The 72,089-nt window shown below is 47.2% G+C and overlaps 1 protein-coding gene across 1 annotated transcript; it reads right to left on the reverse strand.

The window, feature by feature from the left end:
* Positions 1-39,691: 39,691 nt before the first annotated feature.
* LOC115312171 lies at positions 39,692-45,739 on the reverse strand (the record flags this gene model as incomplete). Its single annotated transcript, XM_042293707.1, has 4 exons — positions 39,692-39,846; positions 40,120-40,494; positions 40,789-44,749; positions 45,566-45,739. Coding segments are annotated over 4 exons (4,665 nt in total), but the record flags the coding sequence as incomplete, so codon positions are not given.
* Positions 45,740-72,089: the final 26,350 nt, after the last annotated feature.

Consider the following 72,089-nt stretch of genomic DNA (forward strand, 5'->3'; position numbering starts at 1 on the left):
TTATATATATAAAAGCAAGACGTTTGAAAAAGAAAATGATAACAAGCTCGCCTTTGTCTTTGTCATTACGATGTCATGTAAGCTTAAGTTGTTCTTGAGAAATTTCGCCTTGACAAATATAGCTGGTTGAGTAAATTTAAAGAATTCCACGGCGTGAGACCAAGGAAGTTATCATATTCTTTTATCCCATACAATAATTACATTTGCTTATTTTTGACTCAAACCTAGACTCGCCAAACTAGGTTAAAATTCCGCCCATTAATGTCCGGCCAAACAAAAACTTTGCGCAAAAAACTGCGCCTTCACGATATGAGAGCGGCAAATCTTCATAACGTGACTGTGACTAACCCAAGTTATAAGGGATACGAGAAGTAACTAGACTGCAGTCTGAGTTAAGGCCACTTTACCGTAACTAACAAAATACGTAGTTAGAAATACTGTAACTGGTCAAAACTGCCTAAATACTTGTAATTAGTTTATTTACAGCTCTGTCAGCAGGGAACAAAAATGACCTCAACGGCTAGGTAAAAAACCAGTCTTGTAAAATCTGTTTTCACAAATGTTGGCTTGACTAGTTACAGCAATGTTAAAGTAAGTTTAAAAAACTTAGTCGAATTACGTTGCGTTTTCGTAAAGACAAAATATAAATTACATGGATGATTTTTGTAAAATATCGTATCAATTTTTCGTCCAAATTGCGATTTCTTGCTTGTGCCCACTCAACACCCAGTTGGCATGAACATCGGAGGCAGCGATGAAGGGAGCTCCTCTGTGACAGAGAGCCCTCGCTACCACCTATGTTTTATATATATGAAGGTATAAATAACATCTGCTTACGTTCTAAAAAGATAAAGGGTAAGGCAAGTTTTAAATTCGGCGATAAATCGTTGAACCTGTTTAACTTGAGGAATGGCATCTAGCAACGAAAGCGTAGAGGTATACCCACAGATATGGCCCTTAAAATGCTTTTGCGTAGGCCATAAACCATTATCTAAAAATTAGGTTCAAAAAATAAATAACTTGTACAAAATGCGAAAGGCTATCCACACCTTAAGTAGCTACGTACCTATAAAAGATAGGGTAACACGCGAGTTAAAATGTAAGTTGACATCTTTCGACTAAGCTCAATATATTTTAGATGAAAACTCCGACTAAATGATACTTTCGAATGAATCGAGACAAAGATGGTTACAGTTGAGCCTTTTTAAGGAGTAAGTCTTTTGTTTTACTTCCATTGTTGGCACCCGTCGTTAACACGAATTCGTCTTCAGTCTGATAGAAGCTAAAGAAAAATAATATGTGAAAAAAGACAAGTATAATCCATTTTGCCTACGTTGTCAGCTGCGTGCTGACAAGAAATCGTATCACAAAAAAATGAAAAAAAAACGTGCCTCGTCAAACTCTTTAAGCACACCACTTTTAGAGCAACTGTCTAAAATGGATACAAAGCTGTCCCTTGAGGGGTTGCAAACGCTAAAAAAAAAACCTGTGGCTGCAGCACCGATCATTCAAATGCTTCTTTAAACACACTTTAAACACACATATATAGGGGCGTGGAGTCGAAAAAAATATCGACCACCTCTATGGTAAAATCCGCTGATCACAACGTGCCGATATCTGCCAAACCCTATAAGCGAAGGCACTTTGTGAGCACTGCAGAACTGCAGCGATATAGCTGCTATGGCGAGTCCTAGCAATATAAATTGAGAACATTCTCCTGTTTATAAATAATTGTTAAAGTAAAGCTCGAACCACAAATAATAAAGAATTTGACTATTCGATGCCAGCTTGGCCCATTGATCATGGTGACTGTTTTGTCGTCGTCTTTCATAGTACCCGGTGTTGTCTTTCGTTAAAGCGGCGTTTTTTTTTTCGCATTTATTGCAGATGACGTATCGTTCGACGCACCCCACATGACGTATCATAAACCAGACATGCAGCCGCTTGGAAGTGTCTCAGCTCACCGATATGTTTCCTTTGGTGTTTCAAATCTGCAAAGACTAACGAAATGCGTCTTTGCCAGGTTCACCCCGTGTCGAGAATAGAGCTGTTGTTGAATGCTCTTTTGTGACTCTTCTTCGCAAAGTGTTCTGCTATCGCGTCACTCCGCACTTCATTCTTTTTGACGTCATATTTATGCTGGTTTGCGCTCCGGGAAGTGCTTAGTTTACCCAAAAGTATGATGCGCGGCAGTCACTACAAGAAATCCTTAGAAAGTCCCTGCGCCTTTTAGTTAAGGGGCGCTACCTTGGGGACGCTGGAAACTTCCCAGAACGCCTACGACACTATCAATATGACGCCAAAAAGAAAGACGTGCAGGGTTACGCGCTGGCAAAACACTTTGTTGAGAAGGAACACACCATCGCATTAAACAATAGCTCTATTTTTGACACGAATGAAACTATTGCAGGCGCTTTTATTAGAGTCCCGTCACATTGAAAGCACCAAAGACATCATCAAGCGGCCAGCCGGAAAAATTCTAGGCCCCTAAGTTTTTGGATTACGATGCGTCCTGCGCGGTGCGTGAAGCGATACATTATCAGCAAGAAACGCGAAGAAACAACGACCGCTTTAAGAGAAGACGACAGCGCCGGGCACTATGGAAGACAACGTCCAAACCAGTCACCCATGATCAAGGAGTCTAACTGGCCTCGAAACGTTGGGATCTATATTATTTTTGGTTAGAGCCTTACTTTTTACATTTATATTATTCCTAACCACGTGGATGTCCACTAAAGTATTGAATTTCAACTGGTCCTAAACGGGTCGGCGTTTGTTTTTTTCGTAAGCCAGCTCGAGGGGACTTTATTTTATAGTTGTGAAATGTTTTTTTTTTTCTAGAAACAACCCTTGAAATTCCATCAGCGGTGCTGAATAATGCCATTGCATCATAGCGAGGTATTGGGATTTGCTACACCAGGCAATTGTGAGATGTGCTTAACCGTGAGAATTCCAACTACCAGGCCTTTCGCCCAGCTTGTGGAATCAAGATGGTGACGCCAACGGTTTCCCCGGAATCACCTTCTAGCCCTTTTTGGTGAAATCGTTTGGACCAAAAGCTAATGACGTTAACCATCTTCCAAACCCAAATGCTGGCCGCCAGGTTAATCTTCTCGGAATTTTAATATGATTCAAATTCCGCGCTCTCTTCAATCCGGAGATAAACCTTTCTGATTTATACCAGGCTTTTTCAGCGTAGAGTTTCAAAAAGATAATAAAGTTATGTTAATTCATTAAAAAATCTACTCTCGAAACAAATTGGAATTCGCGAAATATGTCAAAAATTGCAAAAGAAAAAAAAAAACGTACATGATAGTTTGGTCATTTTGCAGATTTTATTCCTGAACTTGTTAATTAGAGAATATAATCAAATGATTCCAATCACAAAATTTCTGAACCACATTGAGAACACTCAATCAACTCATCTGAGAAAAAGAAATACAAGGCAGGTGCAGCACTTTACGGCGTAACAAAAAAAAAATGAAAAAAGCGCGCAATTCGGGCCTGTTTTTAGGATTCGGTTATCTATCGGAGCGCATCTTTGCGTCAGCACTCCGAACCGCCGGTGACCGAGGCGCCCGACGCACGTGTGCCATAGGGCAACTCAATGGTGGAGCCAGTCCGCTTCTTCTGCGATACTTGGAAGTGCAAAAATCGAGACCGTTGCTCCGCCACGGTCTCGCCTCCGCAACCTAATATGACGCAGTTACTATAGTTCGCAACACTTACTTCGATCCTACGAGGGAGGCGAGGTGGCAGCTTCGTACGTCGCCTCGCCTCGCCTCCCTCTTTGCGCCCGCGGGCAGGACCGCGGGCGCAGAGATGCGCTTTGCTTGAAATCCGTAACCTAGAAACATGTCCAAATTTAACTTTATTCAGAGTGCCGTAAAACAATCTACCTTCCTAATGCCTTTCTAAAATGAATTGAACTATTGGATTTCGATGATGCTCGGAATTTTTCTAATTAGAACCATATATTTTTTTACCAATTAAAAAATAATTACAAACGTTTTGGTAAATATTTATATTATTAGAAAGTTGTTTTAAATTCCAGAAATCTATCGTGACTTGCAGTTTGTTTACGGAAAGCGGTTATTTTTTCTCAGACTCCAAATTTCTAGCAACTCTTGAAAGTCTACCCTACAACACCAGGTATAACTTGCCCGTCTACGGAAAACCCATCCTTAAATTACTGTTATGCGAGCATACAACCAATTTTATATTAATCACAAGATATCTTATTCTAATTTTATAAAGTTCGCGCATATTTTGTATTAGGTACAGTGTGTCGAACATAACTGGAAGTGAAACGTAACCGGAAGTGCACCGCTTATTTTTCCCTAACCGGAAAAGAACCCGAACCGAAATGTTCGGCGTGATTTTGGACCTGAAACTGAACCTGAGCAAAACAGAAGAACGGTTCCGAACCAGCTCAGCAAACGGTACGGGAGCGCATTCGCGCTACTAGTCCGTGCGCCGAGCGCCGGATATTTTAAGAGGCTTAGCTAGCGCCGCGGGGTGAGTTGCTTCCACCTATGCAAACATAGGTGGAAACAACAGGCATAATTTAGAAACAGGCATAATTTAGAAAGACAAAGATAAGTAACCGCCGTTATTTACTGCCACAAAACCCACCTGAGCCACTCAAAGTTATCGCGTCCACGCGCCCGGCAAAAAGCCGCAGCCCAGTGGCGACGGGAGGACGCACAAGAGCAGCCGCAAAAACAACAATGCAGCATCGTATTCGAGTTTACTTCGGTAGAGTGAACGCTATTTCACCGTAACACGTTTTTTGAAAACGGGCTCTTTTTGTCAAAACTCGGTTCACGGAAAGCCGACCCTCCCCTTAGCGAAGCACAGCATATTAAAAATATACTTCTTATAATTTTAGTGCACTACAAGCAAGCGAGAGTAATCGAAATTCCATAAAAGTACAGTAATAATATCAGCCCCTTATTAATCGGAATATATTTTGGAAACATGCTTGAAGTATGTTCGCTATTAGTGTATATTAATTGCACTCAAAATATGTGTACATAGTTATAGATTATTTAAAGTACGTTGTTAGCAGTAATCGGGAATGCATATATTGGGCACTTTAAGTATGCGGCGGAAGTGCCTCAAAAATATATTTGAAGAGCGCAGAGCCTCTAATCAGAGTGCACTCGATGCTTTTAAGGATACACAAAGGTTAGCCTTGGGCGAAGGAAGAAATCATAACTGTGGTTTATAGTTTCTCAGATAGATGGCGGAAGCTACCGCCCATTATAAAGTGTACAGCCATTAGCCCATCAATTTCACGAGTTCGACATTCGACTAGAAGTCTAGCCGTGCAGATGGGCCTATCGTCAATGGCCGCGCTCGGTGTGCTGAAGCTCCGTGGTCGGCCCGTTTTGTTTGTGCGGCCAGCTTTTTGTGAAAATGCTCGGTTTTCATGACGACCGCACTGTGAACGCGCAGCCATGGAGGTGTCGTAATCTGTGTTTTGAACTGGCAAGGTGACTGAACGTGCTAGTTGATTCAGCCGCTGGGTTTTTTGGCGCAACGCATGTATGATCGAGTGTTTCATGGGTTGTGAGTTATGGCAGGAAATGAGCGTCTTGAATGCCAACTTTAACACAAGAAAACCTTTGTACGAGTTTATTTTCGCACAGAATCTGTTTATGGGCTGGCTTTTACGCGAATGCCGTCACGCTTGAGGTGTGATAAAAAATAAAAAAATAAGAACCTTGCAGGCAAGTTAAGGCACCATAAAATAATACAGGGGTGGGGGGGGGGGGGGGGGGGGGGCGTCTGCTGTTCCGCGCAGGTCGGTGCCATGAAGTCACTTCGCCGTGCTCTGATTGCTCTGATTGGTGGATGGCTCCGTGTGGGAGGTGCATTTCTAGCGCGTTTCGTCGACAACTTTCGTTCATCGACGAAATGACCTAAATATCGCCAAATGCCTCGACAAAACAAACAGTTAAAAAAAAAAAAACGAAATTACATTGGGGATTGAACCCGCGTTGTCCGCTCGCGTATGAGCCAAACATTCCGGCCCATTTAGTTCAGCGAAGTTTCGTAGACAACATTCGTGTTTTTTTTTTTTCAGTTAATTGTAAAAAAGAAATGTCGTAAATATCGCCAAATTCCTCGACAAAACAAAATGATCGAGAAAAAAAAATAAAAAAGCAAGCCCACACTGTGGATCGAAGTCGAACACGGGTGCTCTTTGAAAAGCGGGAGGCGACACGCCGTAGGCGACACTCCTCGTCCTCGAAGACGAACGAGGTTGACCAGAGGAAAATCGGCGACTCCCACGCCCGGGGAAGGAAGCGGGGGGCGGTGTTCAATTTTTTTTTTTTTTTTTTGTGCTCGATTTTTTTAAATGTTTTCCTGGAAAGTACTCTACCTGCCCGGTGATAGTTGCTGGGAGGTAAACGGAGAAGAATATTAACCATCGGAGAGAAAAAAAAAAGAACAAAAAAAAAAGGAAAGAAAGTTTAGAATTAAATAATTCAAGGCTAGGTGGCGCAAGTTACGCTCCGGTATAAAGGGAACAGCCAATATTCATCTATCCATCCATCCACCCAACGCCTGGGGACGACGGCCGCGCCATTTTGCGCCTCCTGCTTCGTTATGTAGCCGCGCGCTGGAGGCCTGGATTTTTTGTTCGGAATTTTGCGATTTTAGTGCTCTCACATGGATAGTGGCAGTCCACAGTTATCGGAGAAGGTGAGTAGCGCCTTGAGGGTCTTTTCTTTTGTTTGCGATGTCTCATGCAGACGGATGATCGGTTCTCCTGTGCAGGAAAGGCCGGCATTGATGCCGCTTGTTTGCCGCTGGCATGGCCTGTGAATCATGCCGAGCGCCGCCATTGGTTCTCCGCGATCTTCGGTGTAGTGCCTCCTCGGTTGGTGCGATCCGCGATCTCGGGCAGGCGGCTGGTGCCCGCCCATTCTCCACAGGTCCCGCACTCCGGAACAGCGCTCGGCCTGAGCCCTGCTGCATCACTGGGGACGAGGCACTGCTTCTTAGGAGGCAGAGGATGACGGCCTGCCGCTGGCTAGCGAGGCGGTCTTTCGCCGCGTACCTCGCGTCGGGATGCTTGGCTTGAGCTTCCCGGGCCACCAGAAGCTTCGCGTCCTCGAAGAGCCCCACGCTGGACAGCCAGAGTTCAGCGTCGTCGTGCTCGAGCTTGGCCAGTTGGTCGGCCTCCTGCTTCCCAGTGGTGCCGCAGTGGTTGGGCACCCCTTCGAAAGCGAGGCCCTCGCCGGTGCCCGCACGAAATGTATGGATTCCGTGCCGACTTTGAAGTTGAAGGAGGTTTATACCGTGTTTGTGCGCGCGACGTTGAGTGTTTAAGACAGCTTCACTTGTGATTGCGGTATATACCAGTGATCTCGGATTACATGTTCAGGCTTGCTGCCTTCATGGTGTGTACATTATACCTGCCCGAAGTTTTTCAACGGACGTTCGCCCTGTTGCCAGCTTCTAGTGTGCAAGCGCCGTGCAGTGGAGTCCTCGATAAGTCCTAGCCTCACCTAAACGTCAAGCGTGTATTTAATTTTGTTTATCATTTAAAGCCTACTTTTAGGCATGGATTTGTTTTGCAAGTCATTTTGCACCTTGAACAAGGCCACATTTTGTCTCCCGAACAAGCCCACGAACAAGAGCGAGCGCGACTCAAACCGTCCAGTTCTCGATCGCTCGATCGGCGGTTTTCGGTCGGAAAGGAAACGAATTTCGAGCTGCGCATTGTCTTCGGGGTAGGCTTCCGTGTACAAATAGAAACCTTGGCTAGCATAAATACCGTGTCAGCGCCCCTTGAAGGGTCACAGTGTAGCTAACCTACTTTTATGTTTTACCTTCTCGAAGTTTTTTTTTTTTTTTTATGAATTTACTTTTCACTATTGTTACGCCCTGTATAGAACATTCCATTTAGCCCTCCCTGGGCGGCACCATTTTGTTCGACAGCAGCGCCCTCTCCATACATCCGGGAAATTCAGCGGGTTCGGCAGGGTAAAACGAGAGAGAGGGCACGCGCTCGACTCCGCTAGCAGACGACAAAATGGGAGGTTGCCACTCTCCATCTTTGGGGTGTATCGGCGGGCTGTACGTAATATCAAACTCTCGCTCGTGGCTGCCGTTGTGAAGTGGTTCGCGTTCTTAGAATAGTTATGGCTACTTCAAAGTCAACCTAGAGCTCTCTGTTGTTTTACTTCGGTAAATGATCAATTGACATATCTTTTTTTTCCGTTACTTAAATAGCAGTTGAGTCAGCCGGCTGCACTACCCTCAACTACTGCGTGTATTGCGGAAGGAGAGCACATTTTTATTTATAATCTTAGACATCCACCCATGGTCGCTAAAGGCCTACACCAGTACGAACTTTGTATAGTAAAAAAGGTACAGCCATCGGATTCACTTTCGCCGGAGAGACCGGCCAGTCTGACACAGTTTTCCCCCTTTTTTTTATTTGCACGGAGATAACAGCGCAATTGGACTCTATTAGTCTTTTTTTATCTAGCATAGTAATACGCGATAACTGGCATACCAAACTCTGCGCATCTGCGCTTGAATTCCCCAAAATGACGCGATTTTAAATAGAGTTTCTACGCCAGCCGTATGCTAGGTACTGCCCACTCGGCGGAGCAGACGACATCCGGGCGAGAGGGGGAGGGCATGTTTTTTTTCTTTTTGCCCTCTCTGCTATTCCCCTAATGGAACGGTCTCTAAAGATCAATGCATATTCTGGAAGCCGACATTTTGTATAGATTTTCTCTTTTATATATGTGTTCTTGAATGAAGTTTTTTTCTGTTGTCATTCTTCCTCGCATTTCGTAGAACTGCATGTGTAAATTGGCACATATACGTCTCTCTGTGCCAAGGATAGTTTAAAGCTAAATTTATTAAAAACAGAAATATCTTTAAAAAATAAAGTTTAAGCAAAACTTAAATTTTGAAGCTTATGCGAAACAAATCGCCACCAGTGGAACAAAACCCTTAGATTACTGCAATTATAGTAGGTTTGCTAGTGCCGGCAGTTGGTTTTAAAAGCTTCCTATTTTTAATTGCTTACCTAATATGGTTCCAATGCCGATAAAATTGCACCGAATGCAATATTTAGTGCAACTTTATCGGTATAAAAACCATATTAGATCAAAAATTAAAATAAAAAAGGCTGTAAAACCAACTGCCGCCACTTACAAACCTTCCGTGATTGCTGTAATCGTAGAGTTTTGTTCCACTGCTTGAGATTTGTTTTGAATAAGCTTCAAAACCTAAATTTTGCTTAAACTTTATTCTTTTAAGATATTTCTGTTTATAACAAGTTTGCTGGTGCTTTTAAATACACATTTAGTACATTCTTTTTACGAATTCCTAAGTAACTTGAAAGAAGCTAAGAGTACATTCGAAGTGCCAGCCCCACATTTTGGAGTTCGCGAGAAGTACACTCTAAAAAAAAATGGAGGAGAAAGGTAGCAACGGCGCGTCTTCCTTTCTTATACTGACGCGCCCCCAAGCGGACACGAGAAGAAGGGAGGAACGAGACGTTTTCCTCCTTCTCCAGGCAGACGGGAGAAAGCTTTCGCTCTCCCGACTCATCTTCTTTCGGTTTCGTTTTTCGAGCACATCGCGCACGTTGTTTAATAAATTAATGTTCAGTTGATTGAGCTTCAGCGGCAGCAAAGGCCGCCTGTAATTCCGTCTTCTAGTCCAAACGTGCAGAACATTTCGGTTGCATTGACGTTTTTACCACTAATTTTATCAAACGAGCAAACGAAGCCGCTAGAAACAGCGAAGTTCCGGAGCAGTGCCAGCAGCGCTACATACACTGGGTAAGACGGCCGTCTCCGATTTGCGGGACACACGCGGAACTACAGTAGCGAAACCACGAGGAACTGTGTCGACGTTTTCGACGTTATGGAAATCGCAAGTACTGCGTCCAAGGCAGGCAGGTTTTCCTGCCGGCTGCCTGGGTGCCTTCCGTGCTGAGTTCGGTTCTGTTGTCCCGTGCCGAGTGCCAACCCGCGTTCAACGTGATTCTGTATTTCTGCGTGTCAGCAACATCGTCAACGTGGTTCTGTATTTCTGCGTGTCAGCAACATCGTCAACGTGGTTCTGTATTTCTGCGTGTCAGCAACATCGTGATGGCAGTGTTGTGGGTTGTGAACAGAAGACTGGAATTATCGCCGATGTGACTGTGTGTTCGAGTATCAGTGGTGTAACAACAAGATGAGGTGACGTAAACTGTCAGGCATTGATGCCGCTGGTCGGCCCGTGATCGGAGGGGGCGGGGTGTCGCAGGATGACATTCCGCTTTACATAAAAGAGTTGAAGACCACTTGAGGGATTAGGTGCAGTCGATCGACGTATGAATAGTCATGTTGGAACGCTGGTCTGAACGGTAAGCTCCTATCGTACAGTGGCCAATGTGACTGTCGGTTTCCGAGAGCGATTGCGCTCTGAGAAAAAGACTGAACAGTACGCAATTATGACGGAAAGTACGTATATTTACAATGAAAGTTTAGCATTAAAAAAAAAAAAACAGGTGAAATCGAGAAAAAAAAACGCTATTCTTTATTTTACTGTTTAAATATACTGCGGTTCCTGTAGAAACTGCCCTCCAAGTGGCGCGGTGGGATCAGCGCTAGAAGTTTTCGAGCTCCCAACGGCGTAGCTCCAAACACTTAACACCTGCCGCAAGTCGCGGCTTTGACTGCATTCAAGTTGATCGAAAAGCGATTTCTCTGCCCGTGAAGCATCACTTCCAGCTGAGTGAATATCCGCTCTACAAAGTTTAATTCAAGACGGCAATGGCAGCCGTGCGCGAACAGCCCAGATACACGAACAGCACAAACACTACAATAAAAATATTGGCTACGAAGGACCGTCCGTGAAAACAAACTCATGTCTTGGAACCACATTGGAGCGGTTCGATTTATTGGCTTTCAAATAATTAAGGCATGATCGAGTGTTTTGTTTTTAATAAGAGATTCAACCGCTGAGCCATTAAAAACAGTCTCAGATGTATGACATTGCTGGAAAAAATTGAGCATTCTCGGAATTTTGTTTATTGCTTAGGGAGTGTGGGGACCCTCTCCCTGGCTCCTCCGCTCTCCGTGACCTTGCCGGTCCCCGCCGCCGTATTGTCGGGCGCTCCTTCGTTTCCTGTGACCTTCCCGTTTCCAGTCGCCGGCCTGTCGCGGAATGTCCGAGCTCTCCGGGAGGTACGGGGCAAGCGCCCCCTCACCCAGCGCTGACGTCGGAGGGTCGGCTCGCAGCAAGGTTCCCGATTGGACGGTCGGCGGGACAAGGACTTGGGAAGGTCTCAAAAGGGGAACGAAGACAAAGGAAGAGAGCTTGGGCTGCAGACTAGACAAGGGACCGGTCATGGAGGCGAGCTCGGACGGCGGTGGACGCTGGCGCGGGGGAGTGCGGGCACTACGTCGAGTGGCGGACTCGACAAACGGACCGGACAGCGACCCTGGACAACGACGTCCCCATGACGCGGTGTGGACGACCACCGCTGGGACTCAGAGAAGCTGCTGTGGCAGCGGACTCTCCCCCGGCCTCGCTGATGACCGTCCCCCGATCCCGAAATCCCCCAAGGCAATGAGTGAGTGAATAAATCCTTTTGCCGAGAGCGAAGCATTGAAGTGTCATATTCATCCGGAGACAGGGTTTGTGGGAATCGGAGTAGAAGATGCCCGCATAAACTGGCGCCCAACGTGGGGCCTGATTCTTGATCAGGCAGGCATTCCGATTTCTAACCTGTTTCCGGTTGAATTAGGGCACTGTTTCGCGCTCCTTTTGGGGGTCATCTTTGTCGCGGGAGCGCCGCACGAAGTTTCGTTGCGGGAGCGCCGCACGGAGGTCCTGACATTATCGCCTGTCTGACTAGGAGGCGCGGATTTTGACCGCTGTTTTAAGGGATTAACCCTTTTCCCCAGCCTGTCAGTAATTCGCCTATCCCCCGTTACGAGAAGCGCTTTGAGTGTTTGCTGTTCAGCGCACCGTTGGATGCTGGCAGGTTTATCCTGCTGAGCAAGAGCGCTATGTGCGTCGAAATTACCGCACCCCTCGAGGCCTGTAGCGTCGGGCGTCCCCCCACCTACGCCTCCGGCCGTCCATGTCTGCTGGAAAGATGCCGGCTCACGGTTTGGGAGATGTGACGCGCCTAACCGCCTTTGTTCGCGTATCGATGTAATGGTTTGTAACGCTTGTTACTGATCGGACGCGTTAAAGAGGCATCGCTTTGGGTGGAGAACGCTCCCATTGCGGATGGCGGTTGCATGGACTGTGTTTGGAAATTATTCCCGCATTGCATTTTGTCCGGGAGGAGACTAGCGTCTCGGTTTGATCGCATGCTAGCTCCCAGTTGGCCTTGCCTGAGCTGTCAGCGCGGTTTTGAGCTTCGTTAGTTGACAGCGTCTCAAGGTACGGATGCGCTCTTGTGGTTCCGACCAAGATCGCTTTGAACGAGTACCTTGTGGCCAGAGGCTACATTTAGGGGCTGAGCCCACTAAATCGTGCCGGATACGCGATGTCTGGTGCGCAGATATTGGAATCGAGAAAGCCACAGAGTTTCCGTTTTCACTTTACCAGTGGCTGTGCGTGTGTAATGCTCTGTGGAGTCCAGTCTGACGCGATGGGCATGACCCGTGCGTTTCTGGTTGTAGAGTCGTGAGGTTGATTCCGTTTAATTGTGCGCACAGTTGGTTCCGGATCCTCACACCGCCATATCGATGGTTGAGCCTCGAGGCGGGAGTTACTCTTTATTTCGTTTTCTCCGTCTCCGGAGGAGCGGCGGCCAGCGCGCGCTTTGCGCTGCCGCCGGATACGGCTCTCGGCCGCGGTTGGGTTCGCGTTGGGACGCGAGGGCGTAGAGAGCGTAATTGGTCGTGCAGAGACCTGGACTAGAGTGAAATTATAAATTTAGGGAAGAAAAGACAGCCAAGTGAGGAAAGAGCTGGGCTCGTGCAGTCAAAACCTGCACGAGGGGAGTGGCGGTCTTGCGAGGATGTGACGACTTGTTCATAGTTTTATCCTGTACAGATGCGCGGTTGGCCCGGGAAAACGTACGGTTCACGTCGGCGGGTACGTACCCGGGAAGCCTAGAAATTATGGCAGCGGCATGGCCGTCGGCGGCCTATAACTGTTGTGCGTTGGGTCAGCCCGTCGCTGTACTAACTGCAGCCTTTGCATGAATGGGTAGCGGGTGTTGGAATGCGGCGGTAAATGCTGTAGACACTTCGACGCTGCGGAAACTGTTTATGCAGAGCAAATATAGTTTATTAGCTCGTCCATCTCCAAGACTGGCCGGTTAGATTATTTGGCATTTCGGTATCGCGCTCGTTGCGCGGAAGTTGAGAGGTGCGCGTGTGGGGTACTTACATTGTTCGAACCCTGCCTGTCCTTAGAGTCGCAAGAAGACTTTTCAGTCATGCGGCGTGTTGACTTGGCTGGGGGCGAGCTTTGTGCGTAACCTACTGCGTTTGTATGTGGACACGTTGCTCGATTCGAGAACGTTGAAGAGTCGCGAGACGCGTTGACGGCGTACCTTTATTGCTCGATCCCGGCCGGCCTTGACATCAGCTGGAAGACTTTTTAGTTATGCGGTGTCGGGGTTTGGCCGGGGGAGAACTCTAACGTGCGTCGTTGCGCTTGTCGCGGTTGTCGAGCCCGTGCGGGGTTCGGTGCGGACCGCCGTTACGCGCTCGTCGCTCCTGTTGGGTGGTCGCCTCCGAGCAGTGAAGCGGTAACGTCTGGTAGATGCCCAGACGTTACGGACATAGCTTTGTAAATAGGCTGTCCAATGAGATCTGCTGTTCGCACGATCCAGGTACTGTTCCCTTTGTACTGGTGTAAGTAACCGGTACCACGGAACAACGGCCTCTCAGTAAGGTGATTACCCCTTCTGATGAAGGCGTGCTGCGTAGCTTGGCTGTAGCGTGTTTGTAGCTCGGGTAGCGTGAACGCCGAGTGCATGAGTGCCCGTCATGGGTTGTTGCCAGCGTGTTTTTCCGAGTCGCACCTCGCGAACGGGACTGGATTTGTGACCGTTTCTGTTTTACGGGAGGTTATTGTTAGTTCTTGAGGTTTTGTACGTTCTTCGCGAATGTGTTGGAGATTAATATTGTTGTCAGAGGCGTGCGGTTCTGACGCTCTGGTGGATTGCTTACTGTTTTAAAAGAATGCGGTTGAGTTTGACAGGAGCAAATGTTGTATAGTGGGCGTATGTACGATTTGAGCATACAATGAGTGCTCATACTTTTTAGTTAAGGAATAGTTTTCCTCTTATGTACCTCTTGAACGTGTAGCTTGACGTTCTTGATGATTGCCTGCCTGTTGGTATTGAAATGAAGAGTTTTGTTTTTATTTCGTGGCATGTCCAACGATCGAAAGATTTTGGTTTCGTCTCGCTGTCTGATATAGCGTGCCGCTATTCGTTTTTGCGCGATTCGCTGTCTGCTACATTAGGGACGGAAGCGAACTTTAAGAGCCGGCGTGTTGTGTGTGCCTGAGTGCCCGTCCGTGTTGTGAGCTGTGGTGCTCCGGACCAGTTCGTGGACCGTGCTCCGTCGGTCACGAGCTTCCCAGTGAATCAACGTTCACCGCTGACCTGCCTGGTTTGATGCCATCATCATCATCGAGGGTGCTCGTCGTCATCGGCGACACTCAGCTGAACGAGCTCCCTGCCCAGGGTCCTGGGGACCACGCAACCTCAAGCCACCCGGGGTCCGAGCCTTGAGGGAGGGGAGGTGTGGGGACCCTCTCCCTGGCTCCTCCGCTCTCCGTGACCTTGCCGGTCCCCGCCGCCGTATTGTCGGGCGCTCCTTCGTTTCCTGTGACCTTCCCGTTTCCAGTCGCCGGCCTGTCGCGGAATGTCCGAGCTCTCCGGGAGGTACGGGGCAAGCGCCCCCTCACCCAGCGCTGACGTCGGAGGGTCGGCTCGCAGCAAGGTTCCCGATTGGACGGTCGGCGGGACAAGGACTTGGGAAGGTCTCAAAAGGGGAACGAAGACAAAGGAAGAGAGCTTGGGCTGCAGACTAGACAAGGGACCGGTCATGGAGGCGAGCTCGGACGGCGGTGGACGCTGGCGCGGGGGAGTGCGGGCACTACGTCGAGTGGCGGACTCGACAAACGGACCGGACAGCGACCCTGGACAACGACGTCCCCATGACGCGGTGTGGACGACCACCGCTGGGACTCAGAGAAGCTGCTGTGGCAGCGGACTCTCCCCCGGCCTCGCTGATGACCGTCCCCCGATCCCGAAATCCCCCAAGGCAATGAGTGAGTGAATAAATCCTTTTGCCGAGAGCGAAGCATTGAAGTGTCATATTCATCCGGAGACAGGGTTTGTGGGAATCGGAGTAGAAGATGCCCGCAGGAGTCACCGAAAAATCTCGTACGTTCAGAACGACCAGTATAAAAGACGTAAACGCAGAGCTCGGGAATGGACTTCTTCCAAAACCGACGCGCCCCATCGCGGCGAAATACCACGCAGTGCACTCTGGGAACTAGTTGGCCACTTAGTTTCGGTTTCGATTGAGCAGCTTATTCATCTCATGCTATCACGCCGCGACCGAACGCGCTGCTTGCGTTTTCGATTATCTGACTTTTTACGAATGTAAAGTACACTCATTCTCGAGCGATACAAAACGAAGACCGGGGCACTTTCCTTGGTTCCCAAAACACCGGATATTGTGCGTGCGTATGCAAACGTAGTAAGACGTCGCCCAGTCACCTCACCCCACGAGTGCATCTTTGAGCTCGGATATCAATAATCCCGTCTAGTACCAGTGAACTACAACTGAAATTTGGCCACCTTGAGCCTTACACGTATTTTGTTTGACACACGTCCGCATCTTGTTACTTCATTGGGCGAAAACCAAGCCGCATCCTCACAGGAGTATCAAAGATTAGCCCAGCGTTGACGCATAAACTTTTAGGAAAACGCAATAAATTCGACCTTACTACTGCACAAAAGTTACTATAATGTCTTCCTCGTGTCATCATATATCTCCGACTCCAATTTTATGCTGACAGAAGATTAAGTTTTCGCAAACGCTGAGATCGGCTAGCTACGACGGAAGCCCTAACAAGCGTCCCCTACTCCTCGCTAAGCCTTTTTGGACGAGTTTTTCCTGACGCTCAAGATCTGTGTCTGAACGGTGTGTGGGAAATTATCTCGGCATACTCAGTTAGGAAGAAAGCAAATACATAACAAATAGTATGGCCATTAGCAACCGTCAAATGCGCTTCGATTAATTTCGTTCGTTTGGCGCACCGCATAGGTTCATGCCCGTCCGGAGCACTTGGCAGCGAACGGTGCGAATTCTTTAAGCAAGTGCTCGACTTTTGCTTTCTTAAAACGGTTTGTATGTGCGAATGTGCCTATATGAGTGCAGGATAACTTTATGCGGATACACGATGTTGAATATTAGTGGAATGCAAGCGGGTGGGAACTTCACTTCGTGCAGTGCTGCGGGTCAGTACAGATAAGAGATAAGAAGTGTTAAAATTGAGGCGTATCAAGAAAAACAGCAATCGCAAAAAGTTATATTTTGTCTATGAAGGCACGAAACAAACAAAATTCGTGATCAACAACACTAATGTAAAGGCGTGAGCTTATTGCATACTCATTGGTTGCTACAGCTTGTTGACTCGTACACAAGCAAGATCCCCGAGCTTCGCGGCGTCGAGATTCCCAGCACTGGTTCGTTCACATACCTCGAAACGCTAACACAAAGGCTCAAGTACAAAAATACAACAAGCATATGTTAAGACAAGCTATACGTCTCGGACTTGTGCTAAAGCTTCGAGATCTGGCCATTTAGGTTAGTTTAGAGACAAGAAATGACGCTCTCGGGACCAGAAAACATGAGATAACGGCCGTTATTAGTCCACGCTCTGTGTGCAATCTCTTGTCGACGTGTCGATCGAAACCGAAACCATGCCACTCTCCTCTCTGGCCAACTAGTTCCCAGAGTGCAACGCGCGCCGTGTTGCATGCAGGGCTTTATGGAAGTAGTCTATAGTGATCGCGTTAGTGTGCTGTTGTATTGATGTTATGTATGTGCGATGCCTGTGTATGCGCTCAATATATCTGCACCTGACGCTTGTGGTGTGCGTAACGTGTCTACTTGTGTTAGACGTTCCCGAAGAAAAGGAAACGCAATTGTGGCGTAAGAAAATAAGATTATTTTCTTTTTTTTTTGTGAAACATGAATTGGGCGGTACCTAGCGCCACCTAGCCTAGCTACTTGCGATTACTCTGCTTGACCCTGCCATCTGTTGGCAATGATTTAACATCCTTTTACGCTACGCGGCTACGCCATAATTTCGTGTTACCGTGCTGAGGTAAGCCAAGAGGTTGCTTCGGATTTGCTTCTTTTGGTTTTGCGGGCGAATGGTTTTCACTCCTCCGTGATGTGCGGTTGACGCAACGGTTGACGAAGGAATTGTGGCTCGAGGAATAGCAAAGGTAAGACATAAAGTGTGCTAACTGGGTGCCGGTTGTCTCCGTTGAACATCGCAGTGCTGGCGATGAGAAGACTGAGTGACTGGATGCTTTCGAAACGTAAGTTTCTTTACCTGCAGGGAGAAGCCGGCTTCGGAAATAAATACAGTTCGCGGAAAGCTCGTGTTACGTTTCTATTTGCTGCTCCTCTCGCTCCGTACAATAGACTTAGTGTTCTCGTTAAGCCTGATCGAGCTCGATTTACTCGATTCGTGGGCGCCATAGTGAGATGCAGTCGACGGAGGAACTTTTGCTCCCCTGCTTAAGGACGAAAGTTTCTCCCTTTCTAAAGGAACATATGTATCAAGAGGGTTCCTCCCTTTAGGGAGGACTATACTGACCCTTTTTTCTAAGAGTGTGTGCCAAAATTGCGTGAAGAATACGATATAAGTACATTCAAAGTGCCAGCCCTACGTTTTGGAGTTCATGAGAAATATGACAATATTTCGTCAAGATTGCAGTAAAAGTACATTTGTAGTATACTCAAGTGCGGCCAATTAAATTTCAACAAAATTTGTGAAAAATAGTCATTAAGTTCCTCATAAATATATTCGAAATAAGCGGTTTTTCGCTAAGTTTCAGTTTAGAGGAAAGACGTTTATCGAAAAGGAGACGCTGTTTAAAAAAGTGGGTCTCTAGTTTGCGTGTGTCTGTCACGTGTTAACCCTCTCCCCCCCCCCCTCCCCCCGCCTTCCCCCCACACAGCGTGCAAGTTCATATGCTCAGACAATCGTGCTCATGGACCGGCACGACGAGGTGTCGACTGGTTACAAACTCCGAGACAAGTCCTATGCGTGACGTCATTGTTTATGGATCCCGAGTCACCTCAAGCGCCAAACACCCTGAAGCGCAAGGACAGAAGCCGCAAAGCGGCAGACACGTCCGTCTTGGCAGACGTGTCTGACGCTTCCGTCTTGGCGGAAGTTTTGTTTTCGTATATATTCAGTAGCACTGGTGGCCTCCCTATGAGGATTCAGGAGCGGTGGCTGGGACGCATCATGTGACTGATGGTTCTCACCGAGGGTTTTCGCAAAGTGCGCCCACGTAATTTGCCGCGAATATCCTAACATCGCTCTTTTTAAAATGTCATCCCCCGCGTCATGTTCAGTGCTGGCGTCTCAAGAAAAAGTAAGACCGCTTCTGGGTTACTCCAAGCGTCTAATCTAAAGACCTCAATCAAACAGACAAGTTTTATCTTTTCCACGTTCCCACGCGACCATTCTTTGTACCTGAAATAGAGATCCTCCGTTTCGTCAGTATCAGTAACAAAAAGTTACAAGCAAAGAGGGCGTATGTGTGGACGCTGGGCTAGAATTTTGTTTTTCTGACAGTCATTGCAGCCCTTCAGCGAGTGGGTAATGAGCGCAGGATTTCGCCAAACGTCAGTACTTCCTAGGCTTCGGCATTACCGGGTCATTTATTATTCGGCGGAAATCGTCAAAATGTGACAATGTGCAGTGAACGTTCGTCTCGTGTATTTTGTACCGGAATACGATCTTTTTCAGACATGTCTACCACCTGTAAGTTGTTGCGGGACTGTCCTCTGGATAACCATAGTCGCATCAATAGAACACTGCATGGCATTAAAAGCGCAGTTTCACCGAAAACCAAGCTGACCAAGCACGGCTTAAAGGTATGATTTAAGGAGAGTAACCGGGCGTGATATATTAGACATTTATCATTGCCTTTAATAGGGCACCTCATGCAAAGTAATTCAAAACCAGTTGAAGACATCAACAACACCGACATATTAACATAAATGAATAAATATTTAACAACCAGAAGCTAACGAGTTCAATAAAACAATGTTCAATACAACGGACTTCGTGGGCCATCACAATTCCTCAAAGCGCGATTGTTGTTAATGGTTGAAGAGCGGAACAAGTAACAGGAAGGTTTCTCAGACTTTTAGAGCGCAGCTCTTAGGGGCCCGTTTCCAGCCTGAGCGGCGTCGCCGTTGGCGTCGCCGTCGGCGTCGCCGTCGCCGTCGCCGTCGGCGTCGGCGTCGGCGTAACCGCGCCCCTCCCTCTGCTCCTCCTTCCCCTCCTCCTCCCCTCCTCCTCCTCTTCCTCCCCCTCCTTCTCCTCCTCCCCTCATTGTGTAGTATGGTCCGGGCGGGTCACGTGACCTCGGCGGGAGGGGGTCACATGACCCGTTTCCAGCCTGTGCGGCGTCGGCGTCGCCCCTCCTCCTCCTCCCCCTCCGCTCCTCCTCCTCCCCCCCCCCGCCAAGGTCACGTGACCCCAGGGGGTGACTCCCCTCCCTCCGCCGAAGTCACGTGACGGCCCGCCCAAGGTCATGTGATCCCGTCCCCTCGAGGTCACGTGACCCCCCGGACCTCTGCCCTCCTCCTCCTCCCCCTCCTCCTCCTCCCCTCATTGTCTAGTATGGTTCGGGGGGGGGGTCACGTGACCTCGGGGGGAGGGGGTCACCTGACTTCAGCGGGGGGTCACCTGGCCTCGGGAGGGTCACGTGACTACCCCCTCCCCTCCCTCCCCCCCCCGAGATCACGTGGCCCCCGCGAGGGGAAGAGGAGAACGCAGGGGAGCAGGGAGGATGAGCAGGGCGGACAAATCCGAATTTTCATTTCTCCGAAAAATTATTTTAAAAGACTCTTATCTCTTATCCCTCGGCCGGCTTCGGCTTTCCTGCTGCACGGTTGAAAAACCCTGCAGCAGAAAAATAATAGAACAAAGAGAAGCTAAAAGCTGCTAAAGTGCGTTCATTTCTTAAAAGTAGCGCACGGTGCGTCGATGCACAAGGCACGTGCAACGTGCAGACTTTGGAAAGATCATGGCGGCACAGTGCACATTCAAACTAGATTTCAGATGCCATGTTACACTGGCCATGTTCTTCACAGAATTGGTGCACGGCACGTGTCTCGAGCATTTCCACAACAATCAATGCAGCCACTTTTGTCAATATGGAGGGGCTTTAGCAGCTGCTGCTAAACGTGCTGCACGAGCAGAGGGTCAGCACCGCCGGCGCCGTGATCCAGCATGAGTGATATCACAAAGACGACGACGACGAGACGTAATCAGGCAGTTCTTTTTTCACAAAATGAGCGAGTCAGATGAAGCAGCTGCTGCTAAACGCACTGCCCGAGCAGAGGCTCAGCGCCGCCGGCGCCAAGATCCTGCAGTGCGTGCCGCCGAAGCTGAAGCTAAACGGCGCCGTCGACAAGACCCGGAAGTGCGCGACGCCGAGGCAGAGGCTCATCGCCGCCGCCGAGAGCAGCCAGAAGTGAGCGCTGCTGAAGCTCAATCTAAGCGCCGCCGTCGAGAGGACCCGGAAGTGCGCGACGCCGAAGCAGAGGCTCATCGCCGCCGCCGAGAGCAGCCAGAAGTGAGCGCTGCTGAAGCTCAATCTAAGCGCCGCCGTCGAGAGGACCCGGAAGTGCGCGACGCCGAAGCAGAAGCTCATCGCCGCCGTCGAGAGCAGCCAGGAGTGAGCGCTGCTGAAGCTCAATCTAAGCGCCGCTATCGAGAGGACCCGGAAGTGCGCGACGCCGAAGCAGAAGCTCATCGCCGCCGTCGAGAGCAGCCAGGAGTGAGCGCCGCCGAAGCGGAAGCCAGAAGCCGCTATCGAGAGGACCCGGAAGTGCGCGACGCCGAAGCAGAAGCTCATCGCCGTCGCCGAGAGCACCCAGAAGTAGGCGCTGCTGAAGCTGAATCTAAGCGCCGCCGTCGAGAGGACCCGGAAGTGCGCGAAGCCGAGGCAGAAGCTCATCGCCGTCGCCGAGAGCAGCCAGGAGTGAGCGCCGCCGAAGCGGAAGCCAGAAGCCGCCGTCGAGAGGACCCGGAAGTGCGCGACGCCGAAGCAGAAGCTCATCGCCGTCGATGAATGTATGGTCGTAGTGCCTTTCCCCACTGTGGACAATGAAGCGCAGAAGAAGAAAATCGAGAGCCTCCTAAACAAGTACGAGGCCATGCATCAGGCCCTGGAAACGACAAATTATGACTCCATGGAGCAGTTTTGGGAACATCACGGTGTCGCGGACAAGGCGGAGTACATTTCTGTTCTCCGAGCAGGCACTCCTCGTGCCACCATCATGCTACCCCGTACTGTGCAGCAAAAGTGGGTGAATTACTTTAACCCATGGGTTGCATCAATTCTCGATTCTAACATGGATCTTCAGATCGTCCTCGACACGTACGCGTGTGCTGCCTACGTGGTGGAATATGTAAACAAGGCCAACCGAGGTATGTCGAACCTCAATCGAGCAGTGCAAGAAATTGTCAAGGAGAAGGGGGATATGGCCTATTCTCAGGCACTGAGACATCTAGGTGTGAAAATGTTGAATGCCATTGAACTGTCCGCACAGGAGGCCGCATGGTGTTTGCTCAACCAGGATATGTCGGAGACGAGTCGCAAAGTTGTCTTCGTGAACTCTGCATGGCCCGAGGAAAGGACGCGCATTCGGAAGTCTAACGCTCAGATGGCGCAGGAAGGCTTAGTAGAATCAAGCACTGATGTATGGAAACGGACGATGATCGAGCGCTACGAAGACCGCATTCCCGAATTGGAACCTGTTACTCTAGCAGAGTTCGCTACCGAGTACAACATATATACCTACAAAAAGAGGAATCAGCGACGGATACTTCGCTACCGCGGTTACTCCGTAGACGATTCAGTCAACTTCAAGCGAGAACATGTCCTGCTTTTCTATCCATTCCGCAAAGAAGTTGACATCTTAGACCAAAACTGTTTCGAGCGTCTGTATGAGCAAAACATCGACGTCATTCTAGAGAACAAGGCACGGTACCACAGTGACGTAGACATTGAGCAAATTCGTGCCGTTTGTAATTCCATGCTCCAGTCAAATGACGGGGAACATTGTGCCACTTCTGAGCTCCCAGATGTGAGACTGCACCCGATGGCCATGGAAAACGACGACTCCGATCTCCTAGACATCGGTATGGTCCAATCCAATGCCCCGTTTAAGCAGTGCCCCGCCGTGTGCACGCGCCAAGACGTCATGAGCAGAGATCAGTACCTGGACACAATGCGCAAGACGAATGAGGAGCAGTACGAGATCGTCCGAGAAGTCGTGCATAGACTCACTATACCGGACTCTCCGCCACTACAAATCTTCTTCACGGGAGTGGCTGGATGTGGGAAGACATTTGTACTGCGTCTCATCATGGACGTCTACAACAGATATTGCAACCCTGGTGGTTCAGATAATGTAAACGCCTATGTTGCCTGTGCTACAACTGGAAAAGCGGCGGTCGCGCTTGGTGGAATAACTGTACATGCAGCGTTCAGACTTACCATCAATAGGGATGGCGGACTCCGGGACAACGAGTTGAACACGTTCCGCTATGCGTTCAGGAACGTCAGGTGCGTGATTATCGATGAGGTTAGCATGATGTCCGCCGACATCCTTCAGAAAGTGGACTCGCGACTCCGCATCATCACTTGCAAATATCTAGAGCCTTTCGGCGGGTTAGACATCATCCTCTGCGGAGACCTGCGCCAGCTTCCCCCCGTTCGTGCCGCCGAGGTTTTCAAGCGCGTCAAGACGAACAGTGTGTTTAACACGGAAATCGCATGGCACCATTTGTCATACTTTGTCCTCACGAAGGTCGTAAGGCAAAGCGATCTCAGGTTTTCCACCATACTTACCAAAATTGGAGACGGTGCAGAATTGGATTCCGAAGAAATCGCATTGATCCAGAGTCGGTTCGTCACGCAACAACAAGCAGAAACGTGTTGTCCCGGTGGCATCCGCTTGTACTACTCCAACAAGGAATCGGACTACTACAATACGAACACGGCCATTGCAACCGAAGATAATTGTGTGGCATGTCCGGCACGGGACACAATCGTTGGATTCAGGTCTATGCAGGAGAAGACAGAGGCAATGCGCAAGGCCGAAACGCTGCCCAAGGCCGAACTCGGAAACCTGCCAGCTAATATAATGCTATGCATTGGAAAACCATATATGCTCACACTCAATGTCGATGTTTCCGATGGTCTGGTCAATGGCTCTGTTGGAATACTGCAGTACATACAATACGATACGCTTCGAGAGCCGGAACGCATCTGGCTGCATTTCGGTGAGCTTGGTTCCAAAATTGCGATTGGAACCGTGGCGGCCGCAAAATCCCGGCAGTTACGGGCACTCGACAGAAATATTCAGCAAAATTGGACACCTATCGAAAGACGCACAGTCACTTGCGTCATTGATAAGAAGTCAAGGATATCCCTGAGGAGATGCCAGCTACCCGTTGTGCAAGCAAGTGCTATCACCATTCACAAATCACAGGGAGGCACGTATGAAAACGTGGTGTACTCGTATGCCAAAAGTCATCCACAGAAATTGGTATACGTGGCACTGAGTCGTGCTACAGACATCAACGGGCTCTACCTCACCAATGTGGACAATGACTTTACGTTCTACCACGGCAAGCCCAATCCCGACAGGGTACTACTTGATGAGTTTCGTCGGCTGCAGTCACACAAACTCCAAACTGTCACTGCTAAGTGCTACGCAATGATTAAGCAACCGCACTTGTTCTCGGTCGCCGCACTTAATGTTCGCTCTCTGCCGGCGCATTCCAAGGACGTGCACCACGACCCCGTCCTACGCCATGCATCTGTACTTTGCCTCTCGGAAACGTGGATGGATCCAAAACAGGCGGTAGAAATCATGGACTACCAGTACTGCTGCGGCGTCAGTAGAGAGCACAAAAGAGCGGCAGGGGTGGCCATCTACGTGCGTAAGGGTCTGTCTGCCGTACCCATCGAGATATTTGGAACGTCAGACGAAGTTGGAGAACTTTGTGGCGCCAAGTTCGACAACGGCTTGGTAGTGGTGGCTCTGTATATCTCGCCTACAGTACTCACCAAAGATATCGTGCATTTTCTGCGACTTGCGTTAAGCACACGTGGGTCCACACCCATGTTAGTAGTGGGGGACTTTAATGCAGACTTAAAGAAGGATAAGAACTTCATACCACTTATGCAGGAAAACCTCCCATTTCTCTCCCTCGTAACAGCTCACACCGCTGTGACGACCTCTCGAAACACGTGCATAGACCTCGTCTTTCAAAATCAGCCTTTGGTCCATCACCTGGAACACATATCCTGCCACTTCTCAGATCACAAGGCTTCCTTCATAACAATCAAGGACTGGGATAAGAGTGCTATTTAAAGCACCAGTATAGGAGGAGCTTGCTCTATATTTGTATATATTGTGGGGATTTTGGACGCCGAACTTTGGCGACGATATGGACTGCACGCTAGCAAAAAAGGAGGAGGAGAAGAACGAAAGCTGGGAAATTGTTCCCTCCGACGGTCTTGCGTACCTTGATAGGTGTTAGGCGGGCCACTCGGAGGAGCATCTACCAGCTTCGTTATCAGTTGGAGCGTGCAAGTCGTACAAGACGAAGAGGAGGAGGAGGACGGTGAGGTTCAGGAGGAGGAGGAGAGGAGATGCCAGATACGTGTTGTGCAAGCAAGTGGTCTCATCAATCGTAAATCACATTGGAGCTTCCAGATCTGACAAGTATATTCCCTTTCTCCGTACAAACGGTGAGCAAAAATACCACAATATATTACATAGTTCAATGCGGTATATCGCAAAATTGAGATACCTCAAAAGAGGAGGAGGAGCACAGGAGGAGGAGAAGGGGACGACGAGAGAGTACGGATGAGGAGGAGGGGCATACCCTCCCCTCCGTTCCCTCTCGCCCCCCCCCCCCCCCCCCTTGCTTGGAGCACATTTGGAACTTAGGGAATGTCATAGCTCGGGGCCTCTTCCTTCCTTTGCTACTGGAACTACACACTCTAAGTATCTAGAGCTTGAATATTTTTCATTCGAATTTAACATGGCCGACAGCATTGTTAAGACGTTTGACGAAAACATTGTAAACGTCATTAACACAGTTCATACCGGCTTCCCTACATTTATTATAGGTGTGTTCCAAGCATGTGACGACTTTCATGATCCTGTTTCATCATCAAGTATTGAAGTTCATCTTGCGTCAGATCTAAACAAATCACAACACCATGTTTGGGGTAAGTCCCTTATCAAGTTTAAGATGGTGTGCCTGCCTGTAGCTTCTCTAAAGTGTCTTTTTTTACGCTTGTTTCACTTATTATAAGTGTTTTCTTTTTTATATTATACTCGGCCGAGTGCCCATCTTCCAGTGTCCATCACACTTTTAGTCTGGTGATCACGTCACCTTGAAACCCTTGTAAGCTTAGAAGTGAAAAGTTTTGCTGCTTACGCACAGCAGACAAAAAAAGGTAGGCAGCATTTTAACTTCTAACTGTCTAAGCGTGGATGTCAAGCATAAACCCTGGGAAGATTTGCCCACTGCTTAACTACATGCTTTTTTTTTTTCATGTCCTGGTTGGCTGCTACACTGGAGAGGCTGCTGAACATCATGCCACGGCGGCTGATCATGGCGGTTTAGTTAAATTAATAATGGGGTTTTCATCCAGGACGTAAATTGGAAACTCGCGGAGCAAACTTTAAGGTACATTGGTATAACAATTGCGTACGTTGGCTTTGTACGTTATTAGCGTAAACCTTGCCCGGATATGCAACGCAGTTTCCAATATACACCACGGTTTTTCCCCAATCAATAAAATTTCAACCGTCCAAATTATTTGTCCTGACTCTATATTTCAGAGCACAGCTCTTACGCGACCCTTCCCGGCTTGAGCGGCAAGGAGGAAAGCAGTACGAAGGTCGAGGACGGGGGGAGGAGAGACGAGGAGGCGGAGGCGAGGGGAGGGGAGGAGCTTGAAGGACGAGGAGGTGGTAAAGGAGAGGGAGGGGGAGCAGGAGGGGAGGAGGACTAGCAGGCATGATCACGAGGGAGGAGGAGGAACATACCCTCCACTCCTCCTCCTCAAGAGCTGCGCTCCAATTCGGCGTTACAGGAAGTTGCCACCGTGACCACGATCTCGCCTATTGCCTCGGTGAAAGCGAATTATTGGAGAGAGCACGGCCTGACGAGAGACGTTTGGCGCCGTTTTATTCGTTCACCGTGACCACGATCTCGCCTATTGCCTCGGTGAAAGCGAATTATTGGAGAGAGCACGGCCTGACGAGAGACGTTTGGCGCCGTTTTATTCGTTCACCGTGACCACGATCTCGCCTATTGCCTCGGTGAAAGCGAATTATTGGAGAGAGCACGGCCTGACGAGAGACGTTTGGCGCGGTTTTATTCGTTCACCGTGACCACGATCTCGCCTATTGCCTCGGTGAAACGGCTTTCACTTTTTTATATAGTGCCCCTTTTAAATGAATAATGTTTTTTTTTATTCAAACCAATAAAGAAACGGCATTGTCTCGTTTCTTCGATTAGTATTTCAGGCAACATGTTGTCGTCTGCTTTGCATTTTCTGGTTGTTACCGTGTCGCTTTTCTTGTCCTGAATTTCAATTCGTGCTTTTTGGGCTGTATAGCATCTCCGTGTTACGTTTAAAGAGATGCTAAACGGAAAAACGAATAAAAAAAAAAAAGAAACTACGCAAAATTGATACGCGGGACGCTACAAATATCCAAACGTCACTTATAAAGCAGTATCTCTTATGGATCGTCGTATTTTTGTAAAAGAAGAGCGGGCTCACACAAGGCCGAAAAGATGCGTGAACTCGCGACTCTCGCTTCCTCCTCTTTTCGCTTTGATTCCGCGAGGGCGCGGAGAAGAAAGGGAGCGAGGCCATTCCTCCTCCTTCTCAACTCTTCTGTGATAATATGACGTAAACATTCTCCCTCATTCGCTTCTCTATTTTCCAGAGCTACGGCCATCCGCTCGAGATACGGCAATATGAGGGATGTTTGTGGCTTATGGCGTCCTGTTGAACACCTCTGCAAGCTTATTTTGTGAGATCCGAATTTCGTTTAAGCATACTTTAAGGGATACTGCAGTCAAATTCTATCGCCCACTTTATTGTCTGAATGTCAATCACGTTCTGGCCAAACGATGGGAGACACCAATGAGCTGCACGAAAACACGCGGAAACATTATCTAAAAAAAAAAACCGTATGTCGTTACTTCATTAGAAACTTTAGAGCAGCGCTGCTCCGCCAAATTACGGCGGCAAGTTCCATGCGCGCGAGCCCTGTCGAACCGGATTTCCGTTCTCTTACAGCCTATTCAACTCCTGCGGAGAAGCGGGGAGGTGCAAATAAAACGGCCAGGTCATAGAGCGCTCACGACACCAACTGGCGGAGCTCCTAACTACGCCAGCCCTCGAGCAACTTTGACCGTGCTGGGACAGTTGACGTCACGTCTTCCATGAATAATCGCGCTCTCCAATGGCTCATCTTCCTGCGTCGGCAGGAATCGGACTTTGGTACGAAAAATATAGCTATCCGTGCAACAAATCCAAGGGTGCGATTTTCGTTAGCGGAAAGAGTTGATAATGTTTACCTTATTTCTGAACGTGGGGGGGTATATATCAACCTTCGTTTCAGTACACGTTTCGCTCCAAATGAGGGAGTGGAAGTTGTTCTCTAGTATAGGGACAGCCGGAAGACAAGAGTAATCAGCCCACGTTTTGGGGCTGAGTTTCGGAGGCGATATCCGAGCTTCCAGACGATCTCTCTCTATTTGAGGCGCCTCAACAAATACAGAAAGCTCCGAAATATGATGTCAAAAACTGTACTGCCATCACCGAAGATGACACTTAAAAATGCGGTACTCAGAGCTTTCGTCGCCATCTGTCCGACACTGCGCCAATCTTCCAACATCGGTGGGATGTTGCGCCACTCACACGCATTGTGCTCACAGTCGAATACCGTAGGTATAGATTTCAAATTCAAATTTTTTAAACTTTTATTGCCATAAGTTTGATAAGGCTTATTTTGATAGACATATGCCACACATTCGTTAGGCCCCTGCGTACAAAATCTTAACCTGATATTCTCAGAGACTTGTTTATGCGGTCGCTTCAAACAACAAAGATCCTTTGACTCACACTGTACCTTGTTTTTGTAAGTATGAAGCGTTCTGGCTAGCGTGTGCTGAGCAGCTCCGCATCAACGTCTCATGCGAATAGATCTTGTATATTCTGGGAGACTACGATATTCCTTCTTCGTTACTTTGTCCAGGAGCCATTTTGTCTCGCTTCATGACGTTATTTTTATGATACCAAGATCTCTGTTGCCATTCTTCGTGGCATACTTTCTCAGCTCACATTATTCTAAGTCTATGTGAGTTTTTTTGACCCCCCCCCCCCCCAACCCTCTCTAACAAACTATATTTCCTCTTTGTTCCTGAACGTCACGCGGTACGCTTAATTTGAGCTGGAGCTTGAGTGTTCTTAATATTTCCTTTTACGTGTACAATTAAATGCCGCATCTTAATCTTGACCGCATTATTTTAAGGAACATTTTAGGCTGTATCATAGTGTTTAGAAAAAAGGAGGAGATCCAGAGTTCGAGGAAACGTTGCCGAGCTAGTAAACGTCCAGATATCAATGAATTGCCTTCTTAGAGGTATGTACTTAGAAATATCTATACTCGATCTTACCTCAAGTGAAAGACGTGTGTACTCTTCCTAATGTCTGCTTATTGGTCACACACAGTCTTGTAGGCTCATCCGCCCTAAGAAAAAGTCATTTAAAATTTCGCCGTCGTAAAAGTAAGGATTTTCTCAGCTCACTAAAACTAATTAATTTCAAAAAAAAAAAAAAAAAAACTGAGGTGATTCTAGTGCGAACAATACAATTTCAATGTACCGCAAGATTCAAGGATCGGTTTTTAGTAGGGCTGGGCGTCGATTAAAAATTTTAAACCGATTAAACGCCACCCTTGAATCGATTAATAAATCAATTGACCGGTTGCGTTGATTTTTATAAATAATATATTAAAATTAATGGCAAGAACTCGTCTTGCCTTTGAAGACTTATTATGCTCTCTGTTACACGGCGCAAAGGACATTTATAATTGAGGTTACATATAGTTCAACGATTCAAAGACTCGCACATTTTTGCTCCAGCTCCGAAGACAAAAGTTTGTCCACATTCTCCGTCAGGAAGACAAGAAGTGAGGGCTTGGGCGGTGCTTTCTTCTTTTTTCAGAGAAAGAGGCCTCGATGAGAAGGCGTTGATTGTTCTCTGCGTTTTGGCGGATGGTCCTTGATGCAGCTATATGGGTGCTTCGCTCGTAGGCGATACTGAAGCGAACTTAAGCTTCCACTGTACGAAACCGGCTTTTTGCGAATGATGCTGTGGACTTCCTTCGAGTTAAAAACTTCACCGCTGGAGTTCACTTTAAATCCAAACTTTCTAGCGAGATTGCCTTTCATACTCGTGAGCTCGTCTATTTTTACGAACCGAATACTGGAACAAGTAAACATGGCGTTGTTAGCTTCCCAGCTTGTTTTTCTGCTTGTTTGTCTTGCCTGGGCAGAATGTGTAATAGATTTTCAACACGTAAAGTTTTGCGGTCGCGCCGTCGCGAGGGCGTCAATTGCTGGCCCGGCTTGTTCACCTGGCCTCGGCAGAACTGTAATGTAAATCCTCGAATACGTGACGCCACACGCCACGCAGCGTTTTTCTTAAGGGTGGGGCATGAGTAACTCCTAGTTCGGGCAGGTCGTCCAGGATAGAGGCATGCGTGCGTCCAGTTGCCTTCTTTTTGAGTACCGATTAAAAAACCGATTAACCGGTTAAAACATTTGATCGCGGTTAAAGCCTTAATCGATTAATCGGAAGGTTAATTGATCAATTGCCCAGCTTTAGTCTTTAGTCGCCTTCAGAGACCACACGTCAGCTTACCAAATTGGCACCTACAACTGCTTCAGCGAAGCTGTCGGTTCTGTCATTTCAAAAATATTCCCTTCGTGTCTGCTTTAAGAACCATGACAGCAAAACTCTCCTGTCACTCCAGATTGTATGATCAAACCAAGTAATGTGTTGTGTACTCTAAAGAGCTAACTTTGAAAGGGCAGGCAGTACCGTGAGAAATACATAGTTGAAGTTGTTTATGTCACCGCCTGCGCGAAATGCGTTAATAGTAGCTTTGTTTACAAACAGCGTAGCTATCAAAACGTAAATAAAGAAGCGGACGAATGGTATTAGTATGCGGAGGAAGATGGTCAAACTACAGTATGTTCATGCTGCGGAATGTGAAACCCTCCATGTACAAACTTTCTTGTCGAAGCGATGTCCTAACGCTGACGGGCATAACCTCAGCATTCAGTGACGACGACGTGCTGCTGCCTTGGCGAAGTTCCTCATTCGATACCAGGTCCAGGCGGAATTTTTTCACTCACGCTTTAGTCACCTAAATGTGTTTGGATAATTGTGATTTTCCTTTGCCCTCCTTGTTCTCCTTCTCCAGGGATTATTATCGTTATTCTTGTAAAGCTCACTGCAGCTTGGCATTAATTGCATTAATACAGTGATGCGATTGCTGCGTCAATGGCGTCAAACTGCTCCAAGGGGCTAATCCTGCTACATTTTGCCGAAATATTGGTAATCTGCGCCTAGCCTGCTCCAAGGGACCGATTTCGGTCGCCTTTCAAATCCGAAACTACACTGAGAACCTTAATTGAGCATGCGTGAGCTAGGTGGCGCAAGCGAAAGCCCGAAACAAAGTACCCTGTACCAATCGTCCATCTGGGACTCTAAGCTGGACACTCGGCGAAAAAGTCGACGAGATTTCTGACGGCTGTGATTGGCTACAGCCAAGGACATGTGCGTCACTGGCCGATCGCGGCGTTCAAAAATATAGCCGAGATTCTCCCCAAACGTCCAGCTTAGGGCCCCTGGGCTTGTATGGTTTTTCCCGCCGTGTATCGTTTTGCACTCTCGTCTTTTGAAGTGTCTCGTCTCGCGTCATTCTCAAATATTTTCAACGTTGGGTCCATATCACATGAGCGAATGACGTCTTAACGAACAGCGACATTTGAGCGTATCGACGTCTTAGTGAATGACCGGGTAGCGTTTTAAACCAACCTCCCCCCCCCCCCCCCCTCCCTCCGTGCTGCGCTTATGCCGCTTCGCGGCGACAGTCTGCGGCGGCTCATTATCAGATTGTGATCCCACTTAGCCCACCCGTAAACACTGCATCGCTGCGGCCGACTATTAGCTAAAGTGTCAATGGGTGAAATGTGGGTGCCTCAGTGAGTGCCTCCCAACGAAACCACGGTTTTGAGCAGCGAGAGATACTCTGTGAGAGCTGAAACACTCGCGCCACCACAGTCACCATGATCGCGCGACGTCAGGTGTGCCGTTCCCATGTCGGTCCAGATATGGCGCTTTCTAAACTGAAACGTAGCTACTGCCGCATGTTCATCAACATTCCTGTTTTTGTTTACGACAAAAACAATTCTATAACTAAAAGGCTGCTTGTCGAAGTATTGATTACCAAGGTTTCTCTCGGTGGGCTTTCTTTCCAGAGGGACCCCGGTACGGGAAAAATATGCCGTGAAAGAAAGTTGCTGAGGAGAAGTGAGCTAAAGCAAAGAAGGCAATGTCTGCACGCTGAACCCGCACAACACGCTTGTTTGTCTGGAGTTCAGTAGTTGGACAAAGCGCTCCAAGAACATTTTGACCCTGGCTCGCGATGTCGTGCATCGATGTCCTCAAGTTCTTTCTGTGTGTGTGTGTGTGTGTGTGTGTGTTTGTGTGTGTGTTTAGTTTGTGCCTCACCTACCGGCCTGCCAAGCACGCGCGCTGGACTTTTTTGTGTGTTTGTGTGTGTGTTATGCTGGACAGCTACATTTTGCATACAATGTTGGGAACCAGTTGGCGACGGAGCGGAGTGGCATGGTTTCGGTTTCGATTGAACAGACGTTGTCTCTGATCGCGCGACGAAGCACGTGCAACTGCAAGCCTGCCGAAGTTGCCCTCACGTGCATGTGAACATGATTGCACGTTTGCATACTTTTGACGAAAATCTGAACCAGTAAAGCGGTGGCAAGCGGTTTTTATCTGAATTGCTCGGCAAAGCCTACAGCACTTTCCACTTGTAGGATGTCCGAGCAGTAAAAACAGAAGCGGTTCGTTTCGTCATAACACGTCACATGACAACACAATAAAGCACAATGTTCCCTGCATTTGTCCAGCACCTAAAAACAAATATTTTTATTTCTCTAAGCATATCTTCTCTAAAAGCCAATTTTGCTCCTCCGAAACACTGTTTTGGATGGTTCAAAAGCTACTTTTGCTGCTCCATTACAGTGTTTTGGCTGCTCCAAATGGGCTTAGGCCAATCACATAACTGTTTATATCGAAATTTTAAAATGCCGGCCGTTCACCGTTATCGTTAGACTGGTGGCAGCTGATAAAACCCGTTTGCTCTACTGACGTATAACTCATGGTTAGCTCAGTTGGTACAGAACTCCATTGGAAATGGAGAGGAACATGGCTCTTTGCCAAAATTACGCGGATTTCTTCAGTTGCGCACTAGCCACCTAGTTGTGTTTGGAGATTTGTGTTACTTTTTTGTCGCCTTTCTTAGGAATTATTATAGTTATTCTTGCCCAGCTCACTGCAGCTTTTTATTAATTGGATCAAGAGCAGTAATACAGGCTTTGTTACCGGCTCTATTTTAGCAAGATTCAAGAATAGAGCCTACCACAAGGAAATGAACTCAAACGAATTCGAATACCAATACCGCCGTATGCTGGGTCAAGTTGAGCATAATGGTGTTACAATGGTGTTATTGTTACGCACCATACCACAGCAGGAGGGCAATTAGTTACAGACATATTTAGACATGAATCACGGGACTACGAATATGAACTCTGGTGAAAGGAATGTGCAGTAAATATTAGGGCGTATGAACCAAAGTTCTGACGTACTTTTGCTCAGACTTTTTAATATTTTGTTTCCGTTTTTAATTCTCATGGTGATGCCGTCTTCTTTGTATTTTATGCGCCTTTATTTTTGCGATTGTAGCACTGCATTGTTGGGCGGGTGTCCCCCTTGAAAGACCACGTGCATCCGCGCGCCGGCCGCGACATTTCCGTGGGCGGAATCTGCTCCACGGGCCGGGGTTTGGTGACCTTCGGTCTAGACAAAGGAAAGTACTATTCTTTAAACATAGAGCTCCTCGAACCCATGTACGGAGCCAATAATTTTGAAGAAAATGTAATGCTTTTTAATTGTAATTATTTCATGAATATTCAACAAACATTTGTATCTCCAACAGTTTAGAGTCCTGAAAACTATCTATTTTTTTTTTATTTTATTTTTTTGGGCTTTTATGGTTGGATTGAAAAACCACAAAGAAAGCTTTAAATCAAGCAGGTGATTAATTCAATTTATGTTTTCAACTTACTACCCGATTTACATTACTACAAAAAGTTACTAAAATTTACACATAATTGAAAAAGTACGTTGACATACGTCGGCCCAATGCGTAAAAAAACAGAACAAAAATTAAAAAAAAAATAAGTAAGATATTGCCAAGCAAAAACGAAATGACACACTCTCTTCTGCGTTGAATAGACAAAATCTTCGCGGAAGAAACTTTTACCAACTTGTGTGGACTCCCAAGACTCCTCGTAAAGGAGAGGCTGTGATTAGGAGAGGAATTCTATTAAATTGGGTTCGCCGTCAAGGTAATTAAAAGACCACTCCATGATTGCATCGACGAGCAGGGGCATTCAGTGAGTTGGATCTTCCATGAGTTAAGATTCGTTTTTATATTTTTTACTTATATTCTTGGAGTTGAGAGCATTTGGGTCATTATAAGTGAGAAAGAAGAATGAAAGGATGATAAATAAGTTAACTCTCCAGAGTGAATGAATCGTACAAACTTCTAAAGGCAGCTCCGGGGATAGCGTTAAAGGAAATCATTTTTTTTTTATTTCTTTTTTCTTTTTTGTGGAGATTGTACAGGGTTGACCGTTAGTTGCTTGAATATGAAGCTAGTATAACATTTTTCTTTGATATAACGCGGCTCACTACCTACAGTAACGATTTAAATTAACTAATGTATGTTGAAATGTTTCTTTTATGGAATTCGGAAGAATACTGGGATTGACACGTATCCTTAGACGTATCATAAAATGAATATCCAGCTTTTTTAGCTTTTTTTCAAATAACGGACCCAATTAATTTTTACTGTTCATGAAACCTGGAGCAGGGATCCGCTTTCGTTTTATTGATTCCAGTTTTTCAGCAAAGAAAAATTAAGACTCACGTCTGCTTTCCTCCTCAACTCGACTGGACCTGGCCATTAAGATGTGAACTCAGGTGGCCGTCACGTAAAATAAGCCTTTCTAACGGAAAAGGAACTTCCGAGCGAGGGAGTCGTGTCCGCTAAGCGTCACGTTGTCTCGAAAGGACGTTCTTTCTTCAATGTTTCGACACAAGGACGTCGAATTGACGTCAACCTGCTGGGATTTCTATGAACACCGATTGCCTTGTATAACTTCTTAGTCCACGACACTTGTGCGATCAACGCCGTGGCTACGGATACGTCGCCGCTAAGTGAAGTACAGCTTAAAATGCTTTGGTCCGTACGCTAGGTCCGTATGCCAGGACGCTCACGCTGTAAAAACGAGGACTCGCTCGACGAGGCCTGTAGCAGTTCGGAGCCGGAACCAGACGCGGAGGAGTGGCGGCTACTCGGGACAGACTGGTAGGTTCACATTTCGGCAGCAAACACAGGACGCTAGAAACCAAGTAACATAATTTTCCAATAGAATTCCTCGTAAAGAAACCTCTCGTACTCTCACTGACGCTGCTGCTTATGCGACCAGATATTGAACTCGTTTATTTCCGTCGAGGGTATTCATCGATAATTTCACGGTTTGGAAGCACTGTTCGAATGGCATACTAATCGTATCCAATATGAAACCTAAATTCACCTGACGTGTCCGTAAGAAATAAAAAAAGAAAAAAAGTCTCCGACACTGTGGATGATGCGGTTACTTTGCAAGTTGGCGCAAGCTACCACCCATTACAGGAAGGTTTGCAACAACTAATGTATTGATCCACCCATTCATACAATAAACTTTGTTGCGAGCGTTCCACGGGGGAGTGTGAGATATAGTTCGCATTTATTTGCGAAACTTTAATGCCTAAAAGTTGGATTTACCCTTGCTAATCTCGCGTGTTACTTTATTTTTGACCTCATTCAAGATATTCACTCAGTAAAATTTTGTCTAAAATGGTTTCAGGATCACTTTAAAGATCGTCCTGTAGTTATTCTCATCTTTCTATAAATTTTTAATGTAAGCTCTGAAGTTTTAGTGCTTCAACCATAACTATAAAAAACATTATAGGTTTCCTACATTTTTTTTTCTTTTGTAATCGCATGATCTTCTCCTAACTTAAACGGTTAGGCCCCGCATTTAGAGGTTATTTAACAAGTGAAAGTACAGTTATTAAAGCGTTTCACGTTTCTAATTTTTTTATGTCGGCGTAGTTTTTTAGTGTTGTTTCAATACTTCGTGTTTTGACAAAAACACAAACGCAAACAGTTCTTCGGCCTAAGATTACAAAACGAACTGCATCCGGAGAAATACTCTGCCCCTAACTACACTTGATCCAGTACATAAATTACAGTTCAAAAAATGTGGCACAAGTTTTGTTTTTGTTAGATTTCCGTTATCTTACGGTTAGTATTGAAAACTATGCCAGGATATTTTGGTATAATTATACGAAGCATTATATTTTTGCCTGAGTTAATTGCTTTTTCTCAGACAGAACATAGTCAAGTGTCACGTTTAGCGAAAACGACAAAACCGTTTACTCATTTGAAGCTACTCAGAAGCATTTTTTTCTTTTGTTTTACAGATTAACTATTAATTTCTGAACAAATAAATTATGCGTAATATTAAGATACTAGCAATGGTCGCGTAAATGGCGTATCATAAACAAATAACGCAATAACAATGCTTAATAATATCAGATCAGTTGACAGTGAAGACAAATACATTCCAATCTGACGTTATGCCATCGGGGACAGCCCCAAACCGAAGGTCAAGAAGTGACTGCGAAACTTAAAATAAAATAATCTAGTCCTTTGATATACCGCAAAGATATTACGAGGAAAAAATAAACGCGGAACGCAACATCCATTTCAGCAAACGACGCTCCAGAGAGCGTTTCCAGTCAGTCCGTTTATCTCGAAGGGCCTCTTTACGTGCGTCTGCCCAAGAAAGTCCCCGGACGCCAGGGCTAAAGTTTTGCAAGCCGGACATATTGGACGCAATGTCTCCCCGGACACACAAGCGCTGACCAGAATTTGCGCTCCGTCGGCTGCCCCAGTGACGTTTTTTGGCATCACCATCCCGAGTAAGATTAACGAGCTAGAGTGGCCAATGATGGAGGGCAGGGAAGCTGCAGGACAGCAAACACTAACCTGTCCCCAGGGAAAGAGGCCCCGTCACTCCTCATCAGCTCTGGAGGCAAGGGTCAGGCCTGATGTTTCAACACAACAGCTTACAGCGTGGCTAGACAATGAATGTGTGACTTTTAGTGATTACATTTTGTCTGGAGCTCAGTCCAGTTTCTTACGTCGGTGGGTGCGAATTTGAATAGCTCTTAAATGGCAGTATTCTTTAGTAATATATCTACCTCCGCTTAAAGAGCTATAGTAGAAAAACGTTTGTATAGAACTGCGCTTTCATATTAATTCGGTAGTGCAGGGATGGCAGTTCTCTTTCCTAAAACCCGAGACCAAAATTTTTAAGAAGGAATTTTCCGTTTGTTAATTTCTTACAGCCTTGAATTGCTACAATAAAGTAAATATGTAAAAATTGATACCTCTCTCGTATTTTGATGCTTTAGAATATGTTCGTGCAGTGGATACATGTATTGTAATGATATTAAAATTGTCAATTACAAAGAAAATGTCAATTCAGGAAGTTATAAGGAAGGTTTAATTTATGAATTTTCACTCTAGTCAGAAACGACTCTTTCGGAGCTCTTCTAACTTTTTCGAAAGATGACCGTCTTTTGTCGACGTTATTGAACATAAACCGAGAAGTCCATAGATACGTGTCTAGATTTTGATACCACCGTCAATAGATAGGTCTATGTTCAGCGTATTATGACTAATGCAAAGGTGCAAACGAGTTGGACAAGAATTATGATGATATTTCCTGGAGAAGGAAATATTATAGTCATTTAGCCTATGCCAATACTTACCTAAAAGTCTTATTAACGAGATTGACAATGTGACATAATTAGTTATATTTGGCTTATTTTATTGGCGTTAATTACCTCTGGCTTTATTATTCATCGCTTCCGGACGCTTTTTTTTTCAGTTTATCATACTATAAATCATGATCCCTAAAGGCCGTGTGTGTCTTTATTAAAGTAAGTGTTTTCAGATGCGAGTGTCGTGGCGACTGCATAAGGAAATTATAATTCGTTGCCACTTCAGTTGGGTTCTGTATTGCAGTGAGTTCCTCCCTGTACTTACCTATTTTTTGCTTTGTTTCTTGTTGTGCGTTTGGTATATAACACACTGACCAACAAAAAAAGTGAAAGCCGTTTACAACTTCCTGTAACGCCGAATTGGAGCGCAGCTCTTGAGGAGGAGGAGTGGAGGGTATGTTCCTCCTCCTCCCTCGTGATCATGCCTGCTAGTCCTCCTCCCCTCCTGCTCCCCCTCCCTCTCCTTTACCACCTCCTCGTCCTTCAAGCTCCTCCCCTCCCCTCGCCTCCGCCTCCTCGTCTCTCCTCCCCCCGTCCTCGACCTTCGTACTGCTTTCCTCCTTGCCGCTCAAGCCGGGAAGGGTCGCGTAAGAGCTGTGCTCTGAAATATAGAGTCAGGACAAATAATTTGGACGGTTGAAATTTTATTGATTGGGGAAAAACCGTGGTGTATATTGGAAACTGCGTTGCATATCCGGGCAAGGTTTACGCTAATAACGTACAAAGCCAACGTACGCAATTGTTATACCAATGTACCTTAAAGTTTGCTCCGCGAGTTTCCAATTTACGTCCTGGATGAAAACCCCATTATTAATTTAACTAAACCGCCATGATCAGCCGCCGTGGCATGATGTTCAGCAGCCTCTCCAGTGTAGCAGCCAACCAGGACATGAAAAAAAAAAAGCATGTAGTTAAGCAGTGGGCAAATCTTCCCAGGGTTTATGCTTGACATCCACGCTTAGACAGTTAGAAGTTAAAATGCTGCCTACCTTTTTTTGTCTGCTGTGCGTAAGCAGCAAAACTTTTCACTTCTAAGCTTACAAGGGTTTCAAGGTGACGTGATCACCAGACTAAAAGTGTGATGGACACTGGAAGATGGGCACTCGGCCGAGTATAATATAAAAAAGAAAACACTTATAATAAGTGAAACAAGCGTAAAAAAAGACACTTTAGAGAAGCTACAGGCAGGCACACCATCTTAAACTTGATAAGGGACTTACCCCAAACATGGTGTTGTGATTTGTTTAGATCTGACGCAAGATGAACTTCAATACTTGATGATGAAACAGGATCATGAAAGTCGTCACATGCTTGGAACACACCTATAATAAATGTAGGGAAGCCGGTATGAACTGTGTTAATGACGTTTACAATGTTTTCGTCAAACGTCTTAACAATGCTGTCGGCCATGTTAAATTCGAATGAAAAATATTCAAGCTCTAGATACTTAGAGTGTGTAGTTCCAGTAGCAAAGGAAGGAAGAGGCCCCGAGCTATGACATTCCCTAAGTTCCAAATGTGCTCCAAGCAAGGGGGGGGGGGGGGGGGGGGCGAGAGGGAACGGAGGGGAGGGTATGCCCCTCCTCCTCATCCGTACTCTCTCGTCGTCCCCTTCTCCTCCTCCTGTGCTCCTCCTCCTCTTTTGAGGTATCTCAATTTTGCGATATACCGCATTGAACTATGTAATATATTGTGGTATTTTTGCTCACCGTTTGTACGGAGAAAGGGAATATACTTGTCAGATCTGGAAGCTCCAATGTGATTTACGATTGATGAGACCACTTGCTTGCACAACACGTATCTGGCATCTCCTCTCCTCCTCCTCCTGAACCTCACCGTCCTCCTCCTCCTCTTCGTCTTGTACGACTTGCACGCTCCAACTGATAACGAAGCTGGTAGATGCTCCTCCGAGTGGCCCGCCTAACACCTATCAAGGTACGCAAGACCGTCGGAGGGAACAATTTCCCAGCTTTCGTTCTTCTCCTCCTCCTTTTTTGCTAGCGTGCAGTCCATATCGTCGCCAAAGTTCGGCGTCCAAAATCCCCACAATATATACAAATATAGAGCAAGCTCCTCCTATACTGGTGCTTTAAATAGCACTCTTATCCCAGTCCTTGATTGTTATGAAGGAAGCCTTGTGATCTGAGAAGTGGCAGGATATGTGTTCCAGGTGATGGACCAAAGGCTGATTTTGAAAGACGAGGTCTATGCACGTGTTTCGAGAGGTCGTCACAGCGGTGTGAGCTGTTACGAGGGAGAGAAATGGGAGGTTTTCCTGCATAAGTGGTATGAAGTTCTTATCCTTCTTTAAGTCTGCATTAAAGTCCCCCACTACTAACATGGGTGTGGACCCACGTGTGCTTAACGCAAGTCGCAGAAAATGCACGATATCTTTGGTGAGTACTGTAGGCGAGATATACAGAGCCACCACTACCAAGCCGTTGTCGAACTTGGCGCCACAAAGTTCTCCAACTTCGTCTGACGTTCCAAATATCTCGATGGGTACGGCAGACAGACCCTTACGCACGTAGATGGCCACCCCTGCCGCTCTTTTGTGCTCTCTACTGACGCCGCAGCAGTACTGGTAGTCCATGATTTCTACCGCCTGTTTTGGATCCATCCACGTTTCCGAGAGGCAAAGTACAGATGCATGGCGTAGGACGGGGTCGTGGTGCACGTCCTTGGAATGCGCCGGCAGAGAGCGAACATTAAGTGCGGCGACCGAGAACAAGTGCGGTTGCTTAATCATTGCGTAGCACTTAGCAGTGACAGTTTGGAGTTTGTGTGACTGCAGCCGACGAAACTCATCAAGTAGTACCCTGTCGGGATTGGGCTTGCCGTGGTAGAACGTAAAGTCATTGTCCACATTGGTGAGGTAGAGCCCGTTGATGTCTGTAGCACGACTCAGTGCCACGTATACCAATTTCTGTGGATGACTTTTGGCATACGAGTACACCACGTTTTCATACGTGCCTCCCTGTGATTTGTGAATGGTGATAGCACTTGCTTGCACAACGGGTAGCTGGCATCTCCTCAGGGATATCCTTGACTTCTTATCAATGACGCAAGTGACTGTGCGTCTTTCGATAGGTGTCCAATTTTGCTGAATATTTCTGTCGAGTGCCCGTAACTGCCGGGATTTTGCGGCCGCCACGGTTCCAATCGCAATTTTGGAACCAAGCTCACCGAAATGCAGCCAGATGCGTTCCGGCTCTCGAAGCGTATCGTATTGTATGTACTGCAGTATTCCAACAGAGCCATTGACCAGACCATCGGAAACATCGACATTGAGTGTGAGCATATATGGTTTTCCAATGCATAGCATTATATTAGCTGGCAGGTTTCCGAGTTCGGCCTTGGGCAGCGTTTCGGCCTTGCGCATTGCCTCTGTCTTCTCCTGCATAGACCTGAATCCAACGATTGTGTCCCGTGCCGGACATGCCACACAATTATCTTCGGTTGCAATGGCCGTGTTCGTATTGTAGTAGTCCGATTCCTTGTTGGAGTAGTACAAGCGGATGCCACCGGGACAACACGTTTCTGCTTGTTGTTGCGTGACGAACCGACTCTGGATCAATGCGATTTCTTCGGAATCCAATTCTGCACCGTCTCCAATTTTGGTAAGTATGGTGGAAAACCTGAGATCGCTTTGCCTTACGACCTTCGTGAGGACAAAGTATGACAAATGGTGCCATGCGATTTCCGTGTTAAACACACTGTTCGTCTTGACGCGCTTGAAAACCTCGGCGGCACGAACGGGGGGAAGCTGGCGCAGGTCTCCGCAGAGGATGATGTCTAACCCGCCGAAAGGCTCTAGATATTTGCAAGTGATGATGCGGAGTCGCGAGTCCACTTTCTGAAGGATGTCGGCGGACATCATGCTAACCTCATCGATAATCACGCACCTGACGTTCCTGAACGCATAGCGGAACGTGTTCAACTCGTTGTCCCGGAGTCCGCCATCCCTATTGATGGTAAGTCTGAACGCTGCATGTACAGTTATTCCACCAAGCGCGACCGCCGCTTTTCCAGTTGTAGCACAGGCAACATAGGCGTTTACATTATCTGAACCACCAGGGTTGCAATATCTGTTGTAGACGTCCATGATGAGACGCAGTACAAATGTCTTCCCACATCCAGCCACTCCCGTGAAGAAGATTTGTAGTGGCGGAGAGTCCGGTATAGTGAGTCTATGCACGACTTCTCGGACGATCTCGTACTGCTCCTCATTCGTCTTGCGCATTGTGTCCAGGTACTGATCTCTGCTCATGACGTCTTGGCGCGTGCACACGGCGGGGCACTGCTTAAACGGGGCATTGGATTGGACCATACCGATGTCTAGGAGATCGGAGTCGTCGTTTTCCATGGCCATCGGGTGCAGTCTCACATCTGGGAGCTCAGAAGTGGCACAATGTTCCCCGTCATTTGACTGGAGCATGGAATTACAAACGGCACGAATTTGCTCAATGTCTACGTCACTGTGGTACCGTGCCTTGTTCTCTAGAATGACGTCGATGTTTTGCTCATACAGACGCTCGAAACAGTTTTGGTCTAAGATGTCAACTTCTTTGCGGAATGGATAGAAAAGCAGGACATGTTCTCGCTTGAAGTTGACTGAATCGTCTACGGAGTAACCGCGGTAGCGAAGTATCCGTCGCTGATTCCTCTTTTTGTAGGTATATATGTTGTACTCGGTAGCGAACTCTGCTAGAGTAACAGGTTCCAATTCGGGAATGCGGTCTTCGTAGCGCTCGATCATCGTCCGTTTCCATACATCAGTGCTTGATTCTACTAAGCCTTCCTGCGCCATCTGAGCGTTAGACTTCCGAATGCGCGTCCTTTCCTCGGGCCATGCAGAGTTCACGAAGACAACTTTGCGACTCGTCTCCGACATATCCTGGTTGAGCAAACACCATGCGGCCTCCTGTGCGGACAGTTCAATGGCATTCAACATTTTCACACCTAGATGTCTCAGTGCCTGAGAATAGGCCATATCCCCCTTCTCCTTGACAATTTCTTGCACTGCTCGATTGAGGTTCGACATACCTCGGTTGGCCTTGTTTACATATTCCACCACGTAGGCAGCACACGCGTACGTGTCGAGGACGATCTGAAGATCCATGTTAGAATCGAGAATTGATGCAACCCATGGGTTAAAGTAATTCACCCACTTTTGCTGCACAGTACGGGGTAGCATGATGGTGGCACGAGGAGTGCCTGCTCGGAGAACAGAAATGTACTCCGCCTTGTCCGCGACACCGTGATGTTCCCAAAACTGCTCCATGGAGTCATAATTTGTCGTTTCCAGGGCCTGATGCATGGCCTCGTACTTGTTTAGGAGGCTCTCGATTTTCTTCTTCTGCGCTTCATTGTCCACAGTGGGGAAAGGCACTACGACCATACATTCATCGATGGGCATAAAAGGCGCGTTAAAGCGGCATCTGGTGGTGTTGTGCTTGTAGCAGGTATGCGTGTGTTGGTGCACCTGAGTCCGCTCCCGCTTCAAGCATCCGTTGTCGATGGAAAGCAGAACGTTGGCTATTTCAAGAGTCTGGGGCATGAGCATCGAGAGCTCCTCGTTGGGCGCGTTATGAAGCCAAAGGAGAATGTGCGCGTGTGCCGACCCGCGGTGCTGAAATTCGATCCGCTTAAAGTAGTCGACGACTATGTACGGCCTAAAAGGCGATACACGGGTGTTGCGGAGAATGTTGAGAATGACACGCACCAATCGGTCGAAATATATGGCACAGACCACGGGATCGTCATTTACTAGCTGTGCTCGATAAATGCTGTTCATTTGCTCCAGTGGTACTTCGATCTCGCCGGGCTTCAACCGAAGGCGTTGAAGCAACTGCAAAAGGTCGGGCCAGTGCATTTCCGAGGCAGAAAGAGTGAGGAACGCGGTCGGCTTACCCAACTGCCGTATCATAGCAAAGAGGTCTTTCTTGCGTTTTGTCCAGTACTGCACGGTGTTGGGAATACCATGCATGAAAGCCATGTCGTGCTCGACCGCTTGCTGCACAAAATCCTTGTCGAGCAACTGTTGCTTCGTTAGTGTTTCCAGTGCCTTCATGTTACGGAAGGCCACACACATGTCACCGGCTACTCGGTGCCTAAACACTTTCATGGCCATGTACAGTACGTGCTGCGGGGTGGCCCCTCGACGGTCTGATCTGCGGATCTCACTCATGGCGTGTGTGAAGACTGTCGGTTTTGCGCTGGCATCTACTCGGCGCGGCTCACCGAGATAGATCTGTGGGAACGAAAGCTCCTCTGAGTGTTCGTCATAAAGTATGCTCACGGGCCTTTTTCCCTCACCTGGCGCAATCGCTAGAAACTTGTCTTCGTCCCATACGAGAGTGTGCTGAGCCAGAGTCATGGCTGTAGCCACTTGGATCGGATCGTTGAGGTCTGAGCATTGCGGGAGCAACTCGATCTCGTCGTGTTCGTCCACTTCTACGATATCCCCCAAACGGGCAAAATCGCACTTTATATTATAATGCTTGTACAGCGTGCTATCACACAGCAGCTTAAGCCACGGCAGCAGATCACATTTTTTTACTGCCCCTGCCAGGTAGGTCGTCTTCGCAAGCATGCGCCGCTTCAAATGTACATTGAGGGCTCGGTCTTGTTCGATGGCACGAGGCAACATTGTCACCATGTCGTCCACATCAACACAGACGTTCACTACTGGTCCCTTAATGCCGTGTTGACCTGCACCGTGCATCAGCCGTCGCAGTTGCATGAAAGGAATTCGTGGAGATATGAGTCTCTCACTCACCGCGTTCAATTGTGGGAGGTGGGCTGGCTTCGGGGGATATACATAACCGTTACTTGAGGAAAGATGAGGAATATGACCCTTGTGCACCGATTGTATGCAGGTCGAGCACAGTTTGAATTGGGTTAGGTCCGAGTTTGGAAATGATTGCTCTAGGGTCTCGTGACATCTGTCCGGTAGCGGTTGCAAGTCGTTTTGGAACCAGAGCCGATCACAGACTGAACATACGCTCCCAAACGGGTTGTCTCTAAACAGCCGTTGGAAAATTTTTGTTGCACCGTCAGGCTTAGCGATCCTTGCCTTTTGCTTGGCTTCCGCTGTGGCGGCGCTCACTCCTGGCTGCTCTCGGCGGCGGCGATGAGCCTCTGCCTCGGCGTCGCGCACTTCCGGGTCCTCTCGATAGCGGCTTCTGGCTTCCGCTTCGGCGGCGCTCACTCCTGGCTGCTCTCGGCGGCGGCGATGAGCCTCAGCCTCGGCGTCGCGCACTTCCGGGTCCTCTCGACGGCGGCGCTTAGATTGAGCTTCAGCAGCGCTCACTTCTGGCTGCTCTCGGCGGCGGCGATGAGCCTCTGCCTCGGCGTCGCGCACTTCCGGGTCCTCTCGATAGCGGCTTCTGGCTTCCGCTTCGGCGGCGCTCACTCGTGGCTGCTCTCGGCGGCGGCGATGAGCCTCTGCCTCGGCTTCGCGCACTTCCGGGTCCTCTCGACGGCGGCGCTTAGATTCAGCTTCAGCAGCGCCTACTTCTGGGTGCTCTCGGCGACGGCGATGAGCTTCTGCTTCGGCGTCGCGCACTTCCGGGTCCTCTCGATAGCGGCTTCTGGCTTCCGCTTCGGCGGCGCTCACTCCTGGCTGCTCTCGACGGCGGCGATGAGCTTCTGCTTCGGCGTCGCGCACTTCCGGGTCCTCTCGATAGCGGCTTCTGGCTTCCGCTTCGGCGGCGCTCACTCCTGGCTGCTCTCGACGGCGGCGATGAGCTTCTGCTTCGGCGTCGCGCACTTCAGGGTCCTCTCGATAGCGGCTTCTGGCTTCCGCTTCGGCGGCGCTCACTCCTGGCTGCTCTCGACGGCGGCGATGAGCTTCTGCTTCGGCGTCGCGCACTTCAGGGTCCTCTCGACGGCGGCGCTTAGATTGAGCTTCAGCAGCGCTCACTTCTGGCTGCTCTCGGCGGCGGCGATGAGCCTCTGCTTCGGCGTCGCGCACTTCCGGGTCCTCTCGACGGCGGCGCTTAGATTGAGCTTCAGCAGCGCTCACTTCTGGCTGCTCTCGGCGGCGGCGATGAGCCTCTGCCTCGGCGTCGCGCACTTCCGGGTCTTGTCGACGGCGCCGTTTAGCTTCAGCTTCGGCGGCACGCACTGCAGGATCTTGGCGCCGGCGGCGCTGAGCCTCTGCTCGGGCAGTGCGTTTAGCAGCAGCTGCTTCATCTGACTCGCTCATTTTGTGAAAAAAGAACTGCCTGATTACGTCTCGTCGTCGTCGTCTTTGTGATATCACTCATGCTGGATCACGGCGCCGGCGGTGCTGACCCTCTGCTCGTGCAGCACGTTTAGCAGCAGCTGCTAAAGCCCCTCCATATTGACAAAAGTGGCTGCATTGATTGTTGTGGAAATGCTCGAGACACGTGCCGTGCACCAATTCTGTGAAGAACATGGCCAGTGTAACATGGCATCTGAAATCTAGTTTGAATGTGCACTGTGCCGCCATGATCTTTCCAAAGTCTGCACGTTGCACGTGCCTTGTGCATCGACGCACCGTGCGCTACTTTTAAGAAATGAACGCACTTTAGCAGCTTTTAGCTTCTCTTTGTTCTATTATTTTTCTGCTGCAGGGTTTTTCAACCGTGCAGCAGGAAAGCCGAAGCCGGCCGAGGGATAAGAGATAAGAGTCTTTTAAAATAATTTTTCGGAGAAATGAAAATTCGGATTTGTCCGCCCTGCTCATCCTCCCTGCTCCCCTGCGTTCTCCTCTTCCCCTCGCGGGGGCCACGTGATCTCGGGGGGGGAGGGAGGGGAGGGGGTAGTCACGTGACCCTCCCGAGGCCAGGTGACCCCCCGCTGAAGTCAGGTGACCCCCTCCCCCCGAGGTCACGTGACCCCCCCCCCGAACCATACTAGACAATGAGGGGAGGAGGAGGAGGGGGAGGAGGAGGAGGGCAGAGGTCCGGGGGGTCACGTGACCTCGAGGGGACGGGATCACATGACCTTGGGCGGGCCGTCACGTGACTTCGGCGGAGGGAGGGGAGTCACCCCCTGGGGTCACGTGACCTTGGCGGGGGGGGGGGAGGAGGAGGAGCGGAGGGGGAGGAGGAGGAGGGGCGACGCCGACGCCGCACAGGCTGGAAACGGGTCATGTGACCCCCTCCCGCCGAGGTCACGTGACCCGCCCGGACCATACTACACAATGAGGGGAGGAGGAGAAGGAGGGGGAGGAAGAGGAGGAGGAGGGGAGGAGGAGGGGAAGGAGGAGCAGAGGGAGGGGCGCGGTTACGCCGACGCCGACGCCGACGGCGACGGCGACGGCGACGCCGACGGCGACGCCAACGGCGACGCCGCTCAGGCTGGAAACGGGCCCCTAAGAGCTGCGCTCTAAAAACACTTAGTTTTTGACTCACAAATATAGTGTGCAATTGCCGAGATCGGGTGAAGTGCCGATTGTGGCCGCTCGTAACCGCCGTTGAGAGCCTGTATTAAAGAGAGGGACCATCTCAAACCATGGGGAGGATTTACAACTTAATGGCGAAAGCCTTCCGCGGTAATATATCGCAAGTGCACATGCGACGAGCTTTCCAGTGGCGAGAAGTAAAGCAAACGGGAAAATGGAGACGTTTGCAGGCGACCAAAGCTTTCCGGACCTCCTCCAAGCTCCGCTTGAAAACGCGGCCCATAAACCACGTGTCCCAGATCGCGGAGTTCGACACTTTTTGTATTACTGACTCTCTGGACACCTGCCATCTTACATGCCGTCATCTCTGTCGGCTGTGGCGCCGATAGTCTGTCTTTCGTTAGCACACGGTTCTGTATTTTGTGAGCAGAACGTCTTTAATTCTAACTACTTACTGGGAAAAGTTTGTTTCGTGAAATTGTTATACAGCTAATGCACGTTCTTCCTCCACCTTTGTACGAAATCTCAGCTTGACGCATTCAGAAACCCATTTATGCGGACGCTTTAAACAGCAAACGATCCCTTTGTCTCAGGTCGTAAAACAGTGGTTCAGTTCGACCGTCACCCTAAGGAATTTGGGCCTGTCAGAAGCTAATTTTGCAGACTTATTGTACATAAAGTAAGTGAGGAACCGGATCGTCTGCGTGTGTACCTATAGCATGCACACGTAATACTGTTAACGAATTAATGCTAATCAGGACCTAATTTTCTTGAATTTTGCGACTCCTATAATATCGCGAAAAATAGGCCCCGCGATTGTGTTTTCTTATGGTAAGAAATGCATGCATAACACTCCCAATCCTGATCGTTTGTGCCCGCAAAATATTCCTGAACACTACGCTTCGCCGAATTCGCGAAATAGTGTGCGCGCGAAAATAAATTCGTTTCGAGTAGTTTATTTTTGTCCGACGTTGCTTTTGGGCTTCAGTGCAGTTGCTGCGATGTCGACATTCGTCAACAGGGAAGCGGCGCAGCGCTGTGCTTTCACGCGTTCGGGAAGCGGCGCAGCGCTATGCTTTCACGCGGGCGTATGCCTCAAAGTGAAATCGCATCCGCGTTCGCTCGCGAGACTTTCGGGAACGCCTTGGGGACCTTGGGGAAAAGAAGAAAGAAGTCGGCTTCTTTCGGGACGCAATCATCGGCGCAGAACGTCTCGCGCGGAGTTCATTAAGAGATAAGCGAATAGGCCTCGGGGTTAATGGTTGCCAGGCATGGCACCGAGTGCCGCCGCGCTCACAATCCTTTCAGTCCGCAAGCCGTGCTCTGAATAATGGCGACTGAGGGGAGATAGGCGCTCTGGAAAAGCGCATAACAAAAGCAGCGACGCGGACGGATTGCCGTTGCACCGGGGAAAGAAGAAGCCTTGGTTTTGGCGGAGAAGCTATTTTGGTTCGCAGCGCGTGGCAAAGCGTCGTTTGTTGCGGTTTGTTTTGATAGGGAATGCTGCTCTAACCTAGTGGGTGTACTTGTGGCTTTTTTGTTCTTTTTTTATTTTTACTAACACGTGTTTATAGTGCATGAGCGATGATATAGGGCACAGATGATATATATCTTTCTACTTTCCGTGCCCCGATGAACGTATTTGGAGTATGCGCAGATGTTCGAGCTGGCATGGTGGGTAGAAAATTTGTTTATAGCCGTGGTGCAACGATGCATAATCAATTGTCTGGTGTAGGAGAATTTTAAACCACCTGGAGCTTTGAGAGGAGTGCGGGCAGAGCACTGGAAAAAAGCAATGTCGTGGAAAAGAGTACGAACGGTGACAATAGTTTGGTGAAGGATGACAGCCGGTGACAAATTAACGACAAGAACACATTCGTCCGACTGGAGCCACGCTGCCCAGGTCTTTAAACACCAAAGTGAGAGAGCTGCGGAAACAATGTCAGAAAAATCTGGACAGGCACCGAGATTATTTCCAGAAGCTGACATAGCTGTGCGCTTGGCAGATTTTACAGAGATAACCGTTACGGGGCACCCCCCCCCCCCCCCTTCCCCCCCAACACCCAACACTGGAAATGACGTCCGTTTCTGATGTTGAAGTTGTTACTGGTGGCGTAGTAGTTCGCGTTGTAGGGTGTCCGTCGTCGATATTTCAAAATCCTTGAGAACCAATTCTATATACCCCCGCGAATCAACCCGGGTTCACTCTGTGCGAAGAAGAGTCAACAACCCACTCTAAACAGTGGAAAAACACGGGCTTTGACTTCACGTGCCTGCTGTCGAAGCAGACATTTCCCGCCGGTGTAGACACTTGTTGACTCGTCCAACATCTCCCGTGCCAAAACCAACATTTCCCGCCAATGTGGGACCGTTTGGACCTTTCTCGTAAACAGCGCCGAGAATGGCGTGCCGCGCTTGCCGACCGGTGGAAGCATCCGTTTTGGTTCGCGTTACAGTACCGAGCCGGGATGTCTCACCAGACATGTACCGTATCGCATGCCGGTGGCCTTATATTGTCACGAAAGACAAGTGACGAGGCAGCGAATGTCTGAGTAATCTCAACGTTTAAGGGGGGCGAACATTTACCCAAAAATAAAAGGAGAAAGAAAGATAACAGCAGAGCGTCACGGGCGTCGAAGTCGGCGAAAGAGCTGAGTCGAACGCTAGGGCGAAAACTGACTGCGGCATGCCACGCGGAGCCCCTTTTCTACACGAGTGGGCTTCTGGAACGTTCGGCCTAGAACGTTCGGCTCGTAGAACATTCGTAACTGGATCGGACGAGAAGGTTCTCGAACTTACGAGAACGCCATGTAGAAAGAATGAATAAAAGAAGATTCCGCTCCTTGGAATCGCACCCAGCTCCTTCGCGCGACAGTCAAGCACACTAACCACTCGGCACGGACGCGCTCGCTCGGCAAAGCGCTTGGCATTACTCCCCCTTTTAAAAGGGCATCACCCAGATGCGACTTGCAGGGAAGCAAAGCATAAAAACAAACAAAAATAATGGCAAACTACATAAACTTGTGAAATATAGTCCTATCGAGCGTAGTACAAAACACGATTCACAGTCCTTTCGATCGTAGTACGGCTTGAGGCGCACGACGTGGACGACTTCCGGTCGTGGGGTGCGGCGTGATGAGGTCCGTATTCCGTCGGGCATCACCTCGTAGTTCAGATCCCCGAGTGGACGACGCACTTTGTAGGGTCCAAAGTAGCGCTTCAGGAGTTTTTCGCTTAGACCGCGTCGTGGTATCGGGGTCCAGACCCACACACGGGCTCCGGGCTTGAAGCGAACGTCGATCCGACGACGGTTGTACCGGGTGTCGTCGACACGTTGTTGATCTTGAATCCAAAGTCGGGCGAGCTGGTGAACTTCTTCAGGTTGTTGAGCCACCACCTGGGCGTCGGGGCTCCCATCGTCAGCTGGTTCGTGGGGCAGCATCGCGTCCAGCATGGTCGTTACCTTCCGACCATGTACCAGCTGGAAAGGTGTGAATACAGTGGTCTCTTGCACCGCCGTATTATAGGCGAACGCTACATAGGGCAGCACCTCGTCCAACGTCTTGTGCTCAACGTAGACGTACGTAGAGATCATGTCGGCGATTGTCTTGATCAGCGGCAGGAGCTACACCAGATAGTAACATCCAAACTTTTACAGAAACCACCGGCACTGGTATCGGAGGGAACGCTGCCCATGACCAGGCAGCAACAAGGAACCGACAAAATACATCATCGGTAGCGGAACCAAGACCGCCATCGAAAGACGACGCCGATACTGATCATCGCTGACGAAATCGCTGCCGAGGACGACGCAGCAGCAAGGAACAACGAAAGGCAACAGCGGTCACGAGACCGTGACGTCATCTAGAAGGGATAAAAGAAGCTTCCCACCAGGCAGCCATCGCAGTCAGCGGCAGGAGCTACACCAGATAGTAACATCCAAACTTTTACAGAAACCACCGGCACTGGTATCGGAGGGAACGCTGCCCATGACCAGGCAGCAACAAGGAACCGACAAAATACATCATCGGTAGCGGAACCAAGACCGCCATCGAAAGACGACGCCGATACTGATCATCGCTGACGAAATCGCTGCCGAGGACGACGCAGCAGCAAGGAACAACGAAAGGCAACAGCGGTCACGAGACCGTGACGTCATCTAGAAGGGATAAAAGAAGCTTCCCACCAGGCAGCCATCGCAGTCAGCGGCAGGAGCTACACCAGATAGTAACATCCAAACTTTTACAGGTGAGAACTCAAGTCACACATTACGCTGTTTTTCAAAAAACGGAAAACCTGCTGCTGACTGCGAGGGGTGTGTTGGTATTGTGAATGGCTTCAGGGAGTGAAAATGATATTTGTTTGAACTGTAACCTAAAGTTGGAGGGAGATGGCAAGGACATACAGTGTATTGAATGTAGATTCGCCTATCATTTAGGAAATTGCTCTGGCGTGCCTAAGAGTAAAGTGAAAGAAAAAAAAGAATCAACTAGCCTGAGAGAGAGCTGGGTATGTCAGACATGTCGCATTTCGAAAAAGCGATCGAAACCAAGCGATTTAGAAACAAATGCATCGCATGGCGAACTTGACATTCACAAGAAATTAGCAGAGATTGCGCAAATGTTAGTGGTTCTCGGTCCACTAGAAAAGAAGGTCGACGAGTTGGCCAGTGTAAAAGGAACTGTACAAGAAATTGAAAGAAAGGTACAAAGAATGTCAGACAGATACGACGAGGCTATGAAAAAACTAACCGTGCAGGAAGCAGAAATGACCGAGATCAAAACAAGAGTGAAAAAACTTGAAGAAACTAGCCCAGCTAACGAAGAAATCAACAAATTAAAGCAAGACCTTAACAACCTCGAGCAATACGGCAGGTTAAACAATATCGAAGTCCACGGAATTCTTGTCAGTGAACACGAGGACCTAATGGAAAAACTGACTTGTGTCGCGGACAAACTACAAGTAACGAGACTAAAGAAAGAGGACGTTGAAGCAGTGCACCGCGTTCCATCGAGAAAGGGAAAAACACCCCCGATAATGATTAGATTCTTAAACCGGAGCACACGAGACGAATGGCTAAAAAACAAGAAGAAACTGCGATCCGAAGATTCTAACGACAACATCTACTTACAAGAAAACCTAACCGAAATAAACAAAAAGCTTTTTTTCGAAGCTAGAGAAAAAGCTAAATCACTGGGATATCGCTACACGTGGCACAGAGGGGGTTGCACCTATCTAAGGAAACAGGACGGTGATCGGGCGATACGTATCAAGACGCACAGTGATATCGATAAAATAAGATAAAGCCAAAATGGATGGAAAACAAACATATTCATCTTTTACAAAGTGGTGGACAAGTGTATCCGCTACTATTGATGACTGTTGTTTTGTTCTATTACACGCCAATGTCCGCAGTTTGAAGAAGCACTGGAATGAAATTAACAGTTTGGTGGAACCTTACCTAGACAAGTTAGATGTTCTTGTATTTTCAGAAACCAATATAAAGCCTGAGGAAGAGACGCTGTTTGTGCTTGGTAACTTTGAAGTGTTGTCACATAGTAGAGACGACCGAAAAGGAGGTGGAACTATGGTCATAATAAATCAGAAATTAAAAATAAAGAATAGCAAAAAGATTAAATTCTCCTCAACAGAGGCTCTTCACGTCGAACTTGAAAAAAACGGAAAACTATTTTCAGTATTAAGTCTGTATCGAGCACCACAAGGAAATATAGGTGAATTCATAGATGACGTAAATAAATGGTTAAACGAGAATAAAGACAATGATATGATTGTAGTAGGTGACATAAACATTGACACACATAGATCGAATCCGACGACAAATAATTACCTTGATAGCATGGTACTATCCGGTCTAGAACCGATTATACAGGATTTCACAAGAGAGGAAATATATAGAGGGAGACTAACTCAGTCATGCATAGACCATATACATACACGGACAAAAGAAGGGAAATCTGAGGGACAAGTTATCTCAGAGAAAGTAGCCGACCACTATTTTGTAGCAGTAACTATTTCAAACTTCTTTAAAACTACACGACAAGCGTATGTTGAGAGTTCCTTTATTAATAATAAAAAAGTAGATATATACATACAGGAAATCAACTGGAAAGAAATTTCAAAGGAACAAAATCCAGTAAAGCTTTACGACCAAATTATAGACATATTTAAACAGATTTATGAAAAGTCAACACAAAAAAGTAACGTAAAAAGGCGTAAAGAACAAAATGAATGGATAACTAAAGAGATAGACGACCTAATAAAGGAAAAAACGAAGGCCTGGCAGCTCTTGAAGCGTTTTCCGAATAATAAAACTTATGAAACAAATTATCGAGCAATTAGGAACAAAGTGACTTCCATCATAAGATGTACGAAAAGAAATTACTACTGGACTAAATTTTCAGAAACAAAAGACATAGCACAATGCTGGTCACTAGTCAATCAACTGCTAGGACGAAAAAGGAAAAAATCGATAGAAGACGTAATTAAAGTTAACTTTGGAAATTATCATGATATGGAAACGCTTGCAAATGAATTCAATACAGAATATGTTCAGTCAATTGAAAAACTTTGCTCTATGCCAACAGAAAGGCAACCTAATCAAAACAGAATCTCTGACTCACTTTTTCTTCCGGAGATGTCTGAGAACGACCTAATAGAAATCGTGGGCCAAATCAAAACTAATAAAGCAGTGGGATATGATCAAATAAGGGCAAGGGACATTAAGTGCCACATCAACATAGTAAAACCAGTTCTGATCCAGCTATATAACTGCATATTCTCAACTGGTATCATTCCTGAAAAACTTAAGACTGCTATTGTGCGGCCAATATATAAGAAGGGCGAGAAAAATAAATTACTTAATTATAGACCCGTTTGTATACTCTCGGTAGTTAATTATATAATGGAAAAATACATCAATAAAATACTTCGGAGTTTTATCGCGAAACATAACATATTAATTGACACGCAATATGGCTTCAGAGAAAAAATGGGAACTTCAGATCTTTTGGAAGACTTTTTTGATTACGTATATGAAAACATTGACTGTACAAAATATGTATTAGCTGTTTTTATAGATTTTACACGGGCATTTGAAACGATAAATCACTCTATTTTATTAGACCGATTATACAGCATAGGGATTCGGGGAAAAGTGCATGACTTGTTACAAAATTATCTTCTAGACAGATATCAAATAGTGCGACTAGGATCGAAATATAGTAGAACAATTAGAGTAAAACAAGGAGTACCTCAAGGTACAGTTCTGGGCCCCCTATTGTTTAATTTATATATCAATGAAATTGCGCAAGTAAAACTAACAAGCAAATTATTTCAGTTTGCAGATGACACAGTAATTGTATACGCCCACAAAAATTATGAAGTTACCGTTCGAGAAGTACAAGAAGACATTCACAATATTTTTCAGTGGTACTGTAGAAATCAAATTATCGTAAATACTTCAAAAACTCAAATAATGTGCTTTAGAGATCCCAGAAAAAAACTATTAACTGAATTACCTATTAAAATGCACAATAAAAATTGTAATAACTGTTCATGCCTACCAATTGAGTATGTAAAAAATGTAAAATACCTTGGAATGTATATAGACCAACATCTTAAATGGGACTCACACATAGAGCAAGTTTGCAAAAAATTAAGGACACTGGTGGCCTATATGTTTCACATGCAAGATATGGTCCCCCATTCTGTACTGAAAATGATTTATAACTCGTTAGGAAAATCTGTAATTCAATATGGAATAACTGTTTATGGGCACTGTGCCAAATACCTACAAAGAAAAGTTGAAACTCTCCAAAAACAGATATTCAGAAGAATCGGTTGCCAAATCAAAAAGAGAAGCGATTTAATAGATGACATACATAAAAAAATAGGCGTATTTTATTTTAGTGATCAATTGAAGTATGACATAATCACAAGATTCTTTTTAATCAACAACCACAAAATAGAAATTGTTAAAGAAAGAACATTACGACCAAATAGGAAATATTTAGAGCCATTAATAAAGACAAAGTATGGAGAGTCTACAAGAAAATATTATGTGCCTAAACTTTTTAACGAACTACCTGAGGAGTTGATTGAGTGCAAAAATCCACATGCAATGAAAAAAATGGCAAGAATATGGATCAATGAACAGAAAAATTAAACAAAGTGCGAATTAATAAAAGTGCCAATATACGACCGTAACCACTGTACGAAATATATATTGAAACAATGCTTTGAGATATATTACTAAATAGCAGTATGTGACTAATAGAGGCCTGTTCCACCGGTTATAATGGACGTGTATGTGGGAGCTTCTTCTTTTCTTATGATTCGTTTGGTTTGTTTAAACTCGTAGAAAGAGTTAAAACTGTACAAAATCTGGTTGTTAGCCACCTGCCGCGTCCCACACACAAGCCTTCTTGGCTTAAGTGGGTACAGAGCGAAATGTATTCAAAAAAGAAAAATAAATTGTATTGTATTGTATTGTATTGTCTCTCCGTCAGCCCGTCGGTCTGCGGGTGGTACGCTGGATTTCTTGGGTCAGCAGTGCCACGAACGATGATCCGCGATCTGTAATCAGAACTTCTGGAGCGTCATGGCGGAGGACGATGGACTCAATGAAAAACTTGGCAACTTCTACAGCAGTCCCCGAAGGAAGGGCTTTCGTTTCGGCGTACCGCGTGAGATAATCTGTGGCGACGATCATCCAGCGGTTCCCCGACGTCAAGGCGAAAAAGGACCAAGTAGATCCATTCCAATCTGCTGGAAAGGTGCGGTTGGAGGAGAAATGGGCTGCAGGAGTCCGGCGGGCTTCGTCGGTGGTTTCTTGCGTCGCTGGCACTCGTACCATGATCGTGTGTATAGTTGAACGGTCTTGGGGAGCTTGGGCCAGTAATACTTTTGACGAATACGAGCCAGTGTCCGGCTGTAACCAAGGTGTCCGGACGTCGGCTCGTCGTGGCAGGCTTGGAAGATCTCCTTTCGAAGGTCAGTCGGGATTACTAGCAGCCACGACAAATTGTTGTCCCTGAAGTTCTCTTTGTAGAGTACACCATGTCGCATGACGAAGGTCGACAGGGCTCGTGAGAAAACACGTGGCATGGTACTCCCGCGCCCTTCCACGTGCTCTATTAGTGCGCGCAGCTCAGAATTGTCCCGTTGACGTCGTGCCATGTCGTCGGTGTTCACCGCGCATAGGAAGCATTCGTCTTCGTTGTCGTCGCTGATATCGGAAGCTGTTTCGACGGGCGCTCGAGACAGGCAGTCGGCGTCGCTGTGCTTGCGGCCTGACTTGTAGACCGCAGTCATGAAGTCTTCTAGTCGGAGACTCCATCGAGCGAGGCGTCCTGACGAGTCCTTGAGGTAGGCCGGCCAGCAGAGCGAATGGTGCTCCGTGACTACGGGGAACGGGCTCCCGTACAAGTACGGACAAAACATTGTGATTACCCAGACGACCGCAAGGCATTCTTTCTCAGTCGTGGAATAATTTTTCTCCGCCTTGGATAGTGTCCGACTTGCGTAGCCAATGACTCGCTCGGTGCTTTCTTGTAGTTGAACCAGTACCGCACCAAGTCCTGCGTTACTTGCGTCTGTGTGAATCTCGGTTTCCGCATCCTGATCGAAATGTCCAAGAACAGGAGGCGTCTGGAGTCATCGCTTCAGCTCGTCGTATGCCTGCTGCTGCTCTTCGGCCCATTCAAACTTCACGGCGTCCTTCGTGAGGTTTGTGAGCGGTGCCGAAATCCTTGCGAAATCCCGAACGAAGCGCCGATAGTACGCACATAGTCCCAGGAATCTTTGCACGGCCTTCTTGTCTGACGGCGCTGGAAATGCCGCGACGGCGCGAGCCTTTTCTGGGTCTGGGCGAACGCCATCATGGCTAACCGCGTGTCCTAAGAACTTCAGTTCGTCACAGGCGAACCGCCACTTCGACGAGTTAAGTGTGAGCCCGGCAATCTGTATGGCCTGGAGAACAGCTCGGAGTCCTCGCTAGTGCTCGTCTAAGCTGCTTGGAAACACTACGACGTCGTCATGGTAGACGAGACAGCTCTGCCATTTCAGCCCAGACAGCACGGTGTCCATGACACGCTGGAAAGTTGCTGGCGCCGTGCATTGTCCAAAAGGCATCATCTTCAACTCGTACAATCCGTCTGGCGTGGCGAAAGCTGCCCTTTCTCGGTCCCGTTTGTCGACTTCGATCTGCCAGTAGCCGCTCTTCAGGTCCATCGATGAAAAATATCGAGAGTAGCGCAGGCGGTCTAGCGTGTCGTCTACGCGGGGGAGTGGGTAGACGTCTTTCTTCGTCAGCGCGTTCAGCTGTCGCTAGTCCACGCAAAATCTAAGCGTGCCGTCCTTCTTCTTCACCAGTACGACCGGAGAGGCCCATGGACTGCTGGAACGCTGGATTATGTCGTCGTTCAGCATTTCTTGCACTTGCTCCTGTATGACCTGCCTTTCTTTCACTGAGACTCGATATGGCGATCGTTGCACAGGGAGCGCGTCGCCCTCGGTAACAATGCAATGGTTCACAACGGTGGTTCGGCCCACCATTGACGACGTTGCAAAGCAGTCGCTGTATTCGGCGAGGAGGTCACTCAGCTGCTGTCGATTTAGGTCCGGAAGCTTAGGGTCAATGTCGAGCTGAGCTTGCGACGTAAAGTCTTGCTGAAGCGGCGATGATTCTTCAGCAATCGCGGTTACTTCGGCGGAGCTTTGGAGTTCCTCGACATGGCCTACAGCTGCACCTTTAGTGAGGTGTTGCGTTTCTTGTCGGAAATTCGTCACAAGGACCACCGTGCGCCCATCCTGAAGTTCAGCTACTCCTCTTGCGACGCCTATTCCTTTTCCCAGGGGCAACTGAAGGTTACCTTCCAGAAGAACTTCGCCACGGGTAGCTGCATCGGTCACGACGGGTACGACCACACTTGATCGCGGCGGCAGATTCACGTGATCGGCAACGACTCGGAGTGCGGCTGACGCAGTTTGGAGTTTCTCTGAAGGCAGAACAGGTGTCCGTAGCGTCAATCTGTTTTCTCCAAGGTCGATGACGGCGCCGTATTCACACAAAAAGTCCATGTCGAAAATGACATCTCTGGAACAGTCCTGTAGAATGACGAATTTCACAGGACACGTCTCGCCGTGAATTTTGACGCGAGCGGTGCACCTTCCGACTCGCGTGAAGAGGTGTCCTCCGGCGGTTCGTATCTGTGGTCCATCCCACGGCGTCGTGACTTTTCGAAGGTGGCGAGAGAGCCTCCCATTCAATACTGAGTAGTCTGCCCCTGTGTCAACGAGTGCCGATGCGTTCTGGCCGTCGATAACAACGTTTAGGTTGTTGGACAACGTTGCAGGGGCATCGGTGCAATGCGGGACGTGGGGAGAGTGGGAGCGCTCCGGCGTTCTTGGAGGCTGTTTGCTTCCGTAATTTTCGGTAACGTCACCTCCAATCGTTGCCGCACTCAGTTTTCCCGGCGACGCAGGGGAGACAGGCTCTCTCTGCGGGATCGTGGCGCTGGGGAGGCTGAACGTCGTGGCGATGGGGAGCGGGCTTCACGGCGGAGAGACGACTCTGGGGAGGGCTAGCGTCAAAGGTACTCCTCGATGTCGCGATGGCGTTCGCTGTACCTCGGGCGTGGGTCGTTCGAATGGAACCCACGCAGGCCCATTTGCCGGTAGGGACAACGGCGGTAGATATGGTCGGCCTCCCCGCAGTGGTAGCAGATGGGTCCTCGATCCGCTGTCCTCCACACGTTGGTTTTCCTTGGCGCCGGCTGTTCTCGGTGGTCGTACTGATGTACTTCGTCGTTGCGTCGGGGGTACGCCTGCGTTGGTGGGTCTCGTCGTGGAGCCACCGGGTAATGTTGAGCAGTTGGCGGCGGTCGTCGGGCCACTGCGGCGTAGGTCAGCGTCGGCTCATCGGCTGCGGCCACGCTGGCAGGAGTTGAATTGCCCGCTGAACTTCTTCACGTACCACTTCGGCTATCGACAGCGAAGCCGGCTGGTTGGCAGCAGGACGCAGCTTCCTGAGTTCTTCCCGGACGATGTCGCGGACAATCGCACGAAGATTGTCAGCGCTGGTGCCGCCCTCGTCGAATCGGGAGGACGTCAGCGTCGAAGCAGCAGCCGTGCCGGCGAGTCGGTTGTAGTGGCTGGCTCGGACTGACAGGGCCCACTAGATGTTAGCTGCCTCGGCAACGAATTCATCAACAGTAGCTGGTGGGTGTCGAACAAGGCCACCGAAGGTGTCACTCCTCACTCCTCTCATCAGGACGCGCAGCTTCCTCTTCTCGGTGGACTGAGGGTCGGCGCGGCTGGTCAGGCGGAGGACGTCTTCAACGAAGCTGGTGACCGTTTCGTTGGGCCTTGAGTTCGTACTTGCAGAAGGTCTTCCGCTCGCTGTCGTCGTGTCTGTGTTCGTGAATGTCTCCTTCAGGCCGGCGATACAGGTGTCCCACGACGTAAGCGACGCCTCGTGGTTCTCAAAGCACTGCCTGGCGGTACCCTCCAAGGAGAAATAGAGGTTTTGGGGGCGCTGCTCAGTGGTCCATCCATTATGGCGTGCTACACGTTCGAAGTGCAGAAGCCAGTCCTCCACGTCTTCGTGGGTCTCGCCATGGAAGGTCGTCGGTGTTCGCTGGGCGACGGGCAGGTAGATGACGGCGGCGGCGGTCGGGGTCTGCGACTACTGGTCGTCCATCGTCGGCCTCGTTGGCTGCTTGGTCCTGGATGGCAGAAGTCAGTATTCCGGGGGTAGACCTTGGGTGCGGCGACTGGATCGGGTCTCGATCTGGTTTTCGTCCGGTCCTCGGGAGGCTGTGTTCGGACTTGTACTGCGGGAACTCGGAGGGCTGCGCTGCACGAACATGCGTACCCCGCACCTCCACCAAAATGTCACGAATGACAAGTGATGAGGCAGCGAATGCCTGAGTAATCTGAACGTTTAATGGGGGCGAACTTGTGCCCAAAATGAAAGGAGAAAGAAAGATAACAGCAGAGCGTCGCGGGCGTCGAAGTCGGCGAAAGAGCTGAGTCGAATGCTGGGATGGAAACTGACTGCCGCATGCAACGCGGAGCCACTTTTGTACACGGGTGGGCTTCTGGAACGTTCGGCCTAGAACGTTCGGCTCGTAGAACATTCGTAACTGGATCGGACGCGAAGGTTTTCGAACTTACGGGAACGCCATGTAGAAAGAATGAATAAAAGAAGATTCCGCTCCCTAGAATCAAACCCAGATCCTTCGCGCGACAGTCAAGCACGCTAACTACTCGGTCACGCACGCGCTCGCTCGGCAATCAGCGTGGCAATGTGGGCACGAGATTGTCGGTGAGAGCGAGGTTTGGCGGGAGACAAAGTATTCGGGCTGGATATATAAAGAGATAGCAAGCGGAATCTGGGAGGTCTTTATTTAAGTCTTCATTTGGGAGCCTGCATTTCAGATTCTTGATTTGAGAGTCATCAATTCAGTGTTTTTGAGGGACGGTCTTTATGTTGTTTTATTGGGAAACTTCAGTGAAGGTCTTGTCAAGAGAGAGTTTTGACTCATATACAGTCTTTAGCGGAGGGTCTTTAAATCATGTAGTGTGCCGCACAGCTACAGCCGCCGACAGAGGAGGACGGGACTTGGGGTGACGGAATGTGGGTGTGTAAACTGTTCAATTGAACGTGTGAAGTGACTTTCTTGGGAATGACTAGGGCCCGGCTTGATCAAATCCGGCATAGTAAAACGTGTACTCATTCCACAATACTTAAAATTTTGAAGAACGTTTATCAGTCTTGGGATAATGAACGAATTAGTCACAGTGATAGCTGGGACAAGCCACGGCGTAGTCGTTCGGAATAGGCGTCGCATTTATTCGCCGTTGAGTGAATGAGCTAAAGCGTTCGGAACAAAATATACTTCTGCGTATTCTGTTTCGGAACGCTTTTTGTTTTTCCGGAGCGCATGAAAACCCTTCTCTCGACCGGATCTCTTGGAATTAATAGTGCCACAATGGGTGGACTGTACGTTTTTCGTAGACAGCCAGTGCAGGGCATCGGGTACTACAAGAACACTAAGTATTAAGAGGGTTGTTAACGCTTTGGCGTAGATCAGGCAGGGAAGAAGAGGAAAGTTGTGGCTTAGCTTAGCGTTAACGCCTCCTGTTCTCATGCAGCGGACCCTGGTTTGATAACCGCGGGCAGCGGGCAATTTGTTTTATGAATATTGCGACATCGTCGACGCATGCCCTACACCGCCCTATAGAACATTATCGACGAAACCATCAAAATCGACCACATCAGCATCGACAAATGGCGACCTTTCCACAGGTGGGAAGAACCGATAACAACTATGGCTGTAAAGAATAGCCGATCACATAAGGCCGTTGTAGCACTATCAATGCCAAGAGATCGTGCCGGCCGGCTTGCACTCACGTGCTCCGGAACAAAAGAGAAGCAAAAGCGTTCCCTTACAAAAAATTTATATCTGGCCAGATCTGAAGATTACAGATATGGCCATATCAAAAATTTGTCACATATAACCTGATATGGTATATCTGCCAGATATAGCCTGATACGCCCGGCCAGGTATGGAAATTCCAGATCTGCGTAAGTAAGGAAATTCCAGATCGGGCCAGCCATTTCAAAAGGACAGAAGCCTGAAATCAGCACTTTATATCTTTCTAATGTCTACAATTCTCCCAAGTGCCCCGGCCCGCACTCGAGGAGTTATGGAAACGGTGATCCCTCAGCTCCTTAGTGATCCCTAGTTTTGACCAATCCCATGGTTACACAGTTTCGAGTGTAATTCGTATTTATCTGAACAAGCGACCCATAGGGCTCGAGTACCTGTCATATCACTTTTAAATTTTCTCGTCAGTGGCGGCGTTTATGATACTGTGCATTCTGTCCAACCTTCAACCAGGCTGGGCAGTCGAAATCTCTTACCATGTTATGATTTTCGTGATCGTTGTTTTAGCAGGAAATACTTCAAAGCCGAGAAATTACAACAAACAAAACTAGGATTTAGCTTGGATTCAACGGAGATGTTTAAGACATTTTAGCGTTTCTAACTTAATATCAGCGTCTTTGAAGCTGTACGAGAATGATAATAATGTAAGAGATATGTCTGCAGCTCATCCAGGTTGAAGTTTGGACGGAATGCAGAGTACTGACATTGGCGGGACATTTTAAAAGTTGTTTGGCAGGTACTTGGGTGCCCTACAGCGCGTGTTCAGGGTGACTCCGAATTACACTCAAATCTGTGTAATCATAGAATTGCTCGAAATTTTCGATCACTAGGCAGCTGAAGAAACACCGTCCCCATGATTCCTCGTGTACGGGCCTAGGCGCTTGGAGGATTTCGCAAATCGTCTATTCGGGCGTAATGTTAACACTTTGAAATAATTAAGCTACATTCAAATCATCGCAAAAACTACCACAAATATTCTCAAACTTGAGCTTCTCAAAGCTGAAGTTTGGGATTATTTGTGCTAATATTTAGCTCGCGAACAATGAGTCATTCAGAGGTTGCTAATAAATAAATCTTTTTTTACTTTCTTAACTTTAATATATTGAAAACCGGCCGCCAGATAAGTCTGTATTAGCCCTGAGAAGTTCGCGTGGCGCCCCCTTACGGCGAACCGGGATGACGTCACGGCGAGGAGAGAATTTTTGCCCGACTCGCTCCGCTCGCCCTGTGGAGGCTGTGACGAGGCTAGCTGTCGGCGCGCCCGTTTCTATATAATTTTTTTGGGGCGTGTTTTCCGTAGGAAGTGTAACGTTTTATATGAGCCTTCATTTAGGTATGGCCTGTAGCTACAGGCGAAACTTCAACCGACCTTTTAAGCATGCTCGGCAGGGCAGGCAACGCGTGAATCGCAGCTGGTATATGAAAATAAAGAAATATGGCCACAATTGCAGGAGCATCATTATAGATTTACATCTCGCGCAATAAATGCTGTTGATGGTCTCAATAAATTGGCAGGTTATGTATACTATTTTTCTTTTGTATCTCTGTTTTTAAACAAGATCGCAGAAGCAGAAAAGCTGCATGCTCCTCGAGCAACATGCTTAATACACTCTGGGTCATGGGGAGAGAATCACAAGTAAGACAGCCCAAGTGCAGGAGCAAAGTAAAAAAAACAAGGAACATTTATTATATACATTGCTCGCATTTAACCTTTGCTGGATTCGGATACTATTTCAAAGGACTACACGGGTGATATTTGTGGACTTGTTTATATCAACCCTCAAGTAATGTATAACAAACGTAAGCGAAGGTGTCTAGCTCGTTATTAGTCCCTTAAGCCCTAAAATTTAGATTTTACTTAAATCGAAGTGTCCTGAAGCTAAAATACCAGAAGCTTTTCTGACACAGACTGTCGCCCTTCACAGGTTCCACATTTTCTGCTACTAGTGCTGCATCTACCGCTGGACAGACGTTCGAATGCTTGCTTTTACTCCTGTTTTTCTCTGTTGTCAGAGAGTCCAGCTGTAGGGAGTTTGAAGGCTGAGGAGCTTTTGGGGACCTGTAGCAGTCTCTTTTAATTGGAAATGACAATTCAGACTAAACCGTGTATTTTTTAATACCCAAGGCTGGAATAAAGAATGTCAGGAAAAATTATAAACATTCCAAATTACAGCACTATTGATGTTCATATTTTGGACAGTTCAATACATATCATACAGGCACCTGGGGGCAATTCGGCCGTTTTTGCTGCTACCATACAAACTAATTTTCAGTAATTGTGCATCTTCTAAGAAATATGCCTGCATGAGTGTATAAACTATGTAATTAATTCACGAAGAAGCTACATTTATGTAAAACAGCCCTGTTCCACGAGCACTTCAAAGATAATCAGACACCAGGGCCTTTAAAACATCTGCGAACCAGCGCATGCGGAGTGGCAGCGCAGAGTCGGGGTCGCGAGCTAATTTGCCGACCACCCCAAGGCCCATGATATAAATGCCACTTCAAATGCCTTGAAAGCGGGATGTAATATCGTCCTAAATCATCATTAGGCAAGGTACAGAATTCCAGCGTCTGAAACACTTGCGCCACCGCTTCACCGACCCCTCGCAAGATTGCCTTGTGTCGTGTGGACGGGCGGGAAGGTTCATCGGCGGAATTGCCTCCTCCGATAACTTTCGGGATTCGTAACCCAATTTTAAAAGTAAAAGGGACGAGCAGGCTTATAAAATGTACGTAAGCACGTCAATATCGGCCTAACTCAACGTCTTGTACACCGGGTAAACGAAGTCCAGCTCCTCGAAGAGCTTGCGGCACACAACGCCAAACCAAAAACCGGTGCTGGGAAGCGGAGCGGAGTACTCCCCCTGACGCCACGGTACACCTCACCCAATTAGGGCGCGGCGACCGCAGCGACGCTTGTGTTCGCTCTCGGGGCTAATAAATGCCAGATAAGTCTGTATATAGGCCATATCAGGCTGTATGTATGCCAGATAAGGCTTTATATAGGCCGTATATAATCATATATTGTTTGATATGGCCAGATATGGCCCAGATATGAGATTTCCATACGGGTTCGGAACGAAATGGTCAGACGTAATTTTTTTTTCCGAAATCTTTTGTTTACGCAGGCTACGGTGCGTGAATGCGACGCCGACTAACAATGACTTCGCCGTGACTTGTCGTAGCGATCGCTATGACTATACTGGGGAATAAAAGTCCCAATCAACTTTTAAAGATCCTTCTAGAAAAAACATCGAATTAGACTATGCCATCGAGAACAGAAATCTGAAATATGAATTACCGAGTTTCAGTTTACAATGTTGAAAATTATAGTGATATGTGTGCGATGCCGTCTGCTGCACACAACGCTAACAAGAAAGATTTTGTTTTAAAATTTTGAGCGCACATTTCTGCAGAATGTCTTTAAGATGCAAAAAAATGTTGTGTTTGTTTAGCCGCAGCCGCTAAATGTCTATTCAAACACGGTAGAATGCCAGCTAACTCAGGCAATTGGTAAACCCTAGCAGGGCAATTTTCTCAGTATCGACTTCTCTGCATTGAAAAAAATGAAAAAAAAAACTTTCTGAAAAAATAGTTATCAATTGGCAATATTTTTGAGCTGCGTTTGCGGGTGTAATATAATTTTACAATTGTATTAGAAATATGTGGACTATTTTCTGCTTTTATGGACTAGTAGTGCCCATACTGGCTGATTTCGCCGTCAAAATATTTTAGTTAAAAACTGTTACGTACACAACCCTATAAAGTGCAAAGGTGGAATAAAGGAACGAACATCCCCGCTTTATTCGTTTATTGGAACAAGGTTACCCTTACAGAAATGTCATATCTGGACTTATATTAAGAAATACAGATATGGATATATAAGGAAATGGGCAGATATGGCCAGATATGCACAATCAGGCCATATCTGGATGGATATAGCCATATCTGCCCAATTCCTTATATACCATATCTGCCCAATTCCTTATATACCCATATCTGCCCAATTCCTTATATACCATTATAGACTGCTTTATATGGTCCCGTGCTTGGGTCTGGCAGATAGGGTACCCACCCCATATAAAGAAATTTTCACGTAATGCTCCTTCTAGCATCACATGAAAATTATTGCCATGGGGCAGGTACCATACTTTCCAGGTCCAGACATGGGATCATATAATGCATTTCTATGAATATCTACATAATATACATTTTGCTGCTATCCCACACTGCCAAACGTGTGCTTACGTAGATATATCTACAGAATAGGCCACTGACCAATCCTTGTTGCTCTGGTTCGGAATCTGTCATTCTGACAAATATATATGCTACAAATATAGAATGCAGGCGATCGCTAGCTCGGAAACATTGTAACATATCAATCGACTTCGGAAAGTAAACAGCCCTTTGGCGGGATTGGTTGTCGAGGGAGCAGACCGAGAATATGGTTTGCAAAAGAAGTTTTATTTATAAAAGCACCAAAACTCTAAACAAGTACTTCCCCCATTCAAGAAAAAATGATAAGAAACAAAACTGCAATATAGCACGGACAAATATTAAAATAGACTAAAAATGTAATAGTGCAAAGACACCTATTAAAATAAAACAAACGGAAGGCAACAATTAAGTTGTAAACTATACGGAAGTTTCAAAGTGGTTGATTCCTACTCAGAGAGTCACAGTCCTGATTCAACTCTCCGTTCGAGCACAGCAGTTTTGACAAGGGCTTGCTTGCTAGCCTCGTCGTTGAAGTCCTTCCTTCCACCGTGTGATGTTCAAAGCCCCCAGTCGCTCCTCGCTGGCCTTGTTTTTCCGTTCAATCGCCAAATCATCCCTTGTGATTAACACGTCACACACGTACACAGACACCGTTGTTCGCCGGAAGCAATACAAGATGAAACGGTCCTTACTGCTCCTTCAACACGACGAGGTCACCACTGCTACCCGGACTAGGAAATGACGAGGGCATCATATCTTTAACTAAAACCTCATAAAAAAATTAATGAACACATAAGAAACGAGAACACAAAGGACTAAATCATGAGAAAAAAATGAAATAATGAACACAGAAGTAAAGAGAATAGAAACACGAAGGACTTACACAGACAGACACATTTGTTTAGTTAACAATGACGTTTAATCCTGATAAAAATATTCCTGTTGCGCTAAAGATCACCAATATGGTGCGTAAACTAGGCGTCCTTGAGCAAAGCAGGAATATTTGTGATCATAATCAAATGTCACTGCGAACTCAAAAAGTGTGGCTGAATGCGCAAGTCCTTGGTATTACTATTCTCCTGAATTCCGTGTTCATTATTGTGGCTGTTTGGGACCAGGCGGAACTTGGTGCTTTTTCCATTCTGACCTTACTTCGGACAGCTTCGTACCCATAGAAAAACCCACTAGCTTCTCTACATAATCCCACTCCTCAAAAAAAGAAAAAGAAAGAAAAAATTGCGTGTATGTTTATACAGTCGGAAGTTAGCTTGCCTCAGTGGGCGTCTGCTGTCTCAGCTGTAGGGTAAATTAGCCAGCGCGGTACAACCGCTGGCCTGGGGTCTTTAATGCGCACCACGCAGTAGTGACACACAACCGCACGCCGGTACGATGCTCATCCAGATCGAAACGGGCAGGGGCGGGGATCCACTCCTTCTTTTTGCTTTCCTTGAGGCACTGACAAATAGAAATCAAAGGTTGGGTCAATTATGCTAACGCAATATACTTCAAACACGTAGCATGAGTGCTGGCAAGATATTTGCTGCCTTCAATCTAGATAAGCTTGGAAATTTACATGCTAAATAACAAGTAACTTAAAAGCTGAAATATATTTCGATGGAACTACAAAAACCGAAGACTAACTCTGCAAGTATAGTGCTATCTAGTACACGATAATTGAGTAGAATCGAATTACAGCGTCCCCCTGACAAAGACTGGAGCAAAACAAGTATACACTCTGCCGTGCCATTACAACAGAAACAATGGTATTGTGATCTCGTGGAGATCAGAGTTCGAAAAAATTGTGACAGGCTTTGGCACGACAAATATGCCAATGTCATTATTCATTTTTGCATATTCTACGGTGACAGTGCAGGGAAACAATCACACACCAGATACTCAGAAAGACAAGCACACGCGCTGAACGTATAACTTTTGTGTATTCGACTAATATAGATACCAAAAACTGGTGAGACACTACCTTAATTGAGGACATGCATGTACATTTCCCTAGACGCTTGTAATTAATACTTCAAAGCCTCAAAAAAAAAACAGTAGGAAGAGAATAGATGCTTCACCATATAAAGCAGCCTGAGTGTTTCTGGAGGTGTCAAATTCGTTACACGTACGTTGGATCATATGAAACACATGTACAGCAAATGATCTTTAGAGCTCGACATTTCGCGAGGAATAAATGCCAGCGTCAAAAATTATTTCGCGGGCACAAATTCTTGCGATCGGAAGTGGTATGCTATGCATTAATCACCACGGGGTGAATTCATCGCGGCGCCAATTTTCGGCAATTTTTTTCTGGGTACGAACTGCGAAAATGAAGGCGTCTGCAGACGACTGGGGTGGCGAAAGCTACGGACTTGCTCGATCAATCAATCGCTGTTTTTGTCGGGTCCAGCTCTCAGCAGGCAGGTACGGAGAGTGGCATCGGCGATGGAGGGGCACCGCGCTCTTCCAGACATTCTAGCTTACCTGTAAACAATACGGCGGAGGGAGAAAATCAACCCCCCCCCTCCTCTTCCGCCTTTGCCCCCCCCTCCGCCCGCACCCCCAACCCGCCTCCCAAGGAGTTCCGCCGCAACTGATCGACCTTAAGCGAGTAGACAGCCTCGGCATCGAGGAAAAAAGAAAAAAACAGCCTCGCATAACACCATTCGCGCACAATTAGTAATACTGTTAAAAGCGAGCGATCTACAGACAATAACAAGCCTTTTGAACGCAGGGAATAATCTAGCACAAACGAACAAAACACAAACTTACTTCGATCCCGTGCCATGATCTTGGCTGTTGAGCAGATTTGACGTAGTTCCACGTCCCACAGTCGCTTCCGTCTTTATCGGACACATTTGAAACTAAGGCAAACTCCACGCATCACCACTCATCGGGTAATTGGACCGTTAGCCGGCCGTGATCACAGGCATTCAAACGCACACGGCCGGCAAAACGTGCGAAAGAGAGGCCGTTGCTTCGATGACGTTGTATTCGTATCTTCAACAGGTTTGAAATAAAACGATCAGGAAACTGCAGTATAAAACTCATAAAAGAAACAGCAAAAATAAATTATTTCGCATGTCAATTTTGCGACATTATTATGAATAAGTCCTGAACATGTTGCAAAATAGTAAATACGAAACTAAGCCTGCAATGATGAAAAGCAAATTCAGCAGACATGCAACCTTCTAGAAAGGGAGCGGAGGTGATCCGGGCGGTTGTAGCGTAGTGTGTTGACGCTCTGGTTTTCTGAGCTTGTGGTCGTTGGTTCGAATCGCGATAAGCGCTATTTGCTTTCTTGCACTGTTTTTTCATTTTAAATGTTCTTTCCTAGCTTTTCGTTTTCGTTCTTATTATTTCTAATATTTTTTTCTCACCTTTTTGTATTTGTTTTGTTTTATTTCGTATTATTTTATATTATTTTGTATTATTTAAAATATTTTTTTCTCACCTCTTTGTATTAGTTTTTATTTTAAATATTTTTTCTCATCTTTTTGTATTACTTTTTATTATCTTAAATATTTTTTCTCACCATTTTAAATTTGTTTTTATTATTTAAAAAATTTTCTCACCTTTGTGTATTAGTTTTTTTTATATTTTATATATTTTCTATGTGTATGCTGCCGTCGGCAACGTTCTTCGGGGTAACAATCACGCAGAAGATGAAAATAAAAAGTGCGAGCCCACATTTGAATTGATGCAATTCAGAAACCCTGTCCCTCTTGTTTTCCCGGGATGATTCGCTCCCTCCGTGCTAATAGGTGGGTCAGTGTAATAGGCAAACAGCGCAAGTCCTTTCAACGAAGAAATACAATTAATAATAATGGGTACATTTAGAAAAATATGGGAAAATGTAAGTGGTAAAACTGCCACAGTGATGAGGCCAAAGTTTGTCATGAAAGCGGTCCATATTCACCCACTATTGAAACAAAAATACCGCCATTTTAAGGCAGTAATTTAGTTGAGCTCATAGCTCATACGCACGTCTCTTAATTTTCTGACTTCCGGAAAGTAGTATTTAATTTTGTTCTCGTAGATCAGCGCTATTCCCCGCGTGCCGCCAGGTCTTACTTATACAGGTTGCGCTCCGCAGTTTTACTTATTGTTAGGCCTAAACACTTTTTTATTCCTGAGATTCAAGTACAGCGCGGATAATCAAACTAGCTTTCAGAAATGCTATCGTTCGGCATTGTGACATTTATTTTTCGTAGTGTCAAGGGGTCACATTCACAAACCCAGCAGTGTGTACATCCAGAACGCATTGGTGTTTCTCGCTTTTTTGAGTAAAGAAAAAAGTTTTTATATTCGCGTGCGTTTGGTACGGTATGTCGTATAACATAAGCTATTAAAGAGACAGATACCGTTTGGCCTATGTGAACATTTAAAATATTTCACTTAGATGATCGTTTTATATGGTAACTACCACATAAAACAGTCAATTCCTGCCTGAAATAGCATATTTTAACACTAGATTAAAATCACCATTAAAATGATCTCTCAGGAGATTTATGTACCTCTCGTAGCGTCATAAGCAATAAACACATCTTTTACTTTTCTAGTTCCCGGAAAGTAATGTTTATTATGGTTTTGTAGCTCAAAGCGCGTGCTCAATCATGCCACGTCTTTTTTTCTTTTTTCATTCGAGGCTCCGCTATACCGTTTTTATTTTTTATCAGTGCCAAACACGTGCGTATAACGCCAGACCTTAAGTATAGTACATCTAATTAAACTAACTGCCTGAAAAAAGTGTCGTTCGGCGTTGTAAAATTTCATTTTCGTGGCATAAGGGGTCAGATTCTCAAATCCTGGACTGCAAATTTTCCTCACGGCATTGTTTTTTTTCGCGTTTTCGCGATAAAACACGTCAGCCCTGCCGAGGTGGGATCAAATACGCCAGCGTCGGCAGGCATTTACGAAGGATTGATCAACGCAAACATTTCCACTCGCTACATATGAATCGCCGCAGTTCGTCGGAATCTCAATGACGTGACTGCATAGTCAAAAAGGCAAAAAAATAAAAATAGAACGATGCCGGTCAGTAAACAGACGTTCCCGGGGCTCGCCAGCCTGCAAACAGCAAAGCGCCAATGCCGGCCAGTCACCGAACTTCCATGGAAATACTTCCCATCAAAGACAGGAAAATACCGATGCCGGCCAGTTACTGAACTTCCATGTAAATACTGGCCATCAAAGACAGTAAAATACCGGTGCCGGCCAGTTACTGAATTTCCGTAAATACCGGCCATCAAAGACAGCATAATACCGATGCCGGCCAGTTACTGGAACCTCCAAGGAAAGACTAGCCAGCAAAGGCAGCAAAAACCCGATGCCGGCCAGTCAGTGTAGCTTCTACGGCTGGACTGGCCAACGAGCAAGACGAAACCCCGACGCCGGCCGGGGCCGGTGGCTCCCCGGTGCCCATGGCCAGCCGCTGCCATCTTGTTACCATGGGCGGGCCGGCGTAGTCCCGATACCGGCCGACGCGGAGTGCTACCTGCATCTACATGTTGACTGGCACCATATAGTGCCATTTACAGGAGTATCAGGCGTCCTATACTGTTATATATGGCAGCCACTGGCACCATATATGACTTTATCTGGCAATATATGTCGTCATATATGGTGTCACCTTACCATATCTGCCCTGGTTTCAGCCCTTGTATGGCAATATATGACCGTATATGTCTACTTATATGCCCATATACGGCCCTATATCAAATATATCTGGGTCATATATGACATTTCTGTAAAGGTATCTTCACCCGTTTAACGGGTGTTATCCATCAGTGACCTTTCACATTGCAATAGTCCATGATCCTGCAATCCCCTTACTTCCAAGATCACGCTTCTTTCCAAATGTAATTGCATTTTTTGGAGGCGGTCTTCTGTTTACTTGCATCATCTATATAGGCTGATGGCTTCATTTTTTTTTTTATTTTGCTAGAGACTTAGATGCTCCGACGAAACAGATGAATGCTAGCTCATAGTGGTATGTGTCACCGTTGTTGTGTACGGATTAGATTTTGATATTTTGAAGATAACGCTTATTCGCTTCGTAGTGTTTATGGAGACCCTCGGACACTTCAATATCAGCGTTCAATACTTTGCACGTATAAATATTTTGTGTCGCGTACAGGAAGACGACTGTTTATAAAATGACTAACTATGGTCGACTACGTATAACTCGCCTCCGGGGAACGCCTGTGGATTAACTATGCTTCTGTAGATATGACTCCTTCCCGACGGTCGCCTGCCGACCAAGTATGCTGACTAAAGTATGACTCACCGCCGATGTTCGTCTGTGAACTACGATGCTGGACTAAGTATGACTAGCCGTGGACGGTTGCTTGTGGACTAAATGTAACTTGCCGATGATAGTCGGCTGCGGACTAACTATGACAAACTAAGTATCGCTT

The sequence above is a fragment of the Ixodes scapularis genome, unplaced genomic scaffold, assembly GCF_016920785.2.
Source record: "Ixodes scapularis isolate PalLabHiFi unplaced genomic scaffold, ASM1692078v2 PGA_scaffold0__279_contigs__length_252992795, whole genome shotgun sequence".
Lineage (NCBI taxonomy): Eukaryota > Metazoa > Arthropoda > Arachnida > Ixodida > Ixodidae > Ixodes > Ixodes scapularis.